This window comes from Oppia nitens, unplaced genomic scaffold (genome assembly GCF_028296485.1).
Source record: "Oppia nitens isolate AA-2021 unplaced genomic scaffold, nextdenovo-longstitch-racon4-pilon3 scaffold1_pilon_pilon_pilon, whole genome shotgun sequence".
NCBI lineage: Eukaryota > Metazoa > Arthropoda > Arachnida > Sarcoptiformes > Oppiidae > Oppia > Oppia nitens.
The window spans coordinates 1,560,045-1,623,605 of NW_026533199.1; the positions used below are offsets into that span (position 1 = coordinate 1,560,045).

Consider the following 63,561-nt stretch of genomic DNA (forward strand, 5'->3'; position numbering starts at 1 on the left):
TTGTTGTTTTTTGATTCAATATAAATTATCACACCTTCGTATTCAATGAATTGATTTCACATTGAGTTGACTTATCGTGAAGCAAATCATTGTAATTTTGACATTTACTTTAAATCAAACCTCTTTTCGTATGAATCATTAGACTTCACTGTGCGATTGTCCTGATTGTCATTTCACACCATAATTAACAATTTAATTACAGGATTTTTTTAGTTTTACAAATAGTAATCTTTTTGATTTATAGGTTCTTTTCTCTTATTATTTTAACTATTAATTTTGCATGTTTTAAAATTTCATATTCATAAGTGATTATATCAGATTGAGTTTATACTAATTATTTATACTCAGTTCTACTCATATTCACTATGATTTGTATTGGTTACTATGGTTTGTTCATTTCTATTCTAATATTTAAATTTTTGATTATTCATTTTGATTCAAACAACAACTCTAGAATCATCTTTATTACTGATTATTTTAAAATACTTATAAATATATATTATTATTTATATTGATGCAATTATTATTATGGGAATTTGAAGTCACGGTGACGCCTATATTCACAGTGACGCTGGGACTCACAGTGATGTTGGGAATTACGGTGCCGGTATGAGTTATAGCGATAGGGAAGTCAGAGTGATTCCAGGAATCACGATGACGTTTGCTTTGTGGTAAATATCAATATGACTTATCGTTACCGATATCGTTAAATGAATCACAAAGAGTTAATACACAATAATAACTAACTTTATTAATAAAACATAAAATAGTAAAACACGTGTAAATCGTAACAATAGGTAATGGTATCTCAGGTTTACTGAGAAAAAGGTAAAAGAGTTGGAGAGCGATGCGGATGTAGTGTATGTTCTTATATATCGTAAGGTATGGAAGGGGTTAGTATTGGAAATGGTAAGGATAACATCAATTAGAATCAATATTGATGCAATTATTATTATGGGAATTTGAAGTCACAGTGACGCCGATATTCACAGTGACGCCGGGATTCACAGTTACGCTGGGATTCACAGTGACGCTGGGATTCACAGTGACGCTAGGATTCACAGTGACGYTGGGATTCACAGTGACGCTGGGATTCACAGTGACGCTGGGATTCACAGTGACGCTGGAATTCACAGTGACGCTGGGATTCACAGTTACGCTGGGATTCACAGTTACGCTGGGATTCACAGTTACGCTGGGATTCACAGTTACGCTGGGATTCACAGTGACGCTGGGATTCACAGTTACGCTAGGATTCACAGTGACGCTGGGATTCACAGTGACGCTGGGATTCAGTGACGCTAGGATTCACAGTGACGTTGGGATTCACAGTTACGCTGGGATTCACAGTGAAGTTGGTATTCACAGTGACGCTAGGAATTACGGTACCGGTATGGATTATAGCGATAGGGAAGTCACAGTGATTCCAGGAATCGCTAGTTTTGTTAAATTTGGTTCTATATATTTTTACATTTAGTTAGACTATTAGGTTAGTTTAAATTTTAAACAAAAATAATATTGGTATATATTATTGCTATATTATTTTATAAATTTAAAATATTTTTATCTATTTAACATAAAGTTTAGTAAAGTGCAGACCATTTGTTTGTTTGTTTGTTGTTGTTGTTGTAAACAAATATTATTTTTCGTTTTGATTTTCTGTTTCTTGAAAATTATTTATCATTCAATTTAACCGATTGTTCTGTATTTCAAACAATAATAATAATAATAATTAATATCCAATTTTATACTGTTTACATTTAAATATTTTATATATTCATCTATTGAAACTAATAATTTTTAGCATATTTTTTAAATAAAATATTTTTATCTTAAAATTTTTTAATTAATTGTTTTTATTTTCAATTTTGCTTCTCCTGACAAACACTTTTATTAGATGAAATTTTAAATAATTATAATAAATAATAATTAATATGTTTACTTTACTAAAATTTTATAAAATACCCGAAAATAATCGACAATTTGTTTGCAATTATGATAACTGCAATAAATCTTTTAAATACAAACTTGAGACTGAAAACTGACCTGATTTTTCAGGTCAGGTCAGGTAAAAGTTAGGGCTCAGGTCAGGTCAGGTACGGGTCCGAACACCAAAATTTTTTGGTCTGGTCAGGTCAGGTCAGGTCCGAAAATTTTTTATTCATTATTTAAACAACAATTATTACAAAATATCACAATCAAACACAAAATTTATTAAATTATTATTTATAAAATATTTGTATAAATTAAACATAAAATATTACAAAAGATGATGGTTTTGATCTAATAAATAATAACATATTAACTTTATTAGAATCTAAGTTAGATCTACTATCAGTTATCGTTAATCCCGAGTAATTAAAGTTAATTTAGAGAAATTTGTTGTGTGTATAGTATGAATAAAATTATTTTTAGGTAAAATTATTTTCGGACCTACATAGTCAGGTCAGGTCAGGTAAATTTGTACCCTATGTTAGGTCAGGTCCGAGATTTTAGGTATCAGATCAGGTACGGGTCCGAAACTTTTCGCTAATTAATACAAACTAATGATTTTTTAGATTACAATGTTATTTAAAATGAATCAGTCTTTATAAACACCAAAAAAAATTCACAGAAAAAATTCCGTTCCGATAGTTCCGGCCATCCAAATGAAACACAATTTTATTAAATATAATATTAATTAATTTTCAAAAGTTTTTTTTGGTAATAATTAAATTCGCATTTTTCATAAGTGTTGCCAGTTTTTGTTTGTTTGGTTAGTTTTTATATATTTGGAAAACTAATTTATTAATTAATTTTTTTTTGTGGATCTATTAATTGATTTTTTGTATACAATATTTTTTTCGGTTCGGTTCTCTGTCTAACCATATTATATCTATCGTTATATATTACAATTTTATACATTAAAATTATTTAATATTTGACAACAATTAGATTCATCTAAGTTATCATATTTTGTACAAGACTTTTTAAAATAAAATATGATAACTTAGTTAATGAAGACTTATATTACATTGTTGTCAATAAATGAAAAATTTTAATAATAAATAGAATCGTTATTATAATAAAATAAAATGAAACCGAAGCCAATAAATGAAATTTAATAATAAATATAATCTATAATAAAATAATTATATGATAAATATTAATAAGTAAGACTTAATTTTATATATACAGTATAGTATAAATTGAATAAATAATTAAATATATTTTATTATAATTTTAAAAAAAAATTAAATTTATTTTTTTTTGCATAACCAAACAATATTGGTTTCGGTCTCTAATATATTTGTAGTTTTTTCAAAAAAGTTTTTTTTTTGAATGTATTGAAAGCATTTGTTTGTTTTATATTTAATTTAATATAAAATTAATTGTTTTTTTTAATTAACAAAAATAATAGATAATCAGTTATCAGAAAACTATAGTTATAGACTAAATAATTTTATTATCACAATATTGTAATCACAATATTACTGCAGTCAAGAGATATGACAACCTTTTGTCACCGATATTTGTCTGGTTTTGTCGGTATCACTGCCGACACGATTGACATAATGGTTAGCAATGGCTTTGATTCGTCCCATACATTGCTGGCCATCRATATGGACAAACATTGGTATTATTTACCGCCGCAGATATCTATTGCACAGAAAATACTATTGCAACAGGCATTGGCAAAACTGGATGATGTTATCAATGATGATAACAATGGCAATGATAAACAAATGATGGCTAAAAGATCAGCCGATGTAGAGGTATGTCATATCAATTTAGATGATCAGATGGACAGCGTTTACGTTAAAGGTTTGGATAATAAAGAAAAGTCGGACAACGATATYGATGTGGAGGATAGCAATGGTAATCAATTTTTGTTACATTTTTATAATGACTTACTAATTGATATATATATATATATTTATATATAATATCTAACAGTGAAATCAATTGATAATGAATTTAAGATAAAAAGTCAATCGCAAACACAACCGATTGTARTCATAAGTCCGTTAAAAATGTCGATCAATGAATCAAAGATTGTCTAATCAGCCTAGTCATGTATTTTGGTCGAATTTTTTAAAAATAAATGATATTTGGACACCTGATGTTAGGTTACTTGTTGAAACTGCGTTATCAATATCATTTTCAAGTTTTTTTAATGATCTATCGACAATAGTAGTCAAATAAATTTGTCTGAAAAAGTTCAAACCAAAGACAACAATCGACTGATATGTGGTCATTGCGACCGGTTTTTCAAATCTGAGACGAGACTTGAGACACATATAAACAGATATCATAGCAATCAATGCATCACAACATTCAAGTGTCACAAATGCGATGAAGTATTTGTCGCCAATAAGTCACTACTTAATCATTTGGGACGAATTCATGGCATCCCATCGTTTTCATGCAATAAATGCCATTACAGGGCGCGGACTAAACATAATCTTAATCGCCATAAAGTCATTCACTCGATTGATCGGCCATTTGTCTGCAACTATGAGAACTGCGACAAAGCATTCAAATGGAGTTACGATATGGCTATACATCAGAAACGGATCCATTCAGCTGAGCCACCATTTATATGCAATTACGATGACTGCAACAAATCGTTTAAACTAAAAAAGAAATGAATTATCACCAAAAACGGATTCACAAAGCATCCAAATGTATGAAAACTTATATATCTAATGATCTTATAATTTGTTTAAATAAATTAGTTTTATTTTTTCATCGCAACAGTGCCATCGATTACTGATAAAGAAATTGTATCCAAACAAACAAAACCAGCTATTGTTTTAAATACACTGAAAAAGCCGATCAAAAGACATACGATAACATCTGCAGCAGCAATGAAGAAGACAAAGATTATGAAAAATAAGATAATCAACGACAAGACAACTGCCCCCGAAGTGTCCACCAAATCGGTTTCAACGCCAACCAAACTGATCACTACTCACAATAAGCCGGTTATTATAGCTATTGGCGAATAAGTTGTGGACACCAAACCGTTATATTGATTATTATCAATACCTCAAGTGAACTCTCAAATGATAAACTGATTAATTGAGGCTTACATTCATTAGTTATACCATTATATCAATTATTATCTAATAATTAAAGGTTTTATGAATTGATTTTTTATATAAAAAAATTGCTTATCATTTTACAATAATAATAATAAAATTGAATTGAATTGAATTGAATTATAATAATTATTATTATTTGCATTAATTGGTATCAGTTTTTATCAACAAAAAAATCAGTTTGATTTTCTGTTTAAAACTATTTCTCATTCAATTTAACCGATTATTTTCATTCACTGTATTTCATACATAATAATCATTAATATACAACACTATACTCTAAATAATTTTTTAAACAATTTTATTTTATGTATTGAATGAACTTTATTTTTAGCACATTTTTTTTGAATAAAATATTATTTTTTTAGTACCAAATAAACAGATTATGCATTTGTGTGGCTTTTTTATATAAAATTTTAATCACACAATAAAATAATAAATTAGATAATCAGTTATCAAACAAATAACTAAAACATAACAAATTATTTTTTGGAAACTTTTGAATTAATTACTATAATTAATAATTGTTTTGTAAGTTTTGAGATTTATTTGTTTTGTTAATTATATAATGTATTCTCACATATCATTACTTTTGTACCCGATATCACCCGATCAGGTCATGTCAACCAATTGTCGCCGATATTTGTCATGTTTTGTTGGTATGAGTGCCGACACAATCGATATTCTGGTCCAAAATGGTATCGATTCGGTGCACACATTGCGGGCCATAAATATGGACAAAGATTGGCATCATTTGCCGACACAGATATCCATTGGTCAGAAATTACTGTTACGACAGGCATTGGCCAAACTCGAAGATATTACCGACGATGACAATAACGGTGACAAACAAGAGATTACTGCCAGACAATCGATATCTAACAGTCAGTCAATAGAGATCATCACTTTAGACGACGAAGAGTTGGTTTTGGATAACAATGTTGAGGTCAACAATAACAGTGGTAATCGGCGTAAATGTCATCAGCGGATTGTTTCGACTGATCGGCCATTTCTATGCAATTACGACAACTGTAACAAAATGTTCAAAACTAAAGCACTTTTGCGTCAACACCTGAATTGCGTTCACACGACTGGCCGACGAATTGTTTGCAATTACAATAACTGCAACAAAACATTTAAAAACAAACACTATATGCGTTTACATGAAAAACGGATGCACGAGAATCAACATTCAAATGTTTGCTTACAATCTTACTGATGGTCTTATTATTTGATTATATCTTATCTTTTTTTTAGACAACTGTGCCCTTAATTACTGTATCGTCTGCAGCAGCAACAGCACCACAACAACACCAACCTATTGTCGTACCTAAAGTGGAAACCAAACCGGATATTAAACCAATATATTTGCTATCGTGGACACCGAAAAAGTCGACTCAATGATCAATTGGATTTTCAGTAACAATTTGTTTCAGTTTTTTTTTGTTTCTCAATAATTGTTTTTACATTGAATTTTGATTGTCTAATACTTTTATCTGTCAATTAATACTGTATAACAAATTGTTTTTATTTACTATTAATAAATACTACGGTACTATATTTTTTATATAACAGTAAAATAATTTACAAATTTATACTATACTGTAGTTATTATTAGCTATTAAACAATATATTAATAATTTAAATAATGTATTGAATGAAAATTTTATTCAATAATATATGATTTTTAACTCCAAATAAAACCGATTAAACATTTTTGTTTTAATTAATACAATAGTATATGATTGATATTATAGATAAATATCTAATCTTAATAAACAATTAATTTCATAATCATTTATTGGTAAAAATTTATAGATTGGATAACTTTTGGATTAGCTTTTTTGATTTATTAATATTGTTTATAATTTTTTTTTGAACTTAAAATTTTTTAATTTAATTTTAATTAAATAAATTTATTGTCAAATAATTTTCATTGATTTTATTACAATATTAATGGGTAGTTCAAAGTTTACCTATTAAGCGATATTTTTTATATACAGTTGTGACGGGTGTGGGGTTGATTTTCCCGTCATTGAAGCAAAGCTGTGATGAAAAGCCAATGTAGAGTGTAGTTGTTGATGAATGATGAAAATAATTAATAAATAATATTAATTAAGGCGAAAGTTCATTAGATGCCGTCACAAGTGTATATATTCACATTGAAATAAAACTTAATTTTATTTAAAGTTAAGTGCACATTAAAATATATAGTGAGTACATATTGTTTACATTATAATATAATATAGTGTATAGGAATATAATAAGTTGAAAAACAAGAGATGCGTGCTCTTTGATAGCAAGCGAGTAACTGATAAAATAATGGATGCTAAGCATTATTATATAGTGATTCTACTAATCAATAAATGTACTGTCAAGGCTATGCTTCTAGAATATTCTATAGTTACGCAACTGTAGATACAGTGACGCAACCAGAGCACAGGGATGCTGTGATTGACAGGTCTATGGGAATTACATGTATTTTTATACCGATCGATAAATATTTAAACTATAAATAATTATGTATTGTGTCTTACATGGTTGTGTTCAGTGTGATGTGTAGGTATCGGCACCAAAATAACATTTACAAAAATATTAATAATTAACAAATTATTGACTAAATTAGAATCACAAAAATCATAAATATTATTGATTAATATAGGATGTGCTGTATATAACACATAGAACACAGTGTTGACTCTCCGCTAGCATCATCAACTGGTAATGCATTGTAAAGCATACGGAGAGTCGAAGCACTATCGGTTAGGCTTCTCCGCGTAGCTCTATGTGTGAGAGTCACTGGATGTGAGACTGCGTGTATGTGTTTATGTGTGAGTATATGTATGTATGAGAGTATATGTGTGTATGTATGTGAATATAATAATGTTTTTAATAATAATATAGTTTATAATATATTAAATAGAATTAAATAAATGCTAGTTCTTCACACAGTAAAACTTACTTTACTATTATATAATTTAATTTTAAACTTTTTATAAAATAATTTACTGTAATAACTTTAACATAACTTTATACTGTAATTTAAACAAAAATAACAAATAAATCATTTTTTACTATTGAATTGAAGTTTTTAAAACTATTTATTGGGAATGCCTTAACTGCGGTCCGCTATGGGAAATGCTGCGGTCCGGATTTACACGAAAACGGGTGGTCAGATCTTGCGGTCCTTAATAGAAAAGTGGTAGATAATTAAAAGTTGGTCTAGGGTTCCGATAAGTAAAAAATTATCTGACCACCAGGGGGCGCACAAAAAAATAAAACATGTTTGATAAGTATAGAAAAAGCTGCGGTCCCGTATTACCCGAAAACGTGATCAGTTCTTGCGGTCCACAATAGCAAAGTTGTAGAAAAATTGGTATGAGATTATATTAAATAAAAAATTTTAAGACCACCAGGTGGCACACAAAAATTTTTTATAGCGATCCTAATTTATTAAAAAATGATTAGTCACATTTTAAAGATGATAATTTTTGATATTAAATAATTAAATTATTAAACCAGATAATTGTACAGTAATTAATCACAAATATAATTTTTTACATTCTTAATTGCTGTACATATTGTTTATAATGTTTTAAAATATTATATAAATTTAACCATATGTTAAACAAAATATTAATTTAATTACTTTTTACATAAACAAATATTATTACAATTTTACTTCCAACTTTACAATGCAAATAAATTGTACATAAAAATAAAATAAAATAGTTTTTTATAAATCATTTTTTAATAATCCTAAAATAAATCGTATATTGTATAAATTATCACAGCTAAATTAATTAATAAAAAATATTATACTATTTGTAAACACTATATTTGAATCTTGTTCAAATATAATTATGTTATTACTAACAATATCAAATGAATTAATACAAGTAAACAAAATAAATTAAAAAAATGATATAATATTCATTGTAAAATACTATTTATTTTTTAATTATTATTTTTTGCTACATATGGTTAAATTATAATATTTTATAAATAATATTATAATAACATAATATAACATTAAACAATATTATAAACAGACAATTTTCAATAAAAAAATAATTTAATTTTTTTGTGCGCCCCCTGGTGGTCGGATAATTTTTTACTTATCGGAACCCTAGACAAACTTTTAATTATCTACAACTTTTCTATTAAGGACCGCAAGATCTGACCACCCGTTTTCGTGTAAATCCGGACCGCAGCTTTTTCTATACAAAAAATACATGTTTTAATTTTTTTGTGCGCCCCCTGGTGGTCAGATAATTTTTTACTTATCGGAACCCTAGACCAACTTTTAATTATCTACAACAACTTTTGTATTGAGGACCGCATTTTCTATAAAAAAAATACACGTTTTAATTGGTCGGACCACCCTAGACCAACTTTTAATTATCTACAACTTTTGTATTGAGGACCGCAAGATTTGACCACCCGTTTTCGGGTAAAACGGGACCGCAGCATTTTCTATAAAAAAAATACACGTTTTAATTTTTTTGTGCGCCTCCTGGTGGTCGGATAATTTTTTACTTATCGGAACCCTAGACCAACTTTTAATTATCTACAACTTTTCTATTAAGGACCGCAAGATCTGACCACCAGCTTTCGTGTAAATCCGGACCGCAGCATTTCCCATAGCGGACCGCAGTTAAGGCATTCCCCTATTTATTATATAAAATTATTTATTGTAATAACTTTAACATAACATTATACTGTAATTTAAACAACAAAAAAATAATTTTATGTATTTCAGTCAACTGTAATTTTTATCACATTATTTAAAGTGTTATATAATTTTTAGCATCAAATAAACGAATTAAACATTTTTGTCTAAATTTATATGATATTAAATTATTTAATTTCATTAACAATTAATTAGATAATTAGTTAGTTATCGTTAAAACATTGACAGATTGAATAACTTTTGGATTTATTAATAGTATTTATAATTGTTTTGTAAGACAAATAATTTATATATAAAATTTAAATTTTTTGTTTCAATTACTAAAATTAAATTTAGTAATTAATTTTGCATTATATGTCTGCTTTGTAGCCGATATCACTGGTCAGATATCATGTCAACCGATTGTCACCGATATTTGTCTCGTTTTGTCGATATTACTGCCGAAACGATTGACATTTTGATTGAAAATGGTTTCAATTCGTTGAACTCATTGCTGGCCATCGATATGGATAAACACTGGTATTATTTTCCGCCGCAGATATCTATGGCACAGAAGATACTATTGCAACAGTCATTGGCAAAACTTGCAACAGATGTTACCGACGATGACAACGATGGCAATCATAAACTAAAATCAATGGCTAAAAGACCAGATGTTGAGATAATTAATGACGATTTAGACAATCAAATGGACAACGTTTTCGATAATAACGATTTGGATACTAAAGAGAAGTCGTCGTCGGATAACAATATTGATGTCCTGAGTAGTGGTAATAAATTTTTGTCCCATTTTTATGATGACTTAATAATAGTTATGACATATCATTATATTTATAAAAAAAATATTTAATATATCATAATTATTATTAAGTCATCATAACATTCAACAGTTCCTTCTAATTGTAATGAATTAAAGATGTTTTTTTTGAAAATTTAATTTAATTTTAACAATTTAATGAAAAAAAAACTAATATAATTTTGACCGAAACAGTGACATCAATTGATAGTCAACTTGAATTGAAAAGACTTGCATTGAAAACACAACCCGTTGTTGTCATAAGTCCGCTAAAAATGCCGATTAATTTATCGACAAAGACTGTCGACAATAGTTGTTTAATAAGGTCTGTGGTTAAAACCAAACGCAAAAATCGACTGAAATGTGGTCAATGCGACCGCTTTTTCAAATATAAAACATCATTAGAAAGTCATGTGAATAGAAAGCACAGGAAATGTCAACCATTCAAGTGTTATAAATGCAATAAACAGTTCTTCACTAACAGTGCACTAAACAGTCATTTGGGACTAAAACATGGCATCCGATTGTTTGGTTGCGACAAATGTCCGTTTAAAGGACTGACTAAATATAAACTTATTATACATCAAACTAGACATTCGACTGATCGGCCATTTGTCTGCAATTACAAAGACTGCCACAAATCGTTTAAATGCAAAGAAGGCATGATTTCACATCAGCTGAAAAGCTGTTGGATACTAATGATACTGATGTGGAGGACAGCAATGGTAAGCAGTTTTRTCACATTTATTATTAWAATTTTTAAAAATAATTATATCWTAACTTTAACAACAGTGTCAGTGAATAATAATAATCAGTTAGAGTTAAATAAATCTCTATCCGAAACACAACCCGTTATTAGAGTCAAATGTCCGCAAAAAAAGTCGACGAATAAACAAAATACTGATCAAATCAAATGTCTTGAATGCGATCTGATTTTTATGTCAAAAGCAAGACTTGAGACACACATAAACAGATATCACAAGAACTGGACGCCAAACAAATGCCAGGAATGCGGCAAAGAGTTTGTCGCTTATGAATCACTAATCAATCATTTGGTAGCAATTCATGGYATCGATACTCAGAAACTATTGTCAAAAAATCAATTGGTAAGAGTTGCAGAAATAGTCGATGATAAMGATGRCAGTGGTGGTGGTGACAAACAAGAGATGGCTAACAGTCCAGAAGGATGTGACAATTTGAACGATAAAACRGACAACATTTCGGATAACAATACTGATGTGGATGACAGCAATGGTAAGCAGTTTAGTCACTATTTTGATGAACTCATAATTGTTACAAAAAAACTAATAAATGTTGACTTCAAACAATCAGTTGATAATSAAATAGAGTTGAWAACACAACCCGTTGTAGTGATTAGTCCGCAAAAAATTCCGGTAATCAATGGATCTGCAAATACTGTCGACAATTGTCATCTAAATTKGTCAGAAATTGAAACCAATAATAACGATCGTTTCAAATGTGATGAATGCGACCGMTTTTTTCRGTCGAAGTTATGGCTGGAGAGACACAAAAACAGATAYCATAAGAATTGGACGCCAATCCAGTGCCACAAATGCCAGAAAAAATTTGCCGCTAATGAGTCACTACTTAATCATTTGGGACAAAAACATCGCATCCKATCGTTTTTGCGATAAATGCCAATACAAGACAAAGAATAAACATAATCTTATTYACCATAAAGYCAKTCACTCKACTGATCGGCCATTTGTCTGCAACTATAAGAACTGCGACAAATCATACAAATTAAAACATWMTTTGAYTAAMCACCAGAAATTGTCGCATTCATCTGAGTYTCTATTGAATTACGATAACTGCGACAACWMGTTCAAAGTCAAWGAGKCAATGWTTGGACACCAGAAACGGATGSACAAGAATTATCGTAAGTTTAAAATATCAAAATGTTTGTCAATACAACACAWCWGATCAGATTTGGTCTTATAATTTGTTTAATATATTGTCATTTCTTTGTTGTTGTTTTGTTGTTGTTGTTGTTATAACAGTGCCATCGATTGATAAAGAAATTGTATCCAAACAAACAAAACCYACTGTTGTTTTAAGTGCACAGAAAATACCGTTCAAAAGACATACGATGTCTTCGGYAGCGGCAATGAAGAAGAAGAAAAAGATGATAAATAAACAGTGGTTATTGTGGAGGAAAAAGTTAATGACGACTAAGATTTTGAAGAATACTATAAYCAAYGACAAGGTGTCCACCAAATCGATGAGTACGGCTTTGTTAGTGCCAATCAAACTGATTCYTACTCACAATAAGGCGGTTATTACTGATATTAGCGAATCGGTAAAATCTGCTRWTATARCCGATGATGACAACGATGGCAGTGACAATCAAGAGAYGGCTAACAGTCCAACTGAATGTAACAGAAGATCTTTTGTCAATTTTAACGATCAAATGGWCAGAATTTTTGATAACAATAAGATGGCATTGGATATCAATATTGATGTAGAGAACAGCAGTGGTAAGTAATTATTACATCACATCATAATTGACATAATTTTATATAAAAACTAATAAAATCTTCATTTTAAACAGTGATAWCAAGTTTTAATGAATCAGATTTGAAAAGACTTGCATTAAAAACACAACCCGTTGTAGTCATTAGTCCACTAAAAATGCCGATTAAAATATCAAARACTGTCGACAATAGACATCTGTTTGATGTCAAAAGTAAAAGAAAAAATCGTTTCAAATGTGGTCAATGCGACCGCTTTTTCTTATATAAGACATCATTTGAAAGTCATGTGAATAGACAGCACAGGAAATGTCAACCATTCAAGTGTTATAAATGCAATAAACAGTTCTTCACCAAMACATCACTAYTCTGTCATTTGGGACTAAAACATGGCATCCGATTGTTTGRTTGCGACAAATGCCCGTTTAAAGGACAGACTAAAMGGTATCTTATTATACATAAAACTAGACATTCAACTGATCGGCCATTTGTCTGCAATTACAATAACTGCTACAAGTCTTACAAATTAAAAAAACATTTGATTGCACACCAGAAATATGTTCACTCATCTGATCGGCCATTTTTGTGTAATTACAAAGACTGTGACAAATCTTTCAAACAAAAACCAGTTTTAATTGGACACCAGAAATATGTTCACTCGTCTGATCGGCCGTTTGTATGCAATTACGTTGACTGCAATAAATTGTTTAAACAGAAAGCAACTATGATTAGACACCAGAATTATTTTCATTCAACCAATCAGACATTTGTCTGTAATTACATTGATTGCAACAAATCGTTCAAATGGTCTCATAGTTTGTATAAACACCAGAAACAGTTTCACGGAAAAAAATTTTTCAACAAACAGTTCAATTCGATTGCATCCAAATGATTGGCGACAACAACTCATTGTCTTATATAAAAGTTTGGACACAAATCCTAAAAAAAATAAATATTCATTAATTTTAACCCGATTTTTGTTTTGGTTACGATATTTATGCTAATAATTTAATTTGTATTTTTTTCCTATAATTGATGATTTGTTTCTCAATTTGTAAATTGTAAAACTAATTAAATATCATTTTTTTTTTGTAAAACATTTATTAAATTTATTTTGGATGTACTAATTATTTTTAATGATTAGCTCTAATTATACGATATATATTTCTATGACTTTACTGTAATTTATTTTAATATAAGTTTATTGAAAAAATAATATTTTTCTCAGTTTTTTTATGTGTTCAACGAACTGTATTTTTATCCTAAATTTTTATTTTATTAAAAAAGTTATTTTTAAGGCATTAGTTAAAAGATTAAACATTTATTCGGTTTTAATTTGATATTAAATTTTTGTTTTGAAATATCACTGGTCAGGATATGTCAACCGAATTTTACCGATATTTGTCTCGTTTTGTCGATATCAGAGACGACACTATTCAGACACTCGTCCAAAATGACATCAATTCGATGAACGCATTGCGGGCCATAAATATGGACAAAGATTGGCATTTATTGCCGACACAGATATCCATTGGTCAGAAATTACTTATACGACAGGCGTTGGACAAACTCACAGATATCACTGATGATGACGTTGATGGCGGTAACGACAGACTGCAATTGATAAATGAAAGACGACTCGTATCTAACAGTAAGCCAATAGAGATAATCATTTTGAAGGATGAAATGATGGATATAGTTATGGATAACAATATTGAGGTCAACAACAACAACAACAACAATGGCAGTGATAAACAAACGATGACTACTATTACTTCAACAGAATGTGATAGAAGATCTTTTGTCAATTTAAGAGATCAAACGGACAGCGTTTTTGAAAATTTTTCCGAAAACAATGAGATGCCGTCGGATAACGATATTGATGTGGAGGACAGCAATGGTAATCAGTTTTATCATATTTTTCATTTAATTTTAATGTAAACTAATATAATTTTGACCGAAACAGTGACATCAATTGATAGTCAACTTGAATYGAAAAGACTTGCATTGAAAACACAACCCGTTGTTGTCATAAGTCCGCTAAAAATGCCGATTAATTTATCGACAAAGACTGTCGACAATAGTTGTTTAATTAGGTCTGAGGTTAAAACCAAACGCAAAAATCGTCTGAAATGTGGTCAATGCGACCGCTTTTTCTTATATAAGACATCACTTGAAAGTCATGTTAATAGATAGCACAGGAAATGTCAACCATTCAAGTGTTATAAATGCAATAAACAGTTCTTCACTAACAGTACACTAAACAAACATTTAGGACTAAAACATAGCATCCGATTGTTTGGATGCGACAAATGTCCGTTTAAAGGACTGAATAAACAGATTCTTATTAGACATCAAATCACTCATTCGACTGATCGGCCATTTGTCTGCAATTACAAAGACTGCAACAAATCGTTTAAACGCAAAAATGACATGATTCAACACAAGATTCGAATTCATTCGTCTGAGAGACTATTTCCGTGCAATTACGATAACTGCAACAAATCATACAAACTTAAAAATGATATGATTGTACACCAGAAACGGGTGCACAAGATTTATGAAAAAATTAAAACAATGCCATCGATTGATTCCAAAGAAATTGTATCCAAACAAACCACTTCGTCAGCGCCAACCAAACTGATCTCAACTCACGATGAGCCGATCACTACCGCTATTATGGCCAACTAATGGTGGACAATTTTCATTAGTATTTGGTATTTACTGGTTTTATAATAATTATTTATATTTTCGCTTTTGGTTATAAAACTTTTTTTCTGTCAATTAATATAAAAAATTTGTTTTCCTTTACTATATTTTTAAAAATAATTATATCAAATAATTTACGGTAATACATTATACTGTAATTTTAACAACAAAATTCATAAATAATTTGATAAATTTAGAATTAAATAACTTTTTTTCTTATAATTTTAATATTAAATATAAAAAATTGCATTATATTTAAGTTAATTACTTTTTTTATTTAAAAAAACGCATTATCTTAACTGTAATTATACGACATTTTTTTATATAAAGCTTATTTTACTTCAGGCCATTTGTGTGTAATTACAAAGACTGTGACAAGTCTTTCAAACAAAAACAAGTTTTAATTAATCACCAGAAATATGTTCACTCGTCTGATCGGCCGTTTGTATGCAATTACGTTGACTGCAATAAATTGTTTAAAAAGAAAGGAAATATGATTAGACACCAAAGTTGTTTTCATTCAACTAATCAGACATTTGTCTGTAATTACAGTGATTGCAACAAATCGTTCAGATAATTTGTATAAACACCAGAAACAAATTCACAGAAAGTTTTTAAACAAACAGTTTAATTTGATTGCATCCAAATGATTGACGACAACAATTCATTGTCTTATCTAAAAGTTTGAATACAATTATCCCAAAGAAAATAAATATTAATTAATTTTAACCCGATTTTTGTTTTTATTTACGGTTTTTATGCTTTAAATTTAATTTTTTATTTTTTCTTATAATTGATGATTTGGTACTCTATTTGTAAATTGTAAAACTAATTAAATATCGTTTTTTTTTTAAAAAACATTTATTAAACTTATTTTGGACCTAATAATTATTTTTTATGATTAGCTGTAATTATACGATATATTTAATGATATATAATTCTATGACTTTACTGTAATTTATTTTACTATAGGTTTAATAAATAATATTTTTCTCAGTATTTTTTAGGCTCTATCTTAAAATCAGACCAGCATCAGACTCCCGACTCATAATGTTTTGTGAATATCTATTAAACTATATTTTTAATATAAAAATGACCAATGGTAAAGTTATAGATAATTTTAGACTGGATATATTTATAATTAATTATTTTTTATTTACTCTTATGATTGGCCAGATAATTGCATCAGACCTCTTTTAACAGGTCAACTGAATTTTACCGATATTTGTCTCGTTTTGTCGATATCAGAGACGACACGATTCAGACACTCGTCGAAAATGACATCAATTCGATGAACGCATTGCGGACCATAAATATGGACAAAGATTGGCATCTATTGCCGACACAGATATCCATTGGTCAGAAATTACTTATACGACAGGCGTTGGACAAACTCGCAGATATCACCGATGATGACGTTGATGGCGGTGACAACAGACMGCAAGTGATAAATGCAAGACGACTGGTATCTAACAGTCAGCCAATAGAGATCATCACTTTGAAGGATGAAATGATGGATATAGTTATGGATAACAATATTGAGGTCAACAATAACAACAACAATTGCAGTGATAAACAAACGATGACTACAAGTACTTCAACAGAATGTGATAGAAAATCTTTTGTCAATTTGAGGGATCAAACGGACAGCGTTTTTGATAGTGTTTCGGAAAACAATGAGATGCCGTCGGATAACGATATTGATGTGGAGGACAGTAGTGGTAATCAGTTTTATCATATTTTTCATTTAATTGTAATGTAAACTAATATAATTTTGACCGAAACAGTGACATCAATTGATAGTCAACTTGAATTGAAAAAACAAGCATTTGTTGTCATAAGTCCGATAAAAATGCCGATTAATTTATCAAAGACTGTCGACAATAGTTGTTTAATTAGGTCTGAGGTTAAAATTAAACGCAAAAATCGCCTGAAATGTGGTCAATGCGACAGCTTTTTCTTATATAAGACATCACTTCAAAGTCATGTGAATAGAAAGCACAGGAAATGTCAACCATTCAAGTGTTATAAATGCAATAAACAGTTCTTCGCCAACACATCACWACTCCATCATTTGGGACTAAAACATGGCATCCGATTGTTTGATTGCGACAAATGCCTGTTTAAAGGACAGACWAAACATGATCTTATTAGACATCAAAATAGACATTCGACTGATCGGCCATTTKTCTGCAATTACAATAACTGCTACAAGTCTTACAAATTAAAAAAACATTTGATTGGACACCAGAAATATGTTCACTCGTCTGATCGGCCATTTGTRTGTAATTACAAAGACTGTGACAAGTCTTTCAAAGAAAAAAGAGTTTTAATTAATCACCAGAAATATGTTCACTCATCTGATCGATTGTTTGTATGCAATTACAATAACTGCTACAAGTCTTACAAACGTAAACAAGATTTGWTTGGACACCAGAAACTGATTCACCAAATAGTTTAGGCCATGGGYTCCAAGTGGTCGTCGATTTAAATGTTTGCACACAACTCACTGATTGTCTTATAATTTTTTTCTGTTGAAATTTTTTAAATTATAATATCTTATCTCTATTTTGTTGCTACAAAACAGTACAATAAGTTAACCATAAAAAAAAACTTTGAATACCACACCGTTATATCACCAAAAAAAATTTCACTAATGATTAAAACATTTGAATGAAACTAATCATTCATTCATTACACATATACTGTAAATCTCTATTAAAGTATTGATTTTTTTATTAAACATAATAATTATAGTATTTTAGATTAAATTATAGAAAATTTGAATTTTTTTTTGAGTACTTATTTGAATATATAACTTATATATTATTTAATCTATCGGTAATATATTTATATGTAAATTATTATGTATGAAAAAAATTTATCTAAAAACTATTAATTTTTTAAATTAATCTCTTATTCTATTTAATTGATTGTTTTCATTCAATGTATTTTAAATAATAATATTATTATAATATAAAAACTATAGTGTAATTGTAGCAAAAAATAATAATATTTATTAATATTTTTCTCATAATTTTTAAACTAAAAGTTAAATCAGATTTTTTGCGCAAAAATAAAATAATAAAACATTATTTAGTGATCTAAATATTAATTTAATTTTTAAAATCAATTGATTAAATAATCAGTTATATGAAAACAATTAAAAAGTAAATAACTTTTWGATTTAGTACTTTTTGTTTACTAATTATTTTGATATAAATTTTATTAGTTTTAGTTTAAATAATTTAATTACTGTATTGTAATTAATTTTTTACAATTACATCACTGTTTTGAACCAATTCAAACAAAGTAAACAACAAATTTTAATTATAAGATATCTTATATTAAATTYTGAGTATTATTAGTTGAGATAGTATCACTAAATTTATTTAAATCAATTTTTTTTAATAATTATTTCWATGAAATTTTATGCAAAAAAATTATTAATTTTGGTATTATTTATTGTAAAAATAAAAAAAAATACATTTTACTTTCTAACGGGAAAATATTTTATTTTATCTATTTTTCGGGAAAATTGGAGTAATTTTTATTAAGGAAGTTCCCTTCATTGGAAAGTTGTCCGAACTTTTCTGAAACATACTATTTATATATCATTTGTAAAATATCTTTTCAAAAGTTTTATTACAATAGCATAGTTTTATAGGACAATACATTTATATTAGTAATTAAATAAATATGAATTTTTGTGAAAATTATTTTCTAAAAATAAAAGTACTAAAATGCTTGTACAGTGTCTATAGTATAGACTCTATACTTTAGAAAGATTATACTCTAGAGTTAGGTTAGAGTTAAAACTTTTAGCTTCAAAAAGTGAATTAAAAGGCAATAAATATAACTAACAATATATTGTATGTGTAATAAATTTAGTGAATTTGTGCTAAAATAAGTCAATGTTTTTCATTGCAAGCATTTGTTAATTAAATTATTGATTATATTTTATGCTAAACTAGAAATAATATAAATCATATTATATTTATAGCCAAAACAAATATAACTTTATATATATATTTATATATATATTTCTAAACAGTGTATATGATGTTTGATATGATATACAGAAAACAGATTAAGTTTTTATTAAGTATTTTTAATATTATTAAAGTATTAATATTCAAAAGTATTTGATTATAAATGATTGATAAGATTTATTTAAAATGAGTATATTTTTGAAAACATTGTAAAAAGTTTTTAGCAAATTATTTTTATTAAATATTTTTAGTTTAACCGTTTTTTTTTAAATTTAATATTATTGTATTTTTTGTGCACATATTGACAATTGACAGCATCATCACCGGATAGATCAGCGATATCGCCGCAGTCGACAATGCAAACCGATTGTCACCGGTATTTGTCTCGTTTTGTCGATATCAGTGCCGAAACGATTGACATTCTGGTCCGAAATGGTATCGATTCGGTGCACACATTGCGGACCATTGATATGGACAAAGATTGGCATCTGTTGCCGACACAGATATCTATTGGTCAGAAATTACTGTTACGACAGGCGTTGGCCAAACTCGTAGATATTACTACCAATGATGACTATGACGGTGACAAACGGCAAGTAGTGATTACTGAAAGACAATCGGTATCTAATAGACAGCTTTCTATCATTTTGGATGACAATATGGACACAATTTCGGTGAGTAATGATAAGCAGTGACAGTGGTAATCAAAAATTTTTTTTAATCACATCTAATGGTTACCTAAAAAAAAGATATTATCAAATAATACTAATGGCTTTGAATTGGCTAAACTGGACAATGATGTCACCGATGATGACTATGACAGTGACAAACAAGAGATGCCCTCCAGACAAGACATATCTGTCAGAAAATCTTTTGTCAATTTAAACGATCAGATGGTCAGCAACTTCGACAACGTTTCGGACAGCAATAATGATGAGGTGGACGACAGCAGTGGTAAACAATTTTTGTCATATTTTTGTTATGAATTTGTATTATTGTTGTGAAAAGTAATAAAATCTTGTCCTAAACAGTGATATCAACTGATAGTGAACTAGAGTTGAAAAGACTTGCATTGCAAACACAATCCGTTGTACTCATAAGTCCGTTAAAAATAACGAATAATAATAAATCAAAGATTATCGGCAAAASAAGTTTAAAGTTGTCTGAATTTGAATCTATAGTCAATCAACAATTCAAATGTATTGAATGCGACCGCTATTTGTCGTCGGCGGCAAAGCTTGAAATTCATGTGAATAGTTGTCACTTGAAATGTCGTCCATTCAGATGTAATAAATGCGGTAAAAAGTTTTTCGCCAACTTATCACTACTCAATCATTTGGCAAAAAAACATACAATGAAACCGTTTGCTTGCGATAAATGTCACTTTAAGTTCAGTAGTAAATGGATACTCTTTAAACATAAACTGATTCACTCAACCAATCGGCCGTTTGTCTGCAATTACAAGAACTGCAATCAATCATTCAAACGAAAAGACACACTGAGTGGACATCAGTCAACTGTTCACTCGACTAATCGGCAAATTGTCTGCAACTATGATGACTGCAACAAATTGTTCAAAAATAAACTAACACTGAATAGACACCAGAAAGTGATTCACTCAAATAATCGGCTAATTGTCTGCAATTATGATGATTGCGACAAATTGTTCAAAAATAAACTAACATTGCAACAACACAAGAAATTTGTTCACTCGACTGATCGGCCATTTGTTTGCAATTATAATGACTGCGACATGTCTTTTAAACGCAAATCAAATATGATTGGACATCAGAAAGCAGTTCACACAACTGATCGGCCATTTGTTTGCAATTATAATGACTGCGACATGTCTTTTAAAAGCAAATCAAATATGATTGGACATCAGAAAGCAGTTCACACAAGTGATCGGCCATTTGTTTGCAATTACGATGATTGCAACAAATCGTTTAAACGTAGAAATAGATTGCGTTTACACCAGAGTTTGGTTCATAAAACTAATCGTCAAATTGTCTGCAACTACGATGACTGCAATATGCCGTTGAATAATACAAAAATACTGCATCGACTCCCGAAATTGATTCACTCGCCTAATCGGCCGTTTGTATGCAATTATAAGGACTGCAATGCATCGTTTAAATACAAGTTCACATTGTTTGGACACCAGAAACGGATTCACAAGAATTGCTTGAAATGTATGTAACATATCTTATAATATGTTTAATTTATTTACATTTTCTTGATTCTGTTGTTGTTGTTGTCTAAAACAGTGCCATCGATTGATAAAGAAATTGAATCCAAACAAACAAAATCTGCTTTTGTTTTAAGTCCACTGAATGAGCGGAACAAAAGACATACGATGTCATCGGCAGCGGCAATGAAGAAGAATACAACGATTATGAAAAATAGGATAATCAACGWCAAGACAACTGCCGAAGTGTCCACCAAATCGATGGATACGACTTTGTCAACGCCAACTAAACTGATCACTACTCACAATAAGCCGGTTATTATAGCTATTGGCGAATCGGTAGTCGACACCAAACCGTTATATTGATTATTATCAATACCTCAAGTGAACTCTCAAATGATAAACTGATTAATTGAGACTTACATTCATTAGTTATACCATTATATCAATTATTATCTAATAATTAAAGGTTTTATGAATTGATTTTTTTATATAAAAAAATTGCTTCACATTTACAATAATAATGATTGAATTGAATTATAATAATTATTATTATTTGCTTTAATTGGTATCAGTTTTTATCAACAACAAAAAAATTGTATTTTTTGGTTTGATTTTCTGTTTAAAACTATTTCTCATTCAATTTAACCGATTRTTTTCATTCACTGTATTTCATACATAATAATCATTTAATTGTTTCGAYRGCTCATAGAAATGGATCGAYTGKTCCGATAGTCACTACCAGATCCGCCAMTAAATCAAAGTGTGTGATGAAGTAAACTATCRCTTAATCACAGATGGCCTCAGAAACAACAAATTTTTGTGTAATTTTTTTTGTAGACATTTAGATGAATACCTTATCTATGATATACTGGTATTAATACTTTTATAATATATTAATCTTATCGGAAGATGTTTATACATATWGTATTATAAATTAATGTAAAACAGATTAAAAAAAWTTTTTGTATTCAATACTTTAGGCATATATTAAAAATTTTCAAAAACATTGATAACATATWAGTAAATTTTAATTTTAAAAACAACTTATAGTCAAAMCCTTTTAGCTTTAGTTTAATAATTAGTGCATTAAATAATATTTATTTAAAAATGAAAATATTCAATAAAATATTTKCTAAAAAATMCCAAAATATTTATTTAAATATTTATTTTTCAAAAAATACAATCATTTTATGAAAATATACACACACATACACACATACACACACATACACACACATACATACATATACACACACATACACACACATACATACAAATACACACAAATACACACACATACACACACACATACACACACATACACACACACACACATACATACAAATACACACAAATACACACACATACACACAAATACACACACATACACACAAATACACACAAATACACACACATACAGACAAATACACACAAATACACACACATACAGACAAATACACACAMATACACACACATACACACACATACACACACATACACACACATACACACACATACATAGACCATTATTGATTAAAAAATTACTCTTATAGTGTATWTATGTGTACTACTTTTAAAAATTAGTATAAACTTTATTTAATTAAAACATGTCTAATTTAGTTGACAATAATTATATTTAAACAATATATAATTAATATTATTTGTTTTTTAATTGAATAAAATTTGCTCAATTTTACTAACAGGCGCTTCAAACATAAYATACGCCACATAACTGACCAAAATTGACACAACTGACCATTGTATGAATGACATAATCTATAGTTTTAAAAAAAATAAATAATAAATAACTAAAATTAATTAATTAATTAATAACTACAAATTTATTACAAACCATTGCTGTTATATTTGAATAAACTGGTTGTTCAACTGTATAGACAAACATATAGATAATAACCAAATGATAGAGATATGTCTGATAGGATAGTTTGCTTAACGGCTTAAATACTGACAACGATAGTAACCGATTGACSAGACCTCCCTGGCCAGTAGCACACGAATACAGCATATAKGACCARCACAGRGCCAGTAGTGTACTTTGTAGTGTACCGTATATAATGCTTGCTGGGTTGTCAATACTGTAGCCAATGGGCCATAGATTGGGTATTAAATATATGGCAAGTGTTATACAAATAGATAGCGTCCATAGAATTTTATTTAATAACTATTTTGTTTTGTTTTTTTTTTTATTTAGTTRTTGAAWCCSCATTTATATAAAATTTTAAAAAATTAATTATATAAAATTAATTAATTTATAATTTATGATTAATAGATATTTAAGTATATAAACAGTATACAAACAAACCGATTTAATTATAATTTTATGTTTAATGTAAATATATGCCATTATAATACCCATATTGTATGCACCAAACCGACAATAGGCTTGTCTATAGATTTTCATAATAAATATATAGTCACTAAAAACAAAAATCATATATAATRATTATTATTATAAAAGTAAAAAACAAATAATAACAAACAAAAAAAATAAATATTATTATTATTATATATCATATAATTTATAAAAAAAACTTACTAATGACCATAAATATCAATGACTGTCGAGTGATATTTGATTAAATAATAAGCGATAACAATCCAACTAATAATTATTGCCAACACATTGATTGCTAGACCTATATATTGTTTTCTGAATAATAAATTATTTAAAAATCTTTATATAATTTATTATAACATTAAGAATATATGTATGTTTATGTRTATATATATATATATATATATATATATGTATATATATATGTGTATATGTATGTATGTGTGTGTGTATATATGTATGACAATTAAAACAMAATTTAAATKAKTTTACCTAATTTGTTTGCAAGCTAATAAAATTGTAAAAATTGGAGAAACTAAAAATAATTGCATATCAACCGCCAAATACCAGGTATGAGAAACACACTAATATTTATTTAAAAAAAAATATATTGTAGAATATAAGTTATCTAATATCTATATAAGTTTATATATATATATAWATTAATTTTAATTTAATTATTTCATACACCATTCATATAGAAATTATTAATATACAATAGATTTCTCCAAAAATTTCGACGACAATTGAGCACTTCATTAGTAACATATCGGTGCCATAGAGGAGCACCGGTAGTCATTAGTTCAGAAATAATTGAAAAACCAATCAATGCCAACAACGATGGCGTTAATCTTAAATAGCGATGAAATAGTTTTTTGAAAATATTATACTTTCTAATCGATTGACAYTTTTGGATATCATTGACAGTACTATAGGCGCACAAAAATCCCGATAACAGTAGAAACCCGTCCACACTATTCGATGCGTGTTTTATTAGTTGCATAAAAAATTTACGATTCAATAAATCGACATCAAACTTATTTACTAAAAAAAAATTTAAAAAATCAATAAATAAATWAWTTTTTTTTTATTAATTAGGGGTGGTTCACATATTACGTTCGCACTTGAGGGGAGGGGATGGGTTGGCCAAAACAAAGGAGGGGAAGGAGAGGTGTAGAGACTTTAAGAACGTTCTCATTTAAATAATATTTAATTTCGTGTGGTGATTATGGGGGGGGGGGAGTTAGCGACATGTGAACGTATTTTTTTWAAAAATAACTACATGCAAACAATTGCGAATATAKAGGAGARAGGTCAGGGGGGGTCTAGATTTTWAAAAAAGTGCTAACGTAATATGTCAATTGCTCTTTGAAAWTATTTTATCTTATTTTTGTTTGTCATGTTTGTTGTGTTACCTATTGGTAGAGTATTAGTAAAATTATYATAAGTRTGATTCATTATAATCWTACAAAGAGATATAAAGCGAAAACCGTGAAAACAGTTTATACTGTTTTGTTGTTGACTACCAGTGCTAAATAATTGCCGGGTGTTTCTATAAGCTGAACAGGCTAACAAACATTTAAACCATTTTGAATTAGTAGCTAGATAGAAAAATAAAATAAACAATGTAAAAAAAATTTCATAAAATTTATTTATACTGTATGTACAGTATATATATATATATATATATATACATATATCAGTGATTAACTTTATAAATAGGAATTTTTTTAGCTATTATTATAATTTATGAAAARTATCATGATAAAAGTAATCACACATATAGACTAGTACAAATTAAATAAATATTTTATCTAAGTCATAGTTTAGTTATTATTTATTGTAATGTATTTTTAAAAACTTTTAAAATAAATAAAAACTATTGTTATCTATGAATAATTATTTTATTTATTATAATTTTGAACATYARWAATGTTATAACATTTATCAAAAAAAAAGTTATCATGATACCACTTAAAGTTAATCACTGATATATATATTATAAATTGTAGTATCAAACTAAAAGTTTTTTTAAATTAAAAAAAAATAATATTAAAATCATTTAGTAGATTTAGAAAAATTATTAGTCGGTATTTATTATTAAATAAAAAATGTTTTTTTTTAAATGTTTTTTTTAAAAAAAAATTAAATATTAAATACTTACTTGTTAAACGTTTTTTGAAAACATCAACAATAGTTGCTATTAGTATTATCAAAGCAATTGTTGAAAATATACATCTTTAAATTATTTTTTWAAAAATAAATAAAAAGTCAATTAATTAAAATTAAAAAAAAATTAGCATAAAAATATTTCTAACATAATAAATATGTGAAACCATTGAAATGTATAATTATCATCATTACTACAATATTCAATTGATAAATGGATACCAAATGATCTTGAAACTTAAAAATTAATTTTAAAAAAAATTTGTTARATAAATAAATTATAATATTAATTGTAAAWRAGTATTTAAAAAACAAAAAATGAATAAATATAATTAAAATAATTTAATTATTATTATCGTTTTTTTACTAATTACATGATTTTAATATGTTTTCTAAATCTTGTTGATTGCAAACATTAGGTATACAAATACCAAGTGATGGTATAATTGATTCATTTAAAAACCAGTTGAGAATGCTAGAAAGCATTGCCAGAAACAAACTTTAAAAACTCATATATTAGGGTTTGCATTTTAATAAGATTTTTTAATTAAAAATAAATAACTCAATATTATATAAAATTTTTATTTTATTTTAAACATATAAATTATTAAATACAAGATTTAAATAAAATTAATTGATAAAGTAATTAAGAAATTTTTTTTTAATTATTTTTAAAGTTAATCATTAATAATAAACAAATCCAAATAGTATTAAAAATGAGAATATTGTTTTTTATATAAAATTATATAGATTAATAACAATGGATGTAATAACAATGCTTTAAATATCATTGTTAGTATTAATATTGTTTAATATATCTTCAATATCGTCATCCATTTCATCATCTGATTCATTTTCTTCTTCAAAATCCATTTCTGATGAAGTTTCGCCAGATGTTTCGTCAGAAGTTTCGTTTGATGTTTCCTCACAAGATTCAGAAGCATTAATTTCAAGAGAAACATCAATGACAAGTTGATTTAAAACATCATGAACTATTTCTTCTATACTCATAACTTGACCATAATTATTAAATTCAATATTTTGAAGGCTTTCATCAAATTCTTCGTCAAATATTTGCGCTATATCAATAACATTACCGTTATCATCAAATTCTATGTTTGCAAGAATAGCATCTAATTCATCGTCAAAATCTTGTGAATCAGACATATTTATTTATCTATTAAATAATTAAAAATAATAATTATATAAAATTAAGACGTTTTTAAATTATAATATTACTTACGACTGTTCTGTCCGATAGCTCGACTTCAAATGACTTGACTTACAATATCTTCTTTATATCACAATAAAATGTTGACGCAACAAAAAGGTAATCACATAAATAAAGAAAATAATATTTATATCAATTAGGAATAAACATAACATATTTAAATTTATAAATAATTTATAATAGTTACGACTGTTCTTTCCGATAGCTCGACTTCAAATGACTTGACTTATAATTATTACTTTATATTACAATAAACTGTTGACGTAATAATGTTGACTCAATAATAATATTGATGTTACAAAAAGGCAATCACATAAATAAAGTAATTATTTTATATTAATATTTATATTTATTATGAATAAAGATAACTAATTTAGATTTATAAATAATTTATTCTAATTACGACTGTTCTCTCCGATAGCTCGCCTTAAAATGACAGATTTTAAATGACTTGACTTACAATTACTACTTTATAACACAATAAAATGTTGACGCAACAAAAAGGTAATCACATAAATAAAGAAAATATTATTCAAATTAATTTTTTCAAAAATATTTTTATTTAATTAATTTCCTTTTAATGAAATTTATACAAATTATTTAATCAATAGTTATAATTTCATAGTCAATAATTGTAATTATTTCTTCAATAAAAATAATTTCTGAAGACACGATTTGATCATTTATCATAATATTTTGATTATCTATATTATAGTTATTGTTTACATTAATTTCAAGAATATCAAAGTAATTAGGATGTTGAAGAAGATGTGCTTTTACTCCAAAATTAAGTTCGTTTTTATTCATCCATAAATTACGACAATATGCACAGTTGAGATCTTTAAATTGATCGAATGCAGTCTTTATAAGTGACATCAAACATGAAGGACAAAAGCGGTGAATACAAGGTTTTCCATTAGAGCAAATTGAATAAGTTCGACATTCAATTGACAAATGTTGCACATATTAATAGTAGACATTTTATTCAAATAATCATAAATGTCTTGATCTTAAATATGACTTGAATTTTAATATTCAATTAATATATAATACAATAATCTGTAATATGATTAGTTAAAAATAAATATTACGTACATAGTACGATAGTACATTCCCTTCGATGGCTCGACTTGAACTGAGACTTGAAATAATAATTTCACTTTATTTAAAATTATTAAATGTTAACGTAATATTAATGTTAACGCAATTATTAATGTTGACGCAATTATTAATGTTAACGCAATTATTAAATGTTGACGTAATATTAATGTTGACGCAATATTAATGTTAACGCAATTATTAATGTTGATTGTATGTATTGTAAGTATTGTAAGTATTGTAAGTATTGTAAGTATTGTAAGTATTGTAAGTACTGTAAGCATTGTATGTATTGTATGTATTGTATGTATTGTATGTATTGTATGTATTGTATGTATTGTATGTATTGTATGTATTGTATGTATTGTATGTATTGTATGTATATATATTACCATTTATTACTATGTATTATAGTACTATATGTTACTATATATTACTATATATTACTATATATTACTATATATTACTATATATTACTATATATTACTATATATTACTATATATTACTATATATTACTATATATTACTATATATTACTATATATTACTATATATTACTATATATTACTATATATTACTATATATTACTATATATTACTATATATTACTATATATTACTATATATTACTATATATTACTATATATTACTATATATTACTATATATTACTATATATTACTATATATTACTATATATTACTATATATTACTATATATTACTATATATTACTATATATTACTATATATTACTATGTATTACTATATATTACTATATAAAAGTGCATTATTTTTGTTTAAATTTAAATTTGTATTCTATAGTAGTAAATAATATACTATTTTTTTAATTTAATAAATTTTGTATATTAGCAGCCATTTTTATGTATATATAAAATAAAATTTTATATAGAATCATAATATTTTTAATTTTTAAGATTATCTAAGCTTATTAAATCTGATAACATAATTTTTTGTACTTTGGCCGCCATTTTCTCTATGTTCCTGAAGAGATATCAAAATTTCAATGCTGATCTTCTATACCTTATTTTTGATGGAGAATCTAAATCTGAAATCAAAATTTTAAAATTCGCACTTTGAAAACCAACACACAGACACACACACACACACACACACACACAAACATATAGAATCCATAAAACAAACCTTTTAAAGTTTGTTTGAAAATAGATATAATATATATATAATTTTTTTTAATTTAAAATATTTTAACATATTTACAAAAAAAATAACATTAAAGTWAATTAATTTTTTTACTAACCGTCATATTGTTTACTTTTRTAAAATAGTYTATCGGCATATTTAGTGTACAATATTGACCATTAAATTTTRATAATTGATTATCTAATRTAATTTCTGATCTCAAATCCAAACATTCACTGTATTGGCCCATAAACTGATAGTTACCTCTCATAATACCGGTGCCGATGACTGCACTCGAATCAATCACTTATTGAATTYAAATTTTTATTAATTAAATTAAATTAAGTTAATTATTATTAATTTGTTAATAAAATATTGATAACAACAACAACAATAAAACAAATAATTTTTGAAATTATCATTATTAAATCATTTATATAYATATATATAATATATTAAATAATAATAATAATACTAATAATAATAMTAACAATAATAATAATAATAATAATAATAMTAATAATAATAMTAAMAATAATAATAATAATAAAAAATTCATACATTTTATTAGTTCAAYAGAGTTATGATTATTATCCAAATAGTTGGCCACTTGTTTGCATTGTTGACTTAAACTATCAGTTTTATTGAACTGAGAAAATAATTGTCGTATAATATCATGATTTTTCCAAATTAATAAATTAATTTTATCGTTGCATTGAATTAATTGAACATTAAATAAATTTAATATAAATACAATTAATACTATAAAATTAATAATTTTAATAAACATTTTTGAAAATATATTATATATATATTATAATTTTAAAAAATTTAATAAAATAATATTAACAATATACAAGTATCAATATATTGTTTTATCTAATATTGTTAAAATACTTAAAACGTAATTTAAAAAATTTTATAATTCAATTTTACTGTTAATTATTTACTGTTAATTATTTACTGTTAATTATTTACTGTTAGTAATTAATGCTTATTAAAGTGCAATGTAATTAACARTATAAAACCAGTTGAGAATGCTAGAAAGCATTACCAGAAAAAACTTTGAMGACATAAAATTTGATACCCCACRTGACTATAGTTGAATTTATTTTTTAATACTGAGTCATTATGTTGTAATTTATTGCAAGATATATATGTAAGGGGCCTAAAATCCTCAACTTTTATAATGAATAATTTGAATATAATTATTAGATTTTTATAGATATTTCATACATTCATAATTCAAACTTTATATTATTAATAGATTAGAAATTCAATGTCAATCGATAGTCATGTGAGAGAGAGAGAAATATTGATAAATCTATCGAAAGTTTCCATAAATTACTCAATATTCAGTTATTTCCTATTTTAATAATTTGTAATTTTAAGTAATTTCTATAATAATTTTCACTCCTTTGCCTACGCTTGAAGAAAGCAGTCGATAGACTTGTCAATCATTATTAAGGCAAATGAAACATTCAATTTAAATAATACTTCTATTTTTGTAACTAATATGTAATTAATATAATAATTAATAAATATATTTAATCATCAATTGAAGTGTGCATTGAGTGAAAGTTTGTTTTAAGTGTGAGGTATGAGGGATGTCGGCAGGCAATTGAAGTAAAGACAGAGGACCGTGACATTGAAAGGGTGATTACGAGAACTGCAATACTATCGGACCAGACATACTGTCTGAATTCGATCCCTGAGTACCTGAGTTGAGCTGAGTGACTGAGCTACAGTTCCTTGTAACTGGTCATAAAAGTCAGGCCCGTTACATATATATGTATATTATTTCAAATTAATTTTTTAAAAAAATAAATTACTTTTAATTTTTTGTTATACATTTCAATTTTTATTTCTAGTTAAATATTTGACTAAAAATAAAATATACATGTATATTATGATTTTTATTTTAAATATTAAATAATGATATTTAATATTTTCAAAAAAAACTGAAAAAGTTTAGTTATATACTAATATAGAGTAAWAAATATAACAATGACAACTGTAACTTATTTGAAAATAAGGTAAATATCCGATAAACCTACTTTTTAATAAACCAAAAAAATTGAAAATTGTTTATAACTTAGCCAAAAACTAATTTATAATCTTAATATTAGCTGAGCATATAGTATACAAWAAAAAATAATATTTTYAGWYATTTAGATTTTTGGCAACATGGTAATTTTTTAGAATTTAAAAATAAATAAAATTTTTAACACTTGGTAACACCAAAATGTAACTTTTGTAAAAAAATCATACTATACTAAAGTCATTTAATATTTATTGATTATTTTTTATTCGTTGAACATATATATATATATTGAGTCATCATTAATATTGCTATTTTTTTAAATTTATATTTATAAATAATTWATTTAWAATTTATATTTGCTCTTTTTGTGATGTAAATAATTACGTCAAAATTTATATTGCGTTAAAATTTAATTTATAAAAAAAATTATGTCTGACTCTGAAAAAAAATATTTAGATTAAAAAAAATATATCTAATAAATAAAGATTAGTTGATAAACGAGTTTAAAGATAAAAATTACATAATCGTCAAAATGAAGACAATAAACAAAAGAAGAGTCATTTTTGGTCATTCGGAGACCATTTGTTTCAAATAACAAAAACTGTAATCAATTGTTTAATAATAAACGATTACTGAGTCGACACATAAAAAATGATTGATATCATCACTGACGATGACTTTGGCAATGATGACGAACTGCTAGTGATTACTGCAAAACCATTGATATATAACACTCGGTCTAAACTGTGCATCAATTTGGCCGACAAAATGGACACAGTTTTGGATACTAATAGAAAAAAAGTCGTCTAAAGATATTCAAGTAAACAGTTGTGTGCAGAGAAATCAGTCAACTGATCGGCGACTTTATTGCAATTACGAAAACTGCAATAAATCTTTCAAAAACCATAGAGTATTTGCGTCGACACAAGAAACAGATTCACTCAACTAAACGGCCATTTGTTTGCAATTACGATAAGTGCGATAAGTCTTTCAAACGCAAAGATGATATGATTGAACACCAGAATTGTTTTCACTGCAAAAAGTCATTTAAATGGAAAACAACTTTAGCCCATCATCTGAAACGGATCCACTAGTCTGATGGACCATTTGTTTGCAATCATAAAAAACTGCAATAAATCTTTAAAAACCATCGATTATTTGTGTCGACACAAGAAAGAGATTCACTCAACAACTAAACACTCATTTGTTTGCAATTACGATAAGTGCGACAAGTCTTTCAAACGCAAACATGATTTGATTAGACATAAGAATTCTGTTCACAGTTTTGATCGGCCATTTGTCTGCAATTACGACGATTGCAATAAATCGTTTAAATTGAAAAAAAGTTTAGTTTATCACCAGAAATGGATGCATTTGTCTGTTCAACAATTAGACTGCAATTATGATAACTGTAACAAGTCTTTCAAAAACAAATATTATATGAATTATCACCTAAAATACGTTCACTCGACTGACAGACCATTTGTTTGCAATTATGATAATTGCTTCAAGTCTTACAAATACAAACAATTGCTAATTGGACACAAAAAACGGATTCACCAAATAGTTGAGTAACGGTTTGAAAACTGATTGTCCAAATGTTTGCATTTATTGCAAATGATTTGATTTATAATTTGATTTTTAAATTTAAAAGATAATATTTTTTTAGAAATAATTGATTTATTTGTTTGTTTGGTTTTTATATATGATTTTAAATGTTTTAATAATAAAAAACAATTAGATAATAATTGCCAAAGTTTTCATTAAAACTGTATATAACTTTTATTTACTGTCATATTTTATAATAAATTAAAAAATAATAGTTTAAACTGTATTTTTATAACAATTTCTAGTGAAATGTGATGTTTATCTCAATTTAACCAAATTTAACATTTCTATTGTCTTTAAATAATATTAAATTAAAAAAAATAATAATTAAAAGAAAACGATTTATTAGTTAATAAATTATAGGAAAATTACAGTATTTAAAAAACTGATTAATTATTTGATACAACATTATAATTTGTAATTGTTATTTAAGTTTGATTTTTAAAAAAATATTTTATGTCACCGATATTTTGTAACAACTAAATTGTAAAATTATAATTTTTTAATTTGATTTATAAAAACTTTCCTAAATTTAATTCAAATTAATTTATAGTTTTTATTCAATGTATTTTATTAGCATATTACATTTTCGAGGTAATTTCCTCATTTTTACATAGGAATTTTCGGGAACTTTGGGAATTTTTAAGGAATTTACACATGATCTCCCTTGATTTTCAAATTTTGAACAAATTCCAGTTTAAAAATGCAATAAAAGTCAACACCCCCAGTACCCCCCCCCCAGGATTTTTCGTGATTTTTGTCAGTTAACCCACCCACCCCCCTAGTATATCATAATGTATTGAATATATCAATATAATATAATAATAATATATTACTACTATTAGCACTAACTAAGCAACTAATTTAAAAAAAATATTAAATTGTTGGCAACTGATGATAATAATAAAAGTAACTAAACTACTACTATGACTAATACTACTATTACTTATTATTATTATCATTATAGTATTTATTATTACACTCATATTTACTTGACATTAAAAATAGCAAAAAATATTATTTAATTATTATTATAGTTATTACTATAATTTATAATAAAAATGTTGTGCTATTATTCTGACTTATCTAAAAAAATATAACTGTATAATTAATAAGTTTCTACTATTTATTACAATTACTACTAATTAAATGTAGTAAATTATAATAATTTAGTATTTATTTTAATATTAAATAAAATAATAACTATTATGTTAATTAGCAATAGAAATATAATCAAATTATTTAAATATGTATTTATATTAATTGTTTTAGTAATTGCTATAATATGGATGAAAAGTTTAATTACGAAACCCAAATACAACATACTTGTGCGCAAGATTATCAATACCCAAAGTGAATTGAAACTAACCAAACAAACAACATCAAAACTGACCGACCGGATCAACTGCCGGCACTGTCGACAATCGATAGTAATATTTATACACTCGGCAGCGGTTAGCAGTGGTCAATATTATGATAATCGTCAAACACTACGCCATACATGGGTCGATAAGGCCAAACAAGAGGGTATTTGTGTATATTTTGTGTTGGGTATGAGTGACCAATTGCTGGTCAATCAGCAATTAGCTGCCGAAGCCAACCGTAACCGAGATATACTACAGTTTTTGTTTGTCGACAACTATTTCAATGGTACACTCAAAACCATTGCATTGATTAGATGGGCTAATAAAATGTGTTCACCGACAGTGCGCCGACACGTATTGAAAGTAGACGACGACACTGTAATCAATGTTAGACTATTGTTAAATAATTTACATCAATTTAAACAAGGTAACTTACAGATATAAGTTATATATAAAAAAATATGAAATTTATTTTAGCTACCAATGCTAGCTTTGTTATAATAAATTGTTGTTTTTTAACGTCTACTGTACTATATTTTATGACACCCCGAGTATCATCAGCAGACAGGCTCAGGGAGACTAAAACTACTGTAATTATTATTGCAATATATATTTAAATCCTATACAATTAAATGCCAGATATTGATTAGCTAATAGAAATTTTAATTAGTTATTAGATTTTTTTAAACAAAATAATAAATAGAAAATTAAATTACTACTAATTAAAAAATTATTTATAAAAAATATATCTCAAAATCTCGATCTTAGGAGGGGGTCGTTTGGCTTGCCCCCTACCTTCCCCCCTTACTTAGTCCTGATATATACATATATTACTACATATAAATATTTTTCACGATAAAAGTGTAGTTTATTAAAAAAAACTAAATTCAATTACTATGTAATTATTTTCGTAGAGAATTTGAATTGATTTTACACAAAATTAATTATTTTACAACTTTTACAATAAAATACTATTATCTTATTTTTTTATATAGAAACTATTTTACAGCATTGTTATCATTTTATTTGCAAAAATCTAAATATTAAAATAGTAATAATTTAGTAATATAATATATCATTAGTACATCATTAATACTGTATATAATTACTGTAGTAATATATTAGTATATATAGTATATATATATTAAAAAACTGAGATAATCAAACAAAATAATGATATAATGCTATAATTATTAGTCATATTTTATGACATAAAAAATACAATAATATATATTTTATAATAGTAATAAAAAAAATTGATAATATATTATAAATTGAATATAACTAAATTTTTTCTGTTGTTATTATAAAAACAGGTATTAATGGATACTTACAGTTCAAGTCGCGGATCAATCGCGACCAATACCATAGACACTATATGCCCTATAAGTATATCAGTGGTGAATATTATCCAAATTTTACAACAGGTGGGGGATATCTGATGAAAGACTGTACCGATAGACTGGAACACCAGTTAGACATATATACCGGTCCTGTACTCGATCACGAAGACCTGTTTATTACCGGTATATTGTCAGCCCAAACGGCTGGCATCGACCGCTTTAACAGTCAACTGATCCATTGGACCGATCAGTGTTCAGATGTCTGTGTCTACTATGACTATCCTATTGTGTTTGAGTGCACCGATAGTCAAATAACCGACTGGTGGTCACATATTCAGACAAAATCAATGAATAATTGTAATTAATTGTTGACCACTTGTGTTGGTTCAGTAACTTTTCAAAACAGTTATTTTATATCATATAATATTACATTTTAGAAAAAATAACATTAATAAAGTCAAAAATCTGAGAATTAATCCATTAAAACATCAATTAATATAATTTGATATAAATATGATTTTAAGAAAAATTATTAATGCAATTTAAAAAAAATTAAATTAACAGTTTGTTTGGTTAATTAAATTTTGATTATATATTTATTTATTTATTAAGTTGTTATTGTTTGTTTGTTTCGGTTTTTGAAAAATTTTTTCAAGAAAATATATAATAATAATATTTATAAATTTTTAATCTAAAGTATAGTACACTGGTTAACATTATACATGTAATTCATAAATTAAATATATATTCATAATAAATATTTTTTAAAATTATTAAACAAACTGTATTTTTAGCATTTTTTCAATGATTTCAGTGATGGTTAGCTCTAAGTAAACGAATTAAACAATTCTATTGTCTTTAAATTATATTATAATTGTTTTAATCGCAAAAATAATTGATTAGTTATATCGGAAAACATTGGCAATAGTTTGATAAATAATTAGATTTATTACTATAATTTGCAATTATTTTTGTAAGCTTTAATTATTATGAGTTTATGTAATGCTTATTGTAATACATCACTACTTTTTTTTGTATCCGTTATCACTTGTCAGGTCATGTCAGCCGATTGTCGCCGATATTTGTCTCGATTTGTCGGTATCAGAGCCGAAACGATTGACATTATGATTAAAAGTGGTTTCGATACGATGAATGCATTTCTGGCCATCGATATGGACAAAGACTGGCATCACTTACCGCCGCAGATATCAAATGCACAGAAAATACTGTTGCGTCAGGCGTTGGCCAAACTCMCGGTTATAACCGATGATGAATATAGTGATGACAAAMAAGAAATATCAGTATCTGACAGAAGATYTTTTGTCAATTTGAATAATCAGACGGACAACGAGTTTGAAAACATTTCAGATAACAATGTGATGTCGTTTAATGATATTGATGTGGAGGACAGTGGTAATCAATTTTTAACAGATTTATAATGATTTTATATTTATTATGAAGAAAAAGTAATAATTTGTTKACAATCAAACAGTGACATCAATTGATAGCGAATTGGAGTTGAAAAGTCTTGCATTGAAAAGACAACCCGTTGTAGTCATAAGTCCAMTAAAGTTGTCGATTAGTGTATCAAAGACTGTTGACAATAGTCATCCGAATTGGTCTGAAGTCAAAACAACTAAWCAKAACAACAATTGTTTCAAATGTGGTCAATGCGACCGCTTTTTTATGTCGAAGACTAGCCTCGAAACACACATAAGMAGCAGCTGTCAGAAGAACTGTAAGAAGCCATTCAAGTGTGGCGAATGTGATRACGGRTTTGTCACCAATGAGTCTCTACTCAATCATTTGAATCTAATTCATGGCATCCAATGGTTTAATTGCAACAAATGTCAATACAAGACATCTTGTAAACAGAATCTTAATCGCCATAAAACCAGACACTCGACTGATCGGCCGTTTGTCTGTAATTATAAGAACTGCAAAAAGTCGTTTAAACGAAGATATACAATGCGTCGACACATGAAATGCGTTCACTTGTCGACTAATCGACCATTTGTTTGCAATTACGATAACTGCGACAAAGCCTTTAAATGGAATAAATTATTACTTCGACACCWGAAATGTGTTCATTTGATTGATCGGCCATTTGTCTGCAATTACGATAACTGCTACAAGTCTTACAAATGMAAAAAATATTTATCTCAACATCAGAAACTAATTCACAAATAGTTGACCTAAAAAAAAGTTCAAATAGTCGTCATCCAAATGTTTACAGTTATCGCAACCGATTGACTTATAATTTGATATTTTAAAATTTAAATATTAATATTTGATATCTTATTTTTTTCTACAAAACCACAGCACCATTAAATAATCAAATAAAAAATTGATATTAAATTGTTATAATAATTATCACCAAATGTTTAACTAATTAGCAATTGACTAAAATTGAAGCAAATTATTCATTTATTATTACAAATATAATTCTCTACAAAGTGTCGATTTTTTTGMTGTAATTCTGTAATTTATACAATAAATTTATAATAATTTTTGTATAATAATWGTTTAATAATAATAATAGTTATAATAATAATAATAATTTTTTTTACAATTTTTAATGATATTTAATGTTTAACTTACTGTAAGCAAAAGTAAACCTTTTTACTGTATTATCTTTAAATGTATTTTTATGTCATATAATACTAATACAAAACTGTAACTTAAACTATAAAATTAATAAACATTTTTAAACAATTTTATGTATTAATAAAACTGTATTTCTTTAACAATTTCTAATGTTTAGAGCAATAGAAACAAATAATTAAACATTTCTTAAACATTATTTTTAAAAATTATATTTTAATGTTTTAATTAAAAAATCTAATGATTAGATAATCAATTAACGAAAAACATTGGAAAAGTTGTTAAATTATTTGTTTYATWACTATAGTTTGTAATTGTTTTTAAGTTTTATTWWTTTAATCWTTAATAATGTACTGAATTTTGTAATTTCTTTATCAATATYACTGGTCAGGTCATGTCAACCGATTGTCACCGATATTTGTCACGTTTTGTTGGTATCAGTTCCGACACAATTGATATTCTCGTTGAAAATGGTATCGATTCGGTGCACACATTGAGGGCAATAAATATGGACGAAGATTGGCATCGATTGCCGACACAGATATCCATTGGTCAGAAATTACTATTACGACATGCATTGGCCACACTATCAGATATTACCGACGATGACTACGACGGTAACAAACAAGAAATTACTGCGAGACGATCGGTAGCTAACAAYAAGACGGACACAGTTTTGGATWACAATAGGAAGTCRTGTAAAGAAATTGAGTCAAACAGTTGTCAACAATTACTTCAGCAGACGATAGATGCAAGTGATCAGCAATTTGTCTCAAATGACAAACACTGTAATCAATCGCTTAATACTAGACGAGTACTCCGTTTCCATAAGAAAGAGATTCATATCATCGATAATATCGAAAAAGAGATKAATGCGAAACAATCGGTWTATAACACTCGGTCTAAACAGTCTATCAATTTAGACAACAATATGGACACAGTTTTGAAGGACAATAGGAAAAAGTCGTATAAAGAYATTCAAGTAAACAGTRGTAAACAGTTATGTCTACACAAGATTCAGACAAATGACGGCCGATTTATCTGCAATTATGATAATTGCAATAAATCTTTCAAAGCCATTAATAGTATGCGTCGACACAAGAAAACGGTTCACTCGACTAAACGGCCATTTGTTTGCAATTATGATGACTGTTACAAGAAGTACAAAAACAAACAAAGTTTAATTCAACACAAAAAATGTATTCACTCATCTGGTCGACCGTTTCTATGCAATTATGATGACTGCAATCAATCATTTAAATTGAAAAGCATTTTAGTCGAACACCAGAAACAGATCCATACGACTGATCGACCATTTGTTTGCCATTACAATGACTGCAACAAGTCGTTCAAATCCAAATCGAATTTGGGTTATCACCTAAAATACGTTCACTCGACCCATAGATTATTTATCTGCAATTACAATGACTGCAAAAAAGCTTATAAAACCAAAAGCAATCTAATTAAACACCAGAAGTGTCTTCACTCTATCGATCGACCATTTGTTTGCAATTACAAAGGCTGTGACAAATCCTTTAAACTTAAACAACGTCTAATAGAACATCAGAAATATGTTCACACATCTGATCGGCCATTTGTCTGCAATTACAAAGACTGCGACAAAACGTACAAATGTAAAAAGCATTTGATTGGTCACCAGAAACTGATTCACCAAATAGTTAAGCCTTAGTTTTTTAAGTGATGGTCATTCAAAATGTTTGCATTTATATCTAATTGAATGTCTTATATTTGATTTTTTAATTTAAATAATAATTAATTTTATATCAAATAATTACATTGTTTTTATGTTTAACTAATGATCAATAGGTTAATAATKCTATCATTCATTCATTACAAATATAAATCTCTAGAAAAGTGTCGGTCATTTTTTTTTTTGCTAAACATATAATCACTTTTGGTATAACTTACCGGTAATAATATTATAATTATAATATTATTTAACATATAAATTTACGTTTAGGTAAAATTAAATTTTGCAATTATTTATAATAATAATAAACAGATAATTATAGATTTCTAAACATATATTTAATACTATATATTACTATATTTAAAAAATAGTAGTAATAAAATTTTTGTAAAAATATTTAATTTAACAATTTGATTCAATTAATTAATTTAAAATTTTTTTTTATAGTTTTTCACATTTTATTGTTTATTTTGTTCGGGTTTTTATAATTTTATTTAATAAAAATTTAATTTTTTGAATCTATTGTTTTTTTAATAACTTTATTTTATAAAATTTATAATAATAATTATTATTATATAAACCGTAAAACATTTGACTGTAATTTATACAATAAGTTTATACTAATAAACAATTTTTAATTTACTAAACAAAYTGTATTTTTAGCAATTTTTTAAAAGTGAGATCCGATGCTTAGCGCTAAGTAAACTAATTAAACTTTTTTATTGTCTTTGAATGATAWCAAATGTTTTTACTCACAAAAAAATAAAACAATTGATTAGTTAATAATTWATCGGAAAACATTGGATTAGTTTATTAAATAATTTGATTCAATTACTATAATTTGTAATTGTTTTGTAAGCWTTTAATCATTTATTATATAATTCATACTGTAATATATCATTACTTTTTTTACAGTATTCAATATSACTGYAATTCAGGTCATGTCAGCCGATTGTCACCGATATTTGTCTCGATTTGTCGGTATCAGTGCCGAMACGATTGACATTCTGGTCGAAAGTGGTTTCGATACGTTACAGGCATTGCTGGCCATCGATATGGACAAAGACTGGCATCGCTTACCGCCGCAGATATCAAATGCACAGAAAATACTGTTGCGTCARGCGTTGGCCAAACTCGCAGTTATAACCGATGGTGACAAACAAGAAATAACTTCCAGACAWACAGTATCTGACAGAAAATCTTTTGTCAATTTGAATCATCGAATTGACAGCTACTTCGACAACATTTTCGATAATATTGACAATCAGTTTAGCGATACTCAAGTAGAAGAAACTGGTAATCAATTTTTAAATTAAATTATYTCATAATTGTTATGTTAAGAAAATGTAATGTCTTTTCTAAACCTAAACAACAGTGACATCAATTGATAATGAATTTGAATTGAAAAGACTTGCACTCAAAACAAAACCCGTTGTTGTCATTAGTCCACTAAAATTGCCGATYAGTTTATCAAATACTRTCGACRASACTACTATTAGTCGTATAAATTTGTTTGAATCCGAAACAAAAATGTTTTTTCRATGGCAGACAAAACTGGAAATTCATATGAATAGACAGCACAGGAAATGTCAACCATTCAAGTGTTATAAATGCAATAAACGATTCTTTAGTAACACATCACTGCTCATACATTTGGCCGAAAAACATTCAATGAAACCGTTTGGTTGCGATAACTGCAACTTCAAGGGACGATCAAAATCTATACTAATTCAACATAAAGTCAAACACTCGACTAGTCTGCCATTTGTCTGCAACTATAAGAACTGCAAAAAGTCGTTTAAACAAAAATATCTAATGCGTCGACACATAAAAAATATTCATTTGTCGACTGGTCTAACATTTGTCTGTAATTACGATAACTGCGACAAAGCGTTTAAAATCAAAAAATATTTACGTCAACACAAGAAATGTGTTCATTCGATTGATGGGCCATTTGTCTGCAATTACGATAACTGCAATAAGTCATATAAATACAAACAAAATTTGTCAATACATCAGAAACGGATTCACAAATAGTGGACAACCGAGAGTTAAAGAGTAGTCGTCATCCGAAATGTTTACAATTATCGCACCGATTGTCTTATAATTTGATTTTTTTATTTTTAAGTAATAATATATGATATCTTATTTTAGTTTTATTACAAAACTACAGCACCATTAGATGATTATAAAATAAATTTAATATCAAATTGTTATAATGTTTATCACCGAATTTTTTTAACTAATTATTAATTGGCTTATGAAACAAATTATTCATTTATTATTATAAATATAATTCTCTATAAAGTGTCAGTTTTTTTTGCTAAACAGATCATCACTTTTGGTATAACATAACAATACTGTATTTTTTTGTCTTTTTTTGTAATATTAATTGAATTTTATAAATCTATTGTTTTCATTAACTTTATTTCTTTTTGATTTAGAATTATAATAGTATAGACTGAATAACATTTTACTGTAATTTATACAATAAATTTATAATATTTTTTTTAATATATAAAACAAACTGTATTTTTTGCAATTTTTAGTGAAAATCAATGTTTAGCTTAATGTTAACAAATTAAACCTTTTTATTATCTTTAAATATATTTTTATGTCATATAATGATAGAAAACTGTAGGTAAAAATTTAATAAATAATTTTATGTTAATTTTATTAATCAAACTGTATTTCTATAACAATTTCTAGTGAAATGTAATGTTTAGTGCAATAGAAACAAATAATTAAACTTTTCTATTATCTTTAAATTATATTAAATGTTTTAATTATAAAATCAATTATTAGATAATCAATTATATTTAAAAAAAATTGAAACATTGGAAAAGTTGTTAAATTTCATTACTATAGTTTGTAATTGTTTTTAAGTTTTATTATTTTAATCATTAATAATGTACTAAATTTTATTAATATTTCTTTATCAATATCACTGGTCAGGTCATGTCAACCACTGATTGTCGCCGATATTTGTCTCGTTTTGTCAGTATTAGTACCGACACAATTGACATTCTCGTCGAAAATGGTATCGATTCTGTGCCATTGCAGGCCATAAATATAGACCAAGATTGGCATCTGTTGCCGAAACAGATATCTATTGGTCAGAAATTGCTATTACGACAGGCATTGGCCAAACTATCAGATATTATCGACGATGACTACGACGGTAACAAACAAGAAATTACTGCGAGACGATCGGTAGCTAACAACTAGACGGACACAGTTTTGGATAACAATAGGAAGTCGTGTAAAGAAATTGAGTCAAACAGTTGTCAACAATTACTTCAGCAGACGATAGATGCAAGTGATCAGCAATTTGTCTCAAATGACAAACACTGTAATCAATCGCTTAATACTAAACGACTACTCCGTTGCCATAAGAAAGAGATTCATATCATCGATAATATCGAAAAAGAGATTAATGCGAAACAATCGGTATCTAAAAGTCGGTCTAAACTGTTGACCAATTTGAACGACAAGATGGACACAGTTTCTGATAGAAATGATAAGCCGTATAACTATAATGATTTGGAAAGTGATAATCAATTTRATGATCACATCAATGGTGATCTAACWATGTTATCAAATGATGACTTTCATCAACAGGCGTTGGCTAAACAACTCGTAGATATTACCGACAATGACTTTGACAATGATGGCCAACAAGAGATTACTGCAAAACAATCGGTAGCTAACAGTCGGTCTAAACTGTTAACCAATTTGWACGACAAATTGRACACAATTTTGGATATAAATGATAAGTCGTATAACGATAATGATTTAAAAAGTGATAATCAATTTGATGGTCACATCAATGGTGACCTAACGATGTTATCAAATAATGACTTTCATCGACATCATCAGCAATTTGTCTCAAATGACAAACACTGTAATCAATCGCTTAATACTAAACGAGTACTCCGTTTCCATAAGAAAGAGATTCATATCATCGATAATATCGAGAAAGTGTTTAATAGGAGACAATTCGTATCTAAAAGTCGGTCTAAACTGTTGACCAATTTGAACGACATAATCGACACAGTTTCTGATAGAAATGATAAGCCGTATAACTATAAAAGTGATAATCAATTTGATGATCACATCAATGGTGATCTAACAATGTTATCAAAGGATGACTTTCATCGACAGGCGTTGGCTAAACAACTCGTAGATATTACCAACGATGACTTTGACAATGATGGCCAACAAGAGATTACTGCAAAACAATCGGTAGCTAACAGWCGRTCTAAACGTATCATAAATTCAGAGAAGAAAATGGASACAATTGTAATGAATAACAAAGACTGTAATCAATTGTTTAATGATAAACGAGTATTGCGTCGAYACAAGAAAGAGAGTCACTCGACTGATCGGCCATTTGTTTGTAATTACAATGATTGCAATWAGACTTATAAACACAAACGAAATTTAACTGAACACAAGAAATACAATCATTTATCTGATCTACAGTTTGTATGCAATTATGTTGACTGTAATAAGTCGTTTAAATGCAAATCCAATAGRAATATACACCAGAATACTGTTCACTCATCCGATCGACCATTTGTTTGCAATTATGATGACTGTCACCAATCATTCAAAATGAAAAAWATTTTAGTCCAACACCAGAAACAAATACATTYCACTGATCGKCCATTTGTTTGCAATTACGATGATTGCAACAAATCGTTTAAACGCAAAGATTATTTTGTTTATCACCTAAAATATATTCACTCGACTGACAGACTATTTATCTGCAATTACAACGACTGCAAYCAGTCGTTCAAAACCAAACAGTATTTGCGTAAACACCTAAACTCTGTTCATTCAACTGATCGGTCATTTGTCTGCAATTACAATGATTGCGATAAGACTTATAAACACAAACGAAATTTAACTGAACACAAGAAATACAATCATTTATCTGATCTACAGTTTGTATGCAATTATGTTGACTGTAATAAGTCGTTTAAATGCAAATCCAATAGGAATATACACCAGAATACTGTTCACTCATCTGATCGACCATTTGTTTGCAATTACGATGATTGCAACCAATCATATAAACGCAAAAAATATGCTAAGACATCAGAAATATTTTCATTCGCAATTACGATGACTGCGATAAGTCATTTAAACGCAAAAAAAGTATGATTTGTCATAAAAAATGATTTAATTAATTTGAGATTTTCTTTAGTTGTTTTCATTTTTAATGATTTTTTTCTATACTATTTTSTAACTCTTATTCAATTTTCWACAGATTTTTACATTTTTATTGTATTGTATTTGTCGTATTTTTTATATARAAATAAATACTGTAAACATAAACTATAAAATTATAGTCTAAATAARTTTTTACTATTAATTTATTAATAAACKAATTAAAYATATTGTGTATTTCTTTATATAATATTAAATCTTTTAATTACAAAAACAATTAATTAAGTTATTGGAAAACAATTGAAAAGTTAATAAATTATTACTAAAATTAGTTTCATTATTATTGTTTATAATTRTTTTGAAAGCTTTAGGTTTTAATTTTTGTTTTTTTTTTGATCATTAATTAGTAATACATTACAAATTTTTGCATAAATAATAATAATAATTTAAGATATATTTATACGAATTTTAATAAAATGTTATTTTTAGCTTAAAATAAACATTTGTTATCTTTAAATGATAATTAAAATGTTTTAATTACAAAAAAAAACAACTAATTATAGATCGGATAACATTAATTAAAAGAGTTTATTGAAATTATTGTAAAAATTTACATAAAAATTACTTATTATTTACAGTTAGTATATATTAATAGTTTTAAAAAAAATTATTTTATATTAAATTAAATACAACATTATATATAAATTTACAGTAATTTATAATATTTTAATAATATATTCAACAAACTGTAAACTAATTATTTTTTTTTTAAAAACAATTTCAACTGAAATGTGATGTTTTTAATGCAATGTTTTAACGGATTAAACATTTTTTTTGTTATGTTTTTTTAAATCATTAATTATTTTATTTAATATATTCACTAATATATCATTACTTTCAACAACAAAAAAAACCCATTATTACTGGTCATGACTACCGATTATCACCGATATTTGTCTAGTTTTGTTGGTATCACTGCCCAAACAATTGACATTCTCGTCGAAAATGGTATCGATTCGGTGAACACATTGCGGGCCATAAATATGGACGAAGACTGGCATCGATTGCCGACACAGATATCGATTGGTCAGAAATTACTATTACGACAAGCATTGGCCACACTATCAGATATTACCGACGATGACTACGACGGTAACAAACAAGAAATAACTGCGAGACGATCGGTAGCTAACAACAGGACGGACACAGTTTTGGATAACAATAGGAAGTCGTGTAAAGAAATTGAGTCAAATAGTTGTCAACAATTACTTCAGCAGACGATAGATGCAAGTGATCAGCAATTTGTCTCAAATGACAAACACTGTAATCAATCGCTTAATACTAAACGACTACTCCGTTGCCATAAGAAAGAGATTCATATCATCGATAATATCGAAAAAGAGATTAATGCGAAACAATCGGTATCTAAAAGTCGGTCTAAACTGTTGACCAATTTGAACGACAAGATGGACACAGTTTCTGATAGAAATGATAAGCCGTATAACTATAATGATTTGGAAAGTGATAATCAATTTGATGGTCACATCAATGGTAACCTAACGATGTTATCAAATAATGACTTTCATCGACAGGCGTTGGCTAAACTCGCAGATGTCATCGATGATGACTTTGGCAATAATGACAAACAAGAGATTACTGTAAAACAATCGGTAGCTAACAGACGATCTAAACGTATCATCAATTTAAAGGAGAAAATGAATTTGCATAAGAAGTCATATAAAGATGTTGTGGCAGACAGTGGTAAACAATTTTGTCATCAAAAGATTATTGCAACTGATGGGCGAGTTATCTGCCATTACAAAGACTGTAATCAATCGTTCAAAAATAAATATATAATGCGTCGACATCTCAAAAATGTTCACTCGACTGATCGGCCATTTGTTTGCAATTACGATGACTGCAACAAATCGTTTAAACGCAGAGGAGATATTAATGAACACCAAAAACATGTCCACTCTTCCGATAGACCATTTGTCTGCAATTACGACGACTGCAACAAATCGTTTAAACGCAAATATTATATGCTTTATCACCTAAAATATATTCACTCGACTGACAGACAATTTATATGCACTTACGATGAATGCAATCAGTCGTACAAAACCAAAGAGTATTTGCGTTATCATCAGAAAACGGTTCACTCGACTAATCGGATATTTAAGCAAAAAGAAAAACTAATTAGACATCAGAAAGAGGATCAGTCAACTGATTGGCCATTTGTTTGCCAATACAAAGGCTGCGACAAATCGTTCAAAGAAAAACAAACTCTAATCGGACACCAGAAATGTGTTCATCACTCATCTGATCGACCGTTTGTATGCAATTACAATAACTGCGATAAATCCTATAAATTCAAACAACAATTGGTTGAACACAGGAAACAGATTCACCAATAGTTAGCCGATAGTTGAAGTTGTCGTCCAAATGTTTGCACACAAATTACTGATTGACTTATAGTTTTGATTTTTATTTAAATTATAATAACATTTGTAATTGTAATAAATTGTAGTATCAATTGTCTATATCACTGATTTTTTAAAAATATATTGTCATTTGTTTGTTGTATATTCTCAGTGCAATCAATTGATTATAAAATCGTTATCCAATAATTGCAGTTCAATTTTAACTGATTTTTAACTGACTTTTTTAAAAAAAATATTTTTTATATTACAATCAAATTATTTTTAAAAATAAATATAACGGTAAATAAATTTATATGATAATTAAATAAATTTAATAATACTTTTTAGTAAAAGTATCACTCAATATACTGTATAATTTATTAATACATTATTAAAAATACTATTGTGTGTGTGTTTTTTCAACAAATATTATGCGATAAAAAATGTTTGGTTTGTGTTACAATAGGAGGTAATACTAGAATATATACAAATATATATATATATATTGTTTTTTATTTGTTTGAAATGTGATTTTAGTTAAAGTACACGGATTAAGGATTTAATARATTTGAATAAATTTGATTTGAATGTAAATGTTTATTATAATTATACCTAAAAATACATTACATTAGCACAGGTATGAAATATTATATATTGTATTATCAGTGTCTATAAATAGAATTAAAACTTTTAAAAATAAATCTATTAATACAAGTATTTAATGGATAATACCTTGAATGTAGTGAAAATCCTATAATACTGTATATATATATATATATATATAAATATAGTTAATTTTATTACAGGTTTTAATGATACATTGTTATATACATGTGTATTTGTTAGTTATTTTTGTTTAAATATGTGTTGAATATTTATTATTATTGAATATTTAAATATTTTTTTTTTGATAAAATTTTATTTAATGTTATTTATAATATAACTTTTTTGTTTATTTGTTTGTGTGCACATATTGTTACCAATTTAATTGCTAATCACTARTCATCACTTATAAAGACCCATAATATCATTGAATAACTTATCATTGATGTCGCCGTATTTGTGGCAAACTTTTTGTTACCGATATTTGTCACAATTTGTTGGTATCACTGCCGACACGATTGACATTATGTTGCGAAATGGTTTCGATTCGGTGCATACATTGCGGGCCATAAATATAGACGAAGATTGGCATCTGTTGCCGACACAGATATCTATTGGTCAGAAATTATTATTACGACAGGCATTAACCAAACTGCAAGATATTACTGATGATGACTTAGAGGATAGCAAACAAATAATTACACCAAAACCTCTGGTTCCTAACAGTCAGGTTTTTATCAATTTGGACAATAATATGGACACAGTTTCGGATAACAATGATATGTTGTATAGCGATAATGAAGTGGACAGTGATAATCAATTGTATCAAATCAATGATGACTTAACATTTCCGTCAATTATCAATGAATTTGAATTGAAAAGACTTGCATTACAAATACAACCCGTTGTAGTCATAAATCGGCTAAAAATGCCAAACAATAAATCAAAGACTATCAGTAATAGTCGTCTAAATGGGTCTGAAGTCGAAACTAAAAACAACGATTGTTTCAAATGTGTTGAATGCGATCGGTATTTATCATCGGAATTGAAACTTGAAATTCATGTGAATAGTTGTCATCTGAAATGTCGTCCATTCAGATGTAATAAATGCCGAAAAGGATTCTTAACCAACTTATCACTACTGAATCATTTGGCCGAAAAACATTTAATCAAACCGTTTGCTTGCAATGAATGCAATTTCAAGGGACGGTCTAAAGGTCTACTTATTCAACATAAAGTCAAACACTCAACCCGTCGGCCATTTGTCTGCAATTACGATAACTGCAACAAGTCTTACAAATACAAACAAAATTTGTCAGTACATCACAAACAGATTCACAAAATAGTTGACAAAACATTAAATATTTAATAATTAAAATTATTTGTATGGTAATTGCATTTTATTTTACACAATTAAATTTTAATAATGAAATATTTAAAATTAAATTTTTTAAAAAGTCAATAAAACTTAATCATACAAACTTACTCATAAAATTTATATTAATTAAAATATAAAAACTTAAAATAATTAAATTTATAATATTTATTTATAGTTAATAAGTTAAATTGCAAMATTTTGATACATAGATAATTTCGCATTTTATAATATAAATTTTTACTAAAAATAATAAACAGTTTTTTATTATAATTATCAAAATAAAATAAAGTAATATATAAAATAATAAAAATCTATTACTGAAATAKTATTTATAAAATAATAATATATTTTATATAAATTTAAAGATTTTTTTAGTGTTTACTACTAAATTAATTATTAAATTATTATTGTACAATATTTTTTCAAAAACAATGAAATGCAAAATTAGTACAAAGTTTTGCAATTTATCTTATTATTAATAATAATAAATGTTTTTATCTAAAAATTTTTATAGTTGTTTAATTTTAATAATATATTTAATAATTTCACTTTTAATTTTATTTTTATATAATAAAAACTCAATTTCTTTTGAAATAACAGCCGAATTAAATAAATAGTGATAACGAAATACTTTATAATAAAAGTCAGTAATAATAATAATAATAATAATATAGACTAAAAGTTTTTAATATAATATAATATTTTTTTGTGACTAAAATACATAAAATAATAAATTTTTATAGATAGCAATAATACTATTATATAAAATGTTGTAATCAATATTTATCTTATATTAATTTTTTATTTCATTAAAAAAATTGATAAGTTTTTATTATTATAGACGAAARAATAAAATTTGATAATTTAATAGATTTAAGTTATAAATATATATATATATTTATTATTTTATGTWTGTTATAATAAWAACAAATAAAATTTTTATTAATTAATWATAAGTTTATTATATGTTAATTGAATGCAAAGRTCAGATCACTATTGTTTWGAATATATATATATAAACTTTTATTATAATTAATTTCAAACATCATTTAAATGATTCAATTTATGAATGATTCAATTAAATCATTCAAATAATTAGTCTATTATAGATACTTTAAATAGAAAAATAAAATTATATTACAAAAAAAATAATTAAAAAAAAAATGAATTCATTATTTTTGCTAATAATATTTATCAATTTATTTTATATAAGTATAACATATTGTGATCCATTAGATTTAACCATGGTACCCGGATCAATTGGCCAGGATGTAGTGGATGCTAGTATTGGCAAAGTGAACCAGATCAAATTGTTTGCCGATGACTTAGGTTTTCTATTTAGACTGGCATTAGTTGAAAGTAATTTCGGTCAAAATGCACATACATTTGCTAAYAATAATAATAGCAWGAAAAACACTGATCAGCAAAATATATGGTCAATAGATGAGGAAAAATTTGATGAAACACAAGACATTGTCAAACATCCGGAATTGTTTAAGATTTACTATGAATTGGCCGATAAATATGATATCGATTGGCAATCAATGGATTTAGACGATATGCAAAAACCAATGTACGCGGCATTGGCTGCTAAAATGTTTTTGAATTTAACCGGACAGCCTATACCCGAAACAGTAGAGGACCAGGCTCAGTATTGGAAACAACATTATTCAACCGRTGCTACTGTCGATGATGTTCAACAATTTGTCCGGGATGTCTACAAAATTGAAGATCTATTTGAATGTACGCCACATATTAATCTATGTTATGTATTGGACGGATCCAATAGTATTTATCCCAACGATTTTGAAATGGCTAAAGAGTTTCTCTATAAGGTTACCGAAAAACTTAGTTCACAAAACGGTCAATTTTGTTTAGTAGTATTTTCAACTACTGTTGAAACGGTATTTGATTTTCAAGAATCAGATAAATCAAAGAGATTGGARAAAATAAAAAATCTAATACATCCGAGAGGTATGACCAACACTCGGGACGGTATTCAGCGAACCGTCGACATTATGAAGGCGTCGAAAACTTTTCCCTATAAGACAATGTTTGTGTTGACWGACGGCGAGTCTAACTATCCGCCCGGTGTTCAGCCGGCTGTAGGCAATGCTCAGACAGAAAATATCAGAAGTTGGGTCTGGGGTGTCGGCTCTGGTGTTAAAGTTACCGAACTGATTGAAATAGCCTACAATTTACCGGAAAATGTCAAACAATTAACAAAATTCAGTTCAATGCTTAGCTTTTTATATGATTTCAAAAAAGCTGTTTGCGCTGAACCRTTGTTATTGAAAATTGGCGATATTTTTTACGATACGAGTATTAAAGCGGAAAAACGATACTATGAATTGGATTTACCGACAACTGGTAACGGYATYAGCCTATCCSTACAGACAACTACTGGCAAACTAATTGGTTATTATGCATACAGTACTATACATCCATCGTCGGCACATTTAGACGGCCAATTTACTGACAATATTAACATACCCGTCCATACTAACGGTAAAGTCTATGTGGCTATTGAAGGCCAGAAAACAGCTAACGCTTATAGTATTTTAGCGACTAATGCTTAAAATAATTAATATAATAATAATAATATTGTAATAATTTTATAACTATTATAGAATAAATTACTGAAATTTATTACTACATAATTRAATGAATTTTTTTAATTGTTTTATCTATTTTTAAAGTTTTWARTAGAGAATAGTTTTTATATATAATTTTTTCTATATTTTTTTTGTTTAATAATAAAGTTAGTCAATTTAATCATTAMATTATTAATAACTCATCTGTTTTTTTTGTTTTGAAAAAAATTGGATAATAAATCATTGACTTTTTTTATACATCTATAACTTATAGACTATAAGTGTACAAACTATCTGGTTTTTGAGCAATTTAATAATAATAATAATTTTTCAAATCTAATTATAAATTGAATTATATTTTTAAATGATTTAAATAACAACTATTGATTACAGGACATAATATTTGCATTTAATTTTATTTTTAAATATTTTTGAATGTATTACAGTATTAATCTATTGTTTATAATATATATATATATATATATATATAACATTTTTAAAGTATAAAATTTCAACAATATATTTTTTATAGCCCATTAATACATAAAAACTAAAATAAATATAATTTTTTTAATTTGTGTTACCATTAATTGCTTAATAGTGTATCTACTGATCAATATTAACTAAAGAGTCTAAAGTATAAATTGAAATCATAAATATGTTTTTAAAATTAATTAATGGATAATAAATGTAATAATATTATAATATAATTTAGTATATGCAAAATATGGTAAAAAGGTATWAAGTTTCTTATTACAAATATTTGTTAATAATTATTATATGTTTAAAAAAATTTCAATATAAAACATATTTATTTCCTAAACATTTAGATGATATTATACAGTAAACATATTTTTTCAGTTATTATTATTAATTTAATTACCGTAAAAAAACATTAAATTTCAAACAAAATTTATAAGAGATATTTAAATTATAATATGATTTTTATGTACAGTATATAAAAACATTGAAACAAAGTCACAAAAACTTTTTTTGTCTATAAGTTTTAGACATTCATTACCTGTTTGTTAATAAATTTTGTAAATCTAGAAATTWTGTAATAATTATATATTAAATATTTTAAAAGAAAACTTACTAAAAGTGTATTWTTGTATCTAATTTTATTAGCWCTGATTGTTACCAATTTGATTGTTATAAACATATTATTACTATCAGACCCACAATAAYCACTGAATCAGGTCATCGATGTCGCTGTCATTGTCGCCTACAATTAATTATTTGAGGCAAACATTTTGTTACCGATATTTGTCTCGATTTGTCGGTATCAGTACCGATACGATTGACATTATGGTCCGCAATGGCTTAGACTCAGTGCACACATTGCGGGCCATCGATATGGACACAGACTGGCATCTTATGCCAAAACAAATATCGTTTGGTCAGAAATTACTATTAAGACAGGCATTGGCCAAACTCGCAGATATTACCGATGATGACTATAATGRTCTCATCAATTCGGACGAMAATATAGATGATAGAGTTTCCGATGACTATASTAACCCGTATAACGAGTTTGATGTGGACAGTGGTAATCAATTTGTTATCATATTTTTTATGTTGTTGTTGTTGTTGTTGTTGTTGTTGTACTTATTGTTATAATATGTTATAATGTCGTCAACAGTAAAATCAATGGACAGTGAATTAGAGTTGAAAAGACTTGCATTGCAAACACAACCCGTTGTTGTCGTAAGTCAGCTAAAAATGCCGATAAATGAATCAAATACTTCGGTCGCCGATAATATTGGTCATGAAAATTGGTCTGAAGTCGAAACTAAAAACAACGATTCATTCAAATGTGTTGAATGCAATCGGTATTTCTCTTCGGCGAGAAATCTTGAAATTCATGTAAATAGACGTCACTTGAAATGTCAACCATTCAGATGTTATAAATGTGCAAAAGGTTTCTTCGCCAACATATCACTACTCAATCATTTGGCACAAAAACATCAAATTAAATCGTTTGCTTGCGATAAATGCCATTTCAAGACCTGTACTAAATGGCTACTGTTTCAGCATAAACTSATTCACTCAAACAATAGGCCGTTTGTCTGCAATTACAAGAACTGCAATCAATCATTCAAACGTAAAGACACTCTGAGTGGACATCAGTCAACTGTTCACTCGACTAATCGGCGAATTGTCTGCAATTATGATGACTGCAACAAATTGTTCAAAAACAAACTAACACTGAATCGACACCAGAAAGTGGTTCACTCGACTGATCGGCCGTTTGTTTGCAATTATGATGACTGCGATAAGTCGTTTAAACGCAAATATTCATTGACTGAACACCAGAAAGTGATTCACTCGACTGATCGGCCATTTGTTTGCAACTTTGAAAACTGTATCAAATCTTTCAAACGCAAAGACGCAATGACTGAACACCAGAAACGTGTTCACAAAAATTACTACAATTTTTTTAAAATATCTAAAAAATGTTTGTAAAACTCACTGATTTTTTAAAAATAATATAATCGTATTGTCCAATGAAAGTACCGAAACAAACAACAATAAAATGACTGTTTGATTGATTTAGAAGAAAGAGAAATATTATAAATAAGGATCCGATTCTTTGACTAATAACTTAATCCCCGACAACAAAGTATCGGTCCATCACTTAACCAACTGTTCATCACATATATGCTATGATTTAAAAAATAATTAGTTTTAGTTTTAAACAAATAATTTTGAATACTGAGAAAAAAGTTTWWAAAAAAAATATTAAATGAAAATTTTAAAAAATAATTATAATATAAAATTGTTTTGTTTTTTCTAAATACTTATTAGTCTAAATATTAGTTATAAGGTGACACAAACTTACATACAYACATACATACACACACACACACACACACACACACACACACACACACACACACACACACACACACACACACACACACACACACACACACACACACACACACACACACACACACACACACACACACACACACACACACACATTTAATAATATCATAGATTAAACTTTAACACAACTTTAACCAGGATACTTTAAAGCGTAAACTGTAAAGTTTAAAATGTACAAGTTTAAATAAAATTAACTTTATATACCGGTATATACTGTATATACATTTTTTCATAGTTTACTACATATATGTTTTTTATTGTCGGGCATGTTATAAATTATAATTGATTTATGTAATCAAAATTTGATGAATATTACAGTATTTAATTGACTTAATTAACGTAATTAGATTAAAATAGTTTAGTATTTTCTCAAAACTATTTTTAAAAATTATAAATCAAAATCAGTTTTATTATCAAACAGTTGAAGAATCAAAAGTTGTAATTAAAGAGAAAACAAAACAAAAATGAAAAGAAGAGGTTATTTGAATACGAAGAATATACGGTCGTATCAGACAAATCCAATGAAGCGAAGGCCTTCTTCACGACCATCGCGACTGACAAATGCTGGACCTAACAGATCTCGTAGACTCATGCAAATGAGTGACACAAGTGATCGTCCAATGGATGAAACAATGACTAAATCAAGGAAAAGACAACAATCAGTGAACAGTGGAAATGAACGCAATAAACGCAAAGAACGCAATTCAGAAATTTTTAGACCATTTTCTCAATGTATGGACAACAGTGAGAGAGGTTCGGATCCACCCATTAGATCGCCGTCAAAGTCATTGCCTCATCCGCTAAGTCCATTAGCAGACAGTCATCTGCAAAGTTTATCAGCCATTCATCTGCAAAGTCGACCAGTCATTCCTCTGCAAAGTCGACCAGTCCTTCCTCTGCAAAGTCGACCAGTCATTCCTCTGCTAAGTCCATCAGTCCTTTCTCTGCTAAGACTACCAGCCATTCCTCTGCAAAATCCATCAGCAATTCGTCCGCAAAGTCCATTAGCCAGTCATCGGCGACGAATTAATCTTAAAGATAAAAAAAAGATGCTTCAGATTATAGATCAAAAGCGTAAATAATTAAAATTACTAAATATTTATTCAAAAATGTTTATTATTATATAATTTTTGTTTTTTTTGAATTTCCAAACTTTAATTCGGTAGTAAAATATTAGAGACCAACCGATAATATTAAATATTTAAATTAATTATAAAAAATTGTTTATTAATTATAAAAAAAAATTTGTTTCAACAAACTGTTAGTTGATTTACATAAAAACGAAAAATTGATTTAATATAAATGTAATAAATATAAAAAAAATTATATTTGACTTAAATATTCAATCAAAAGTAATCTTAGGATCAATATCTTTGACGGACGACTTTTGTCTTCACAATAAACTTCTTTCAATAGACTTGATCTTCATATTTATATGCATTTTATTTATTAATAACTACTATTGTATTTAAATTACTAACAATTAATTGTTTAATAGTATAAAATAGTGAAATTTAATGGTCAGTGCTATCATTAACTTTGGCGACTAAATTATGGGTTTAATCAATAAAAAAACCAGCTGAGAATGCTTTAAAAGCATTTCCACACGAATTCCTTAACTTAAAAAGGAAAAAAAATTTTAAAAAATAAAAAAACAAGTTGAGAATGCTTCAAAAGCATTCTCATACGATCTCCTTAACTTAAAAAAGAAAAAAACCAAAAAAAATCAAAAAAAATTTTGTAGCTGAGCCTGGATTCGAACCTATGTCCTCGTGGGACAGACAGACAGACGGACAGACGGACAGACGGACAGACTTTTAGAATGCATATACGTATTCCTTTCAGGAATTCGTGAAAAAAACAAAAACAAAAATTTTTTTAATTTTTAGACGCCATTTTCTCTATGTTCCTGATGAAATATCAAAATTTCAATACTTATCCCATAGCTCATTTTTATGCTTTATAAAAAAATAAAATCAAAAAAAATCAAAAAAAAATTTGTAGCAGAGTCTGGATTCGAACCACTAATCTATGTGGGACAGACAGACGGACAGACAGACGGACAGACAGACAGACAGACGGACAGACAGACGGACAGACAGACGGACAGACAGACAGACGGACAGACTTTTAGAATGCATATACGTATTCCTTTCAGGAATTCGTGAATATCTAAAAACTATTTAATTTGTATTAAATGTTAGGAAAATATTTGTTAATTACTCTAAAATTATTGTTTACTTTACTACTACTATTAATTTTTTTTTCAATTTTAAGCATATTTTATGCTGCATAAGCTAATAAATTTATATGTTAAACATATTAAAATTATGATATAATATAATGTTTGATATACAGCAAACATATTAAGTTTCAATGATTGATAAGATACTGAACTAATATTAATATTATTTTCAATTCAATATTATTATTATTAATAAATGAGTTTATTTTGGAAACATTTAAACTTTCACTTTAACTGTTTGTTAGTCTTTTATTTGTAAACATAAACTTTTTTTTCTGAAAAAATTTATATATAATATTAGATAATTTTGTTAAAAAAATATATCATTACTTTCGCAAACAATATATATATATATATATATATATATATTACTGTATATCACTATATAATATGTCATCGTCTCAGTCGACAATGTATTTACAGAAAACTTATTGTCGCCGATATTTGTCTCGTTTTGCTGGTATTAGTGACGACACGATTGACATTCTGGTCCAAAATGGTTTCGATTCGGTGCACACATTGCGGGCCATAAATATAGACAAAGATTGGCATATTTTGCCGCCAAATATATCCATTGGACAGAAATTACTATTGAGACAAGCGTTGATCAAACTTCCAGATATTACTACCGATGATGACTACGACAGTGACAAACAAGAAATGACTCCGAAACTATCAATCACTAAGAGTTAATCAATTTGAACGACAATATGCAGACAATTTCGGATAACAWTAGTRATGTGGACAGTGGTAAACAATTTTATTCACATCTAATGATGACTTTATATTGTTTTTTAGTAAYAATATGTTTACCTCAACAGTGACATCAAGTGATAGTGAATTTGCTTTGGAAAGACTTGCATTTAAAAGACAACCCGTTGTTGTCTTGAGTCCTCTGAAAATGCCAATCAATGAATCAAATACTGTCGACAATAGTCGTCTAAACGAGTCTGAAGTCAAAACTAAAAGCACCGATCGTTTCAAATGTGGTCAATGCGACCGATTATTTTCGACAGAGTCCTGGTTTGAATACCATATGAATAGTTGTCACCTGAAATGCCGACCATTCAGATGTGATAAATGCAAAAATGGTTTCTTTAACAACATATCACTACTCAATCATTTGGCACAAAAACATGTGACTAAAGCTTTTGCTTGCGATTGTTGTCACTTCAAGAGTTGGTCCAAATGGCATATCACTCAACATAAGCTGATTCATTCAGCCAATCGGCCACATGTATGCAATTACAAGAACTGCGACAAATCATTTAAACGCAAAGACAAACTACGCGAACACCAGTTATCCATTCACTCGACTGATCGGCAATTTGTTTGCAATTACGATGACTGCGATCAATCGTTTAGTCGCAAACAGACACTCAATCGACACCAAAAAGATGTTCACTCGACTGAACGGCCATTTGTATGCAATTATGACGACTGCAACCAGTCGTTCAAACGCAAAGACAATATGCGTAAACATCAGACAGCCGTTCACTTAAACAATCGGCGAGATGTCTGCGATGACTGGGATGACAGCGACGATTGGTTTAAAAACAAAGAAACATTGAGTCGACACAAGAAACTGATTCACCGAAAGCTTAAACATTTTAAATGTTTGTTAACACTTCTAACGGATTCATTTTTTAYAAATTAAAAAAATAATAAATTTATTGTTTTGTTATTTGTTTAGAATTGGTGTCTAAATGATAGTGAAGGTCGACAACCATCAGAAAGTTAAGACTAATGAGTTTTAGACAATTGTTTGTCACTTTTTTGCAATACATTTATTAATCAGTTTTTTTTAAATTATAATAATAATAATATAAATTACATTTTATTTAATTAACTTTTTTACTAATACATAAATAATTTCTACTATTACATAATATCGTATATTTAATGATAGTGTATATAATATCTAATATTATTAATATAATAATAAATTTAACAATAAAAATAGTTTTTCTATAAGAAAATTAATTAATAATATATATTTTTACAGTTTATTTATTAACTTTTTTTTGTAGCTATAATTTAATAATTTATCTATAATTTCTAATTACTGTTATTTTGTACTATAAATTATAATAAAAATTAAKAAATAATTTATATTTTTATATTATATGTGCGTYAWATGGCGTATAAAAAAWATWATATTTTYAAARTATAAATTTTAATAAAGCTTCAAAAAAAAATAAAATATATGGATTAGTATTAAAAAATTTATATCTTTAGGAACATATATATATAATATGGCGGCAAAAGTACATAAATTTTAAACTTAATATTTAATTCTTGGATTGAAATTAATCATCAAAAATAAATTATATGAAATTAGCATAAAAATTATTATATCTTAAAAAGAAGATAGAAAAAAATAAGGTTGAATTAATACTTTTTAAATTAAGCTAAATGTTGATTAAATATTATAATTTATTTGAGTAGTAGTAGTAATAATAATAATAACAAATAATTATTAATTTACAATATTTAAGTATAAGTAATTATTACCTATAATTATATTTAATTATTAAATTATAAACAATATATATATATATATTTAAATATTGATTTTTTATTATAAATAATTTATGATTTTAAATGAATAAAATATAGTCATAAAAAACTATGCTAAAATCTTTACTTAAATAATATCTATAAACTGAGTTTATTTTGTATTAATATATTTTTTTAATTTTTTTATTTGCAACTCAAATGTTACTGTAAATGTTAAATCTGTATATTTAGTAGTGTTATTACTATAATATATTGATTTTTATTATTATTTTACTAAAAAATAATAGGTTTTTCTAATCAATAAACATTTGTAAATAAATATTTATTACAAAATAATACATTTTAATACATTTACATCTAAAAACTGTATTTTCTATTATAGTATGCATTTATTTTATTATAGTTTTTAAGTATTGAATTGTAAGGTGAGTTTAACTTATTTTTTAACAAAAAAAATGTATAAAAATAATAATGGGTTAAAAATATTGCTTAAATACATCAACTATACTGGCAACATTTATTTAGGATATCATATTAATAATAATAATTATAATTATAATACTAACCAAAAATTTAGAATAAACTTGAAAATCATTATAAAATTTTTAACAAATCTACTGGTCATAGGTTTTATAACATATTTATTGTATAATGATTTGTCAATCAGTTTATTTTATTTTGAAATATTTAAATTTCGGTCAACAAAATCACAATTATTAAGACTATTGCATACCTGTGCCTCATTGGGTGCTATAGTACAGCTATTATCTACCTATTGTACACTAGTAGTCAATGGCCGGCAAATTGTCGACCAGTTATTAGTCGGACGCGACAATCAATACGTGTCGGATAAGCGCGAGAGACGTACTGGTATTACTGTAACAGTTATTACCCTTATATTGTCAACTAGTATTCAACTAAACTATATGATTACAATTTATTTGTTTGTCAATCATGATATATCAAAATATTATTGGATAATATTGCCATTGTTTTGGTTTGCTGGCAATATGTTACTAATATTTACTGCACTTATTGCCTATAAATCATCAATAATTGCCCAACAATTGAAATATTTGGCCAACAATTTGGATAAATTTTCCCTACAATATGTTTATCAATATTGTGTTTCACTAAAAATCTATGTCAACCGTTTAGATAGTTTGTTAGCGTTACATAATTTTCTAGTTGTCATTATATTGACTATCAGATTAATTACCGATTTAAATAAATTGTATTTTGGTAATACTCAAAATCAACCATACACCCTGGGTAGTTTATTTGATAGTATAGTACAGTTTATCTATTTARTATATACGTGCAATATTATACCCAATGCTTATCAATTACTAATTGCTAGTATAGAAAATAGATTTAAGCTAGATAATAATAATAATAATAATAATAAAAATGCTAATGTTAATAATATAAATTTAACAATTATATTGTCATTGAAATTAATGTCCAGTGATATGTGTTTTACGTCTAACAGTTTGTATGCAATCAATAAACAAACACTAATAACATGTTTATCACTAATACTATCCTATAGTGTAATACTTATACAAACAAATGTTTGAATAATTGTTTTTGTTATTAAATTTTGAGTACAGTAGTAGTAGTTATAAAACAAGTATAGTATTTTTAATGTATATTTTTTCAAAATATAATTATTTATTTACTTAAATTTTGAGTTATATTATATAACTTATATATATATATATATTTGGTTGTATACACTAAAATATAAAAATTACATATCATTGAAATCAATATATTTATAAATAAATATTTATATTATAAAAACATTTATTATAAATATTAATAAAAAAAACATTAATTATATAAAGTACAGTATTTAATAAAGTGATAAAACTATTTATTTTATTGCATAATAAAATTGATTACATTTTATTTAGCAAGGTAATAAAGTATACTGTATATAATACTTTATATTTTTATTTTATTTAATATTTTTAATCCTATAATATTATATAACTTTTATTTTTTATTACAGTCTAACTAAAAAAATTGTCGTAAATACAATGGTCTAAAAACTATGGGCTAAAATATTTTAACTGTACTGGCAACATTTATTTTTGGATATCATATTACAAATAATAATTATTATTATTATTATTAGCTATTGTTATTACAAACATATTTTTACAAATTTTTTCTTCTTATTTTTATTAAAAATTTAAATAACTATAATATATGTGAAAAATTTAGTAAATTTTATTAAAGTATAATTTTAATCGATATACAGTATTATGTAAATAAATATTTATAAAAAAATACATTTGTATTTTCACTAAACCTATACTTTATATACTTATTATAAATACATAAATGAATAATAAAAACATTTTTTTAAATATCATATACAGTATAAAATGTTCAATAATTAATAGTATAGTAGTATTTGATTGTTATTTTTATATTACAAAACATAATAACACATAATATACATGAAATATAATAAAATATTAATTATATTTATAAAAACAAATTTTTTAAAAAACATTTATCTATTTATATAATAAATAAATAAAATTTTATAACAATTTTTATTCAATAAATAACAATAAAATAAATATTAATTTACAAAATAATAGTAATTATTATTATTACTATGTATTGTTAATTTTAAACTAAACAGTAAAAGCCATATGAATAATGTAAATAATATATAAAATTTATTTATTTAGTACTTCTATAACTATACTATTATAAGTATTTTTTAATTAAATTTTAAATAATACTATTACTTTTATTATTATTTATTTTTTAAATATTTTTTAAATGTAAACATAGTACTAAATGTACAATAGTTATACAGTATGTAATTAATAAAAAATATATAATAAATACTGTCAATATAAAATCTATTATATAATACCCTTTATATATATATATATATAAAAAACACTCACAAAGAAATTTTTTTTATTGTACAATCATATTGTACACAATATACTACATATAACATTTTAGTATAACGAAAAATCCAACTTTTTCTCCCCAACCATAGTATAAATCTATATAATATTTTCCCTATTCAGTGCCAGAATTACCAATTTTATATATA

The 63,561-nt window shown here is 26.6% G+C and overlaps 13 protein-coding genes across 13 annotated transcripts; all 13 read left to right on the forward strand.

The window, feature by feature from the left end:
- Nucleotides 1-5,568: 5,568 nt before the first annotated feature.
- Nucleotides 5,569-6,488, forward strand: LOC128952755 (uncharacterized). The gene is made up of 3 exons (XM_054298196.1): nt 5,569-5,615; nt 5,701-6,282; nt 6,342-6,488. Exons 2-3 carry the CDS (start codon nt 5,704-5,706, stop codon nt 6,486-6,488), a joined length of 726 nt encoding a protein of 241 aa, XP_054154171.1. The 5' UTR covers nt 5,569-5,615; nt 5,701-5,703.
- A 4,360-nt stretch (nt 6,489-10,848) lies between these two features.
- Nucleotides 10,849-13,957, forward strand: LOC128952760 (zinc finger protein 107-like). The gene is made up of 6 exons (XM_054298200.1): nt 10,849-11,260; nt 11,366-11,827; nt 11,906-11,967; nt 12,020-12,473; nt 12,595-13,071; nt 13,146-13,957. The coding sequence occupies exons 1-6, from the start codon at nt 10,849-10,851 to the stop codon at nt 13,955-13,957; spliced, it is 2,679 nt and encodes an 892-aa protein (XP_054154175.1).
- A 485-nt stretch (nt 13,958-14,442) lies between these two features.
- LOC128952761 (zinc finger protein 271-like) lies at nt 14,443-16,351 on the forward strand. Its single transcript, XM_054298201.1, has 4 exons — nt 14,443-14,965; nt 15,032-15,249; nt 15,307-15,689; nt 16,105-16,351. The coding sequence occupies exons 1-4, from the start codon at nt 14,443-14,445 to the stop codon at nt 16,349-16,351; spliced, it is 1,371 nt and encodes a 456-aa protein (XP_054154176.1).
- A 714-nt stretch (nt 16,352-17,065) lies between these two features.
- LOC128952762 (zinc finger protein 761-like) lies at nt 17,066-22,335 on the forward strand. The gene is made up of 6 exons (XM_054298203.1): nt 17,066-17,495; nt 17,562-18,059; nt 20,082-20,440; nt 20,516-20,720; nt 20,798-21,958; nt 22,034-22,335. The coding sequence occupies exons 1-6, from the start codon at nt 17,066-17,068 to the stop codon at nt 22,318-22,320; spliced, it is 2,940 nt and encodes a 979-aa protein (XP_054154178.1). The 3' UTR covers nt 22,321-22,335.
- Nucleotides 22,336-32,661: 10,326 nt separating this feature from the next.
- LOC128952766 (N-acetyllactosaminide beta-1,3-N-acetylglucosaminyltransferase 4-like) lies at nt 32,662-36,690 on the forward strand. The gene is made up of 4 exons (XM_054298206.1): nt 32,662-32,787; nt 33,184-33,421; nt 34,891-35,409; nt 36,299-36,690. The coding sequence occupies exons 1-4, from the start codon at nt 32,662-32,664 to the stop codon at nt 36,688-36,690; spliced, it is 1,275 nt and encodes a 424-aa protein (XP_054154181.1).
- Nucleotides 36,691-37,383: 693 nt separating this feature from the next.
- On the forward strand, nt 37,384-38,515 carry LOC128952768 (zinc finger protein 808-like). The gene is made up of 2 exons (XM_054298208.1): nt 37,384-37,738; nt 37,818-38,515. Exons 1-2 carry the CDS (start codon nt 37,384-37,386, stop codon nt 38,513-38,515), a joined length of 1,053 nt encoding a protein of 350 aa, XP_054154183.1.
- An 808-nt stretch (nt 38,516-39,323) lies between these two features.
- Nucleotides 39,324-40,619, forward strand: LOC128952770 (zinc finger protein 549-like). Its single transcript, XM_054298209.1, has one exon. The coding sequence runs from the start codon at nt 39,324-39,326 to the stop codon at nt 40,617-40,619; it is 1,296 nt and encodes a 431-aa protein (XP_054154184.1).
- Nucleotides 40,620-41,581: 962 nt separating this feature from the next.
- On the forward strand, nt 41,582-45,809 carry LOC128952772 (zinc finger protein 91-like). Its single transcript, XM_054298211.1, has 4 exons — nt 41,582-41,936; nt 42,016-42,407; nt 43,596-43,853; nt 43,944-45,809. Exons 1-4 carry the CDS (start codon nt 41,582-41,584, stop codon nt 45,807-45,809), a joined length of 2,871 nt encoding a protein of 956 aa, XP_054154186.1.
- Nucleotides 45,810-46,744: 935 nt separating this feature from the next.
- LOC128952773 (zinc finger protein 567-like) lies at nt 46,745-48,232 on the forward strand. The gene has a single exon (XM_054298213.1). It carries the CDS (start codon nt 46,745-46,747, stop codon nt 48,230-48,232), a length of 1,488 nt encoding a protein of 495 aa, XP_054154188.1.
- Nucleotides 48,233-49,367: 1,135 nt separating this feature from the next.
- On the forward strand, nt 49,368-50,210 carry LOC128952774 (zinc finger protein 761-like). Its single transcript, XM_054298214.1, has one exon. The coding sequence runs from the start codon at nt 49,368-49,370 to the stop codon at nt 50,208-50,210; it is 843 nt and encodes a 280-aa protein (XP_054154189.1).
- A 1,253-nt stretch (nt 50,211-51,463) lies between these two features.
- Nucleotides 51,464-52,798, forward strand: LOC128952775 (uncharacterized). The gene has a single exon (XM_054298215.1). The coding sequence runs from the start codon at nt 51,464-51,466 to the stop codon at nt 52,796-52,798; it is 1,335 nt and encodes a 444-aa protein (XP_054154190.1).
- A 1,155-nt stretch (nt 52,799-53,953) lies between these two features.
- LOC128952573 (gastrula zinc finger protein XlCGF26.1-like) lies at nt 53,954-55,528 on the forward strand. The gene is made up of 2 exons (XM_054297988.1): nt 53,954-54,362; nt 54,456-55,528. Exons 1-2 carry the CDS (start codon nt 54,020-54,022, stop codon nt 55,277-55,279), a joined length of 1,167 nt encoding a protein of 388 aa, XP_054153963.1. The 5' UTR covers nt 53,954-54,019; the 3' UTR covers nt 55,280-55,528.
- A 3,115-nt stretch (nt 55,529-58,643) lies between these two features.
- Nucleotides 58,644-59,704, forward strand: LOC128952577 (gastrula zinc finger protein XlCGF7.1-like). Its single transcript, XM_054297993.1, has 3 exons — nt 58,644-58,700; nt 58,772-59,566; nt 59,644-59,704. Coding segments are annotated over exons 1-3 (837 nt in total). The 5' UTR covers nt 58,644-58,660; the 3' UTR covers nt 59,646-59,704.
- Nucleotides 59,705-63,561: the final 3,857 nt, after the last annotated feature.

Coding starts and splice junctions, on each gene's coding strand:
- LOC128952755 (XM_054298196.1), top strand. CDS start 5,704: ATGTCAACCAATTGTCGCCGATATTTGTCATGTTTTGTTGGTATGAGT. Junction 6,283..6,341: donor ACGAGAATCAACATTCAAAT/GTTTGCTTACAA, acceptor TCTTTTTTTTAG/ACAACTGTGCCCTTAATTAC.
- LOC128952773 (XM_054298213.1), top strand. CDS start 46,745: ATGACTACCGATTATCACCGATATTTGTCTAGTTTTGTTGGTATCACT.
- LOC128952774 (XM_054298214.1), top strand. CDS start 49,368: ATGTTGCGAAATGGTTTCGATTCGGTGCATACATTGCGGGCCATAAAT.
- LOC128952766 (XM_054298206.1), top strand. CDS start 32,662: ATGATTGATATCATCACTGACGATGACTTTGGCAATGATGACGAACTG. Junction 32,788..33,183: donor TGGCCGACAAAATGGACACA/GTTTTGGATACT, acceptor TGTCGACACAAG/AAAGAGATTCACTCAACAAC. Junction 35,410..36,298: donor TTTACATCAATTTAAACAAG/GTAACTTACAGA, acceptor TTATAAAAACAG/GTATTAATGGATACTTACAG.